The 69,235-nt window shown below is 35.8% G+C and overlaps 6 protein-coding genes across 18 annotated transcripts in view; 4 read left to right on the top strand and 2 right to left on the bottom strand.

Annotated features, from left to right (window-relative positions):
• Positions 1-6,709, top strand: part of LOC109844439 (exosome complex component RRP41 homolog) — a 12,917-nt gene extending 6,208 nt beyond the window's left edge. For 7 of the 10 annotated variants that reach the window (XM_020413468.1, XM_020413467.1, XM_020413466.1 and 4 more), the window contains 8 exons: positions 300-361; positions 1,962-2,000; positions 2,097-2,164; positions 3,625-3,703; positions 3,783-3,819; positions 3,974-4,090; positions 4,182-4,267; positions 5,762-6,240. In XM_020413468.1, the coding sequence (XP_020269057.1) occupies positions 300-361; positions 1,962-2,000; positions 2,097-2,164; positions 3,625-3,703; positions 3,783-3,819; positions 3,974-4,090; positions 4,182-4,267; positions 5,762-5,905 (632 nt within the window). In that variant the 3' untranslated portion in view covers positions 5,906-6,240. The other 3 variants (XM_020413471.1, XR_002248032.1, XM_020413472.1) reach the window with 3 other exon arrangements.
• Positions 9,812-13,724, bottom strand: LOC109845329 (GDSL esterase/lipase At4g10955-like). 2 transcript variants are annotated; one of them, XM_020414567.1, is made up of 3 exons: positions 13,510-13,724; positions 12,242-12,344; positions 9,812-11,225 (listed from the first exon to the last, which is right to left on the bottom strand). In XM_020414567.1, exons 2-3 carry the CDS (start codon positions 12,331-12,333, stop codon positions 10,265-10,267), a joined length of 1,053 nt encoding a protein of 350 aa, XP_020270156.1. In that variant the 5' UTR covers positions 12,334-12,344; positions 13,510-13,724; the 3' UTR covers positions 9,812-10,264. The 2 variants fall into 2 exon arrangements, with proteins under 2 accessions (XP_020270156.1, XP_020270157.1); XM_020414568.1 differs by lacking the exon at positions 13,510-13,724 and adding an exon at positions 13,395-13,487.
• LOC109845699 (glutathione S-transferase T2-like) lies at positions 25,962-26,774 on the top strand. The gene is made up of 2 exons (XM_020414970.1): positions 25,962-26,349; positions 26,500-26,774. The coding sequence occupies exons 1-2, from the start codon at positions 25,962-25,964 to the stop codon at positions 26,772-26,774; spliced, it is 663 nt and encodes a 220-aa protein (XP_020270559.1).
• Positions 27,405-34,594, top strand: LOC109845698. Its single transcript, XM_020414969.1, has 2 exons — positions 27,405-27,669; positions 33,710-34,594. The coding sequence occupies exons 1-2, from the start codon at positions 27,405-27,407 to the stop codon at positions 34,570-34,572; spliced, it is 1,128 nt and encodes a 375-aa protein (XP_020270558.1). The 3' UTR covers positions 34,573-34,594.
• Positions 37,681-47,971, bottom strand: LOC109845626 (nuclear transcription factor Y subunit A-7-like). 3 transcript variants are annotated; one of them, XM_020414897.1, is made up of 7 exons: positions 47,766-47,971; positions 45,667-46,071; positions 43,930-44,042; positions 43,782-43,853; positions 38,633-38,791; positions 38,156-38,210; positions 37,822-37,981 (listed from the first exon to the last, which is right to left on the bottom strand). In XM_020414897.1, exons 2-7 carry the CDS (start codon positions 45,986-45,988, stop codon positions 37,968-37,970), a joined length of 735 nt encoding a protein of 244 aa, XP_020270486.1. In that variant the 5' UTR covers positions 45,989-46,071; positions 47,766-47,971; the 3' UTR covers positions 37,822-37,967. The 3 variants fall into 3 exon arrangements, with proteins under 3 accessions (XP_020270485.1, XP_020270488.1, XP_020270486.1); XM_020414896.1 differs by lacking the exon at positions 38,156-38,210 and having other exon boundaries at positions 37,681-37,981; positions 45,667-46,070; positions 47,766-47,968; XM_020414899.1 differs by lacking the exons at positions 38,156-38,210; positions 45,667-46,071 and having other exon boundaries at positions 37,681-37,981; positions 47,766-47,969.
• Positions 66,861-69,235, top strand: part of LOC109845697 (protein bem46-like) — a 7,235-nt gene continuing 4,860 nt past the window's right edge. The window contains exons 1-5 of the mRNA XM_020414968.1: positions 66,861-67,113; positions 67,803-67,838; positions 67,979-68,057; positions 68,158-68,212; positions 68,312-68,428. Of these exons, the coding sequence (XP_020270557.1) occupies positions 66,861-67,113; positions 67,803-67,838; positions 67,979-68,057; positions 68,158-68,212; positions 68,312-68,428 (540 nt within the window). The remainder of the gene's footprint in view (positions 67,114-67,802; positions 67,839-67,978; positions 68,058-68,157; positions 68,213-68,311; positions 68,429-69,235) is intronic.

The raw sequence follows: 69,235 nt of genomic DNA, 5'->3' as shown, positions 1-69,235 counted from the left end.
TTTCCCCCCCCCCCCCCCCCTGATTTTTTGTATGTGAATAAATTTCATTAAACCCTATGAACTTTGAGAATTAGAGAAAACCCCTAGACTTTGGGGAGTTTTACAAAACCAATTTTAAAGTAGATGATAAAGAGATTGACTGTGCATGCATTTGTTGCCGACAAAAAAACAATGCCAAAGTTTGTGTAACTTTCCGAATTTCTTAGGGGATTTTAAAATTTACTCTTGTAAAAATATTATTGTGCAAAAGAGTGGAATAAACAGTTAGTGAGTGGGTTTTGAGTTTTGGGATGAATGCAGGTCCGCTTTGTTTGAGATGGGGAACACTAAGGTCATTGCTGCTGTCTATGGGCCTCGAGAGGTTGGTCATCTCTGATGTTTTTCTATTTGTTATCATTTTATTTTAATCTCCATTTTGTTCAAGAAGCATTTTGTCCTAAAGTTAAGCAGACCTCAAGGTTTGGACTTCACTTGGAAGGACAAAATAAATAGGAGATAAATAAATAAATCTTAACTTATCACAAGTATGATGTTTGAACAGAGGACCTTGCACAATCTATGATACCATGTCAAGAATAGTTCTCTCCAAAAGGTTAAATAATTGGATTGTAGACTAAAATTGGTTGATTTGATACCATGTCAAGAATAGTTCTCTCCAAAAGGTTAAATAATTGGATTGTAGACTAAAATTGGTTGATTTTGTTTGTTACTGTTAGAAGTCAACAACAAAAGGTTAAATAATTGGATTGTAGACTAAAATTGGTTGATTTTGTTTGTTACTGTTAGAAGTCAACAACTTTAACTCGAAACCACAATCATTTGTTAGATATTTGGTTTTGTTCGAAACTCTTCCTTTCAATTAATGTTTTGTTAGTCTTTCTTTCAACATAGGTTATCATTCCTAAGAGGTTCTTCATCGATGGTGCCTTTCAGTTTTGTTAGAATTTTATTTTATGCCCATTTAGTTGACTTAGGTTGTTGTCCATAAATCAGTCATCCAAACTTAGTCATTTTAGTGCATCCTTCTCGAACCATAATTTTTTCTTAAATTATGGAAAGTTTAGTTGAATTTTTTGTGGTTAAGTAATAATTGGTTAGTGTTTCTTTCAATGTAAATTGTAGTCCATTGAGAATCTTGTCTTACATGTCACAAAGAATCATAACTACTAAAGTATGTGCATTATGATGGGCAATGACTTTTAGTTGTTATTGTGAGTTTGAGGTTCTTCAAGAGGTTGTGATTCAGTATGCTTTATTTGTTGGGATTGGTTGCCTGATGAGTGATAGAATGAGAAGGATGATTGATAATTCTTGTTTGTGTAATTTAATTTTGGTCAACATTTATTTATTTATCAGAACTTGAATCATGCTTCTTCTGTTATTTCATTGTTGTTTTTTGTTATTTCAAAATTGGGCTGTTTTTAGACTAGAATTGCCCACTGTTTGTCATTATTGGCTCTCCCAATGGACCTCAAGATGAGAGGGGTTCATTATAAATCTAAAAGATCAATTGAGAAACCTACCTTATTGTTTGTGCAATGTAAGTGTATTAAAACTACGTAGGAGGAACTTTTTGTCCTGTATGGGATGCATATTTGTAAGCTTTAAAGGTGAATTAATAGTTGCTGTATAGATCTAAATTAGTTAATGAGGACTAGTGCAAGTAAAAAAGAGCTATGTAAGCTTTCTCTTCTCATCACTTAATGTTAAAAGCTAAATAAAACTCTTTCATGAAATTTCAAACCTTTTAAATTAAATCCCAAAATCTTGGTCTGCAAGAGTCAAGGGCCTTGAAGCTATGTGCTTTTGCTAAATCTATAACCGGAATTGCATCAAACTATAAAATCAAGATCCTTAAGAAGTCAATCTTGTAAAGAAATCACTGTATCACAGTATCACATTCAACCTCTTTCCTTAAATATCTGACTTCATTCTGGTAAAATTACTTGCTTACAATACAGGTCCAGAACAGGAGCCAGCAAATTAACGACCAAGTCCTGGTACATTATCTTAATTTCCCCTTTTCCGATGAACTAATTTTGTTTTAGATTTTTCTTTCTATTCAAAGTTCTCTCTTCCTCTGAAATTTAAATCAGGTACGCTGCGAGTATAGCATGGCTAATTTTAGCACAGGAGACCGGATCAGAAAACCAAAGGGAGACAGGTGCGTCACTCTTGAGATATAAAATGAATTTTGGTGCATTTCCTTTTCTTGATAAAAATATTTGATGCATATCTTTGCATCCAATTTCTTTTTATCTGTTTAGATGTTCATTTAGACATAGTTGTGTGGTTGAGTTAGGACTTGTTAGGTGCATGAAATAATTTTGGCGAATGATAAGGAAATGGGTTTCTGTGCAGAGATTTGAAGTAGTTTTTTAGATTTGATAGCTAACTTGCAGAAAGCGATTTTAGACTTTTTCATCTTATCTCCCCTATTATACTTCTCCTTCTCCCTCTTCCTCTTCGTCTATTCTGCATCTATTTTCTCTAGCCAATAAATCTCCTATGCATCTTGCCCTGGTTCCTTCAAAGAAAAAAGTAGGGAAAATGATAGTGTCTAGGTATTTTTTATATTAATCTGCACTGTAAAGTTCATTTAAAGGTGGGGAAAATGATAGTGTCTAGGTATTTTAATCTGCGCTGTAAAGTTTTTATTGTCATAGTTTTACTAAAATTCATGTCAATAGAGATTAGGTAGTTGTGAAGGGGTCTTTAGATGTTAGAGAAATTTGGTCCATCCGATTGTGTGGGGTAACCAGGTCATACTAGACATAAGAGAAGAGAATTTAAATTTGGAGGGCAAGTGTGAACCTACATGATTATATAAATTATAATAATGTAATATAGATGTTAAATCATGAGAAGGAAATTTTGAGTCGCTTTACAATTTTTAGATAGTTAGTGAAATCCTGTTATGCTTACCTTTTTACTATTGTAATTACACAGTTTTATCTAGCTAGATTGAATTTCTAATTACTTATGTATTTTATTGACATTTTTTCCCTCTATTTTCTATCTCTACCTTGGTTTAGTATCTCATACATGAAGCAATTGTTCTCATTCACTATTTTCTCCTGATGATTGTTTTCAATTCTTTTTCTTACTCATGGAACTTTAAGTCACCAAAATGTTTTTTCATTTTCTCTTTAATTAAATATGTTTAACTTAGATACTTCATATGTCATCCTTTATAGATCATAATTATTTTAAATATTTTTAGAATAGTTAACTGTAGTGTATCTCTATTGCTCCATATATGTCACTGTTTACTGTCACTTCCTCAAGTATCAATGTAGATTAATAAATCTTTTAGTAAATAGTATTTCCTATGTCCCGTCCATCTTGAAATATGGCTTGTTATTCCTTCAACCTTGGTAAAGGAAAAACACCTATTATGCTTTCAGAAGTGGATGTTCCCGTGCTGTAAATTGCTGTATATATTCTTGCATGAAACGGGGTTTTTATCTTCCTATATTCCTTATAAGATTTTGTGTGGACATTCACTGGACAATGACATCAAAGAATATGAATTGAGAGAATTTTACATGCAACATTATGCTAATTAGCTACTATATTACAGTAACACATTGATTAACGTACATAATTTATTGTGCAAGAAAGGCGGTCTACAGAAATATCTTTAGTAATTCGCCAAACAATGGAGGCATGTATTATGACCCATCTAATGCCAAGGTCCCAGGTTAGTTTTTTTGGAATCTACTTGGAAGTTTCTTTTTATGGTGGTTAATATATGTGATGTTTTATTTATATACTTATAGATTGATATATTCGTTCAAGTTCTTCAAGCTGATGGTGGTGAGTATACTCTGTTAAAGTTTGGAGTTTCTCAGTTTTAGCTGATATTATAAAAGATTCTGTTTTCATGCATATAACCATAGATCTTCATGCTTCTCCTACAAACCGAAATGCTAATATTTTATTAAGTTTGAATGCCACTCCTTTTATTTAGGAACGAGATCAGCCTGCATCAATGCTGCAACATTAGCATTAGCAGAGGCTGGGATACCGATGCGTGATCTTGTAACCTCCTGTAGTGCTGGATATCTCTGTACAACGCCTTTACTAGGTCAGAATACTGACCATTTGCTATATGTTTGCTAACTTAAACTCCTAGTGAGCGGAATCTAATTTATAGAATTTTGACTATTTTTGAACAGATCTGAACTACGTTGAAGATAATGCTGGGGGTCCAGATGTCACTGTTGGGATACTAGCAAAGATGGACAAAGTGACTCTTCTTCAGGTCTGTACTACTGTTTACGATATTGGCGTCTATTTTAGGAATATATAGCTACATTTGTGCTATCTGCTTGAATGTCATTGGGTATCTTTATTTATGATATGTAGGTTGGTCTAAATTCTAGTACACCACTTTAGTGTAATTCCAAGTTCCTTGTCTCGATAATATTTTATCTTGGAGAGATTTATGGAATAAAACAACAAAATATATTGAGACTTTGGCATACTGGAGAGTATTACCTTGTTGTTTTTGAAGTTTTTTTTACGCAAAGTGGTTTATATCTAAAAAAAAAATTCTGTTTTTTGTATGTGTCCCCCTTATTTTGTGGAGGAAGTTATTGAATTAATGTTGTAGTCTTCACATTATGATAGAGTAAAGACACCATATACACCAATCATTAGTTTCATATGTTTTAGTCTCTTGGCTCCATATCTTTCATTCTTCTCCTACTACCTTTCTTTCCCCTACCTTTCTCATTCTGAGACTTTCATAATAACTGTACATCTTTGGAGTTGGAACACCCTATTCCTGATGTTGGTACTTGATATTGTTTGGAGCTAATTTGAACAAAATTCATAAGGTCCAACCTGTTTATTTTTCCATCTCCGAACATATAGTTTCTTTCCTGACATCTCTTGGAACAAGCATTCTGTTTTATCTATGTTGCATGGGTACTTCTATCATGAAACTGAAACCGTACTTGGCACGTACTATACCCATAACAGGAACATACACTTCCTTGAACACTCCTTGGACATATGCAGACATTTATTCAAAAATGTGATCAATTATATTATTTGTACGTCTTAATTCATTAGACATTTTTTAATGTATATCCTACACTTTCACTTCTTGAAACTCGTTGGATATGGGTCGGGTTCATTTCAACCCTAATCTGATTCAGAAGTATATTTTAAATGATCTTTTGGAATCAAATTAGAGAACGAGCAGGTGCATAATTTATAATCTACATTATAGATATTTTAAATGATCTTTTGGAATCAAATTAGAGAACGAGCAGGTGCATAATTTATAATCTACATTATAGAAGAAATATAAACATGTTGTAGGAATTTTAGGAGAACGAGCAGGTGCATAATTTATAATCTACATTATAGAAGAAATATAAACATGTTGTAGGAATTTTAGTCCTCAACATGTGAATGAAAATACAATATTGATCTCATGTAAATTATAGATGTAGTGATGTCCTGTACCCACAACGGTACCCATGTTATTGTAACACATGCTGTAATATAAATGCTTTCTCTAGAACTCTTTTTCTAGTAAACTGTCTTTTAAATTTATGTCAGAACAGTCTCTCTTGTGGACTTTCCCCCCCTCTTCATTGAGCTACATCTGCAGGTTGACATTCTTTTATTTCTGGTTGAGTCCTAAATCATGATTAGAGGAGCTACAACTTATGCCTACTTTCAATTTGATTCTTACTCATATTACTTTCACAAGTACTTATAATCTTGTTGTCTTACTTTTCAGATGGATGCAAAATTGCCAATGGATATATTTGAAAATGTCATGCAGCTTGCAATCGAAGGATGCAAAGCAATAGCTCATTACATTCGAGATGTGATGTCCCACTTGCTCTCCTTTTATGTGTTAATCACTCCATCAGTCATTTAATTTTCTCACATCATCATATTTAAGAAGTTGCTTGCATGTTGATTTCAAACCATTGAAGAATTAGTAACCAGTTACATGTTTTGCTATATGGATCAGGTCCTTTTAGAGCATACAAAACAACTGGAGTGCCGGAAAGGCGTTTAATACACAGGTTAAGCTTATTCTTGAAATTTCAAAGCTGTAATTTCTTAGTTTAAGCATTGTCTACTATTATTGTTGGAATTATAAGCTTGAGTTGAGAAATATGAGGTGTTCGAGAGAGCACTCAGCATGTAATCAAGCTTTGCATCTAATTTCCTTGTTGCTAATCAGTTGGCAGAAAATGTACTTTTTTACTTGCTGCAGTCTATTTCAGCGAATGCCTATATGAGTACTTTGATTCACTCCCGAAGAATTTGAGTTCAAATGCGTAAACGGGCACTGTCACTAAAATTATATTCTATGAAGGATTAGCCTGTGGCTTTAAACTGAAGAAGACATAAATAGCAAAGAAAACAGAAGAGATGTCTTACGTGATGCTTAAATGCTGTCACTTTGATATGAACTTCATCAGAATGATTTGTTTATATGATTTTAATTAAAGGTCATAGATAGATTTTGGAATGCTTGAAACCTGAGTTTGCGTCAGTGTACTTGATCCAGGCTAGAGGGTTCAAGGGTATAACCTATTCATGAGTATATTTTGTAGTTCTCAAAATGTTGGCAAATATTAAAAGTTCGAAGTGTTTTGGCGAACTTTAGAAGTTCGAAGTGTTTGTTGCCTCTCTGTGATCGACGCTGGTAAAATGTATGATTCAGTTTCAAGGATTGTTGTCCAACCTTTTTTTTTAATTTATTTATTGTATGTTGGAAGACTCTATACCTTGAGGGGTTTCCTTGCAAAAACTTCATTGTATAACATTCGGTTTACATCTGCAATATATTTTTAATAGTATAACTATGTAGGGTTACAACGTTGTAGTTTGTCATACAATTTATCCTATACGAGTCAGAACTCTCTTGTTGAGTTATAGCCTCTTTAAAAATTTGGACTAAGTTTGCCAATTTTTGTTGCTTCATTGATGAAGGCTCAGTACATTTCTAGGATTGTCATACCGTATATTATGAAAATTGCATCATCATGTGTTTCCTTGCAGAAGTTTATTGTTTGCAGTCTAGAACAGTGATAACAGAAGTTTTAAACAAAGCCATGATACAAACTTGCCAATGTAATTCTATGTGCCAACCACATTTCAATAAAAATGATGACTTAAAAAGATTTTCATACTGGAATAACAATGACACATACTTATTAATATATCTTCAATTCTGCAATTTGTACTCAAGAGAAAATTTGAGCAAACCATAAAACAAGAATAACAAGAGCCAGTTCATGTTTATTGATCAAATGCATTATAGTCCTTACATGCCACTAGCAAATCTTGAGCCCGACACATATCAGGCATAAGCGCAGCTACCAAAACCCGCGAACAAGATCAACACATTTTATAAATGTTCAGGCGATGAAGAACCCTAAAACTGGAAGGACTAACTTCAAATACACTTTCCGTACTATAGATATTAGCAACTTATGACCCCGAAGCTCTGCACTTAGCACTAGACTCGAATGTCCAAACAGAGTTATCTCTCGGTTATTTGTAATGTCACGTGACACCTATTATTTTATAGGTGTTGTAGAGAGATCTCCTACAAATGCATATACCCCTGAGTAGTACCGATACAGATAATAGAGAGATAACAACTTATGATTATCAGAGGGTCTAGTGCTAATAAAAAAAGTTCACAGGTAGTAAGTAGCTAACCCCCTCGAGAGCTGGTAGTGTATACGCAAGTAACCCAAATTGAAATATGATCTAAAATTGTCAGAAATTATTACTCGGGTTGGTCGTGACAATGAGAGCAGGATCCTTGAAGTGGCAGGGGGGGCCGTTCCTTCCACTTGCTTGGTAGTAGAGATTCATTGCGATGGAAGCATGAGACATGAGAGTATCAGGATAGTAGCAATTGGAACCCTTCTGCAAAATGCCGCAATCAACCTGAGAACAAGCATAGTTTATGTTTGCGAGAAGAGTTGCTTCATCTGAAGAAGGCTTTGCAACACACCCAAGTTTTCTGCCAAAAAAAAAGGAAAAAAAAAAAACAAAAAGGAAAAAAAGTTGATGCTTAGTAGATGTGCAATTTTTATGGGAAATCAGTATCCAGATCGCAACATTTTTGAAGTGATGCTAAACTCGTTCATTATTGATATCAGTACTATTTTTGCCTCCAATGCTCAGCTACAACTAATAAATCACCTGTCAGCAAACATATTACCCTAATCTTTACCATATATTTAAATTTGAAGGAAGGAGATACAGTCTGTAGGATTTCCATTATCATAATAATTAATAGCTCTCAAATACTGCTTTTAAGACGATTGGTTTCAAAATAACAATGAAAGTCCCATGTGATTGCATCTCATCCCTTGAAATCCGAGTGGACGGGGTCAGAGATTTTAGTAATTAGACCCGCACCAACTATTACCTCGTGTATTTTTAATGATATTACCCCTGGAAAGGTTACTTCTCTACCAAGAAACTAGAAGAATGGGTATTTGTGCTCATCTCAAATCGTATGCTGGTCTCGAAAGTGGCATAATGCCGTAAACTTGCAAGTTTTGATTCTCGTTGAAGAATGTAAGAAAAGAGAAAAGTGCATTCATCAGTGTTTAGGATGATAATAAATGACAAAGGTTAGGTCTTTTATAAGTGACATCTCACGCATATTTACAGAATTATATAAGGAGGGAGAAATCATCCTCCTTCTCGAATTAGATTCCTAAAACGAATCATTGAAAAGTATCATTCAAGCAGTTCAAATTTGAACAAGATTCGTTCTCCCGGTTGTTGAACCTTATTTTTGCGGTCCTGCACACATGCACATACATAGTTTAATCCCAAGCCGACAAAGTTTGAGGAATGGGTACGTTAACAAGAGTATTTACTGAAACTTTTTGAAAGCGAGCCTTCGTCTATCTAAATTCAATCTTCATCCCAGACAAGTGTTACACCGCAAGATTTAGTCTCACATTGGTGGGTGAGTGAGAACTTGAAAAGTTTATATGTGACATTGTGGGAATTCAAGTATAGCATCTGCGAGTCAATTTTAGCAGTTGTTAAAGTTAAACAATGCACAACACTCACTGGTCCCATGGCTTACTCCGTGCCGATGGGCTCGAAGGCCTGGGGCGTTACAAATGATATCAGAGTAGTCGTCAGATCGAAGTGTGGAATTTTTTATGTTGGTATTTTCTTTTTCAACCGTTATGCTTTTAAGGCCTTAGCAGTTTGCTAATCTTCTTTTTTTGCATTGGTATGGTACTGTGGTCTACAGAAAATCTTGACGACAGTTTTAATTATTCTTTACATAAGAAAGTTATTACTGCTGCTTAAGAAGCGGTTCCTTCTCTCATTCGTGAATGCATTAATTTCTGGTAAAAGTTTAATTGACATGAGGTTGTTACTTCTGAAGGCAAATATGGCACGTTCAGCTTCGATTGTGACGAGTCCAGAGATTACTATTTCTTTTGATGAAAGTATGTCCATCTGTTATTCTATGAGAAGTCCAGAGTTTTGAGTATATAGATAGTGGGGATTCTTTTGAGTATATAGATAATATAAAAAATTAATTCGTCACAATATGACATACAACAATACGTCTTTTTTAGTCATTTGACAACTAAAACAACCTTATAAGCTAGTAGCCTACGGAACACATAGCTACTCAAATATCCTTAGAAGTCCAGGGATTTTGCAGACACAATTCAGCACGCACAGGTTTCAATAGTGGATCGACGATCATGGTAATCACAGGTCATTACAACTTTCATCGCGCTGAAAATTTATGTCACTACCCAAAAGCAAACTCTGTTTACAATCAGACAACACCCAGCTAAAATGATAAGCATAACACGAATAATAATAATAATAGAACTCTCAACTTAACAATAAATAAATAATTTCACCCGATAGGAACAACTACTCGTGTCTGATAATATGACAATCATGGCAATTAAACGAGCTGATAATTGTATCCACACTCGGTCTCACATACCTTTCAAAAAGTTCCACAAAGGATTGTTTATGCACCTACCAATGAAAGCAACTGTAGTTTCTACTGGCAACATTAGCAGAGAGCGCTGTAAAAGAAATAACCACTTGAGAGAGACGCGAATGAAGCGAAATCCTATAGAGGGCCCTTTGTCGATGTATCATATAATTAGAACAAAGAGAGCGACGCCTGACATAAATCTTGATGCGCGTAGGGGACAACCAAGGATATCCCGTATTTTGAGATTGGGGAGAACTTCTTGAACTTGAATCAGTTGTACATGTACTGTCTTGTTTGCAAGTGCAAGTCCGGTTGCCACCATTGGTGAAGGCCATGAGCTGCTTTAAAATCCGGACAAGGGCTCAAATTAATAGACAAAATAGCAGATGGAAGGAGATGCAACGGATCCGACTCTGATCCCCTCCCAATCGCACTCAAAAACCCATCTCCTAGAGAATTCTGTGTCGCCAACTTTTCAATTATCCCAACTCCCAAATTTTCCATATTTTTCCTATGTTCAAAATATCCGATATACTCCGAGCAAATGTGATCATTTGGATTAACAAAAAGGCAAGGGACCCAAGATGATATCACAGCAAAAGAATCCTCAATAACAGGCCTCTCCTGCTTAAGTTTGCGCGCAATACTGAGTCCTGCTGTGATCACACTACCAGCAATCCTAAGCCCATGTTTCACCTTCTGGTTATTGATCCTCTCAATTGGAGCAGAAAAAAATGGGGGATTGAATAGAAAAGCCTCAAGCAAAACACCACATTTAGCCATGTTCTTTCCACAAAATGTTGCCATTGCTGAGCCAAGAGAATGGCCAGCAAGCCAGATATTTGAACCTCCAGAAGCAGAGACAATATTTCTTACAGCTTGTATTGCAATCTCAGAGCGAGATGATCGATGCAGTGAATTTTGAATAAGGTGGAAGTCCAAAGTGAGATCACGAGCAACTGAGTCTCTCCTAGTGAGGGTCCCACGAAAGGCTATCACAAATCTTGGAGCATTTTGGATAAGGAATGGGGGTTTCAACTCAAAAATGGCACCAAAGATGGAGCAATCAGCATCATCTACAAGTGTTCGGATAAGATCAAAATGGCAGAACTGCCACCAAGCTGGTGCAAGAGCATTAGGGCCCCGGCGGTTTTCTTGTCGGTCGCAATCTAAAATATATGCAGCCTGAACCAAACAAGCAGCAACGGCTCTTCGTTGGTGTGGGAATTTCCTATGAGATAGAAAAGACATAATCACAAAACTATCGAAGTTGATGAAAAATATATGACGAGTATTGCTAACTACCAAGCATATGAAAATCAATTTTACAACGAACATATTTTGCAAAACATAAACTACCCGTTATATTTGCTTGTTTTAGCTTTTAGGGATTTCGCCGTATTAGACACTAAATTCTTGCTTAGTTATTAAGTAGGCCCCCAAATCTTCATATTTCTGACACCTCAAATATTATTTAATATGAGACTTTGGTTAAATCTGACTATAGTTAGTCCATTTTCTATTGCTATTCTCTCTCACTTCATCCTCCTATGGAGCAACCTCTAACCTGTAAGATGCGCTCATTTATTATTCTATCCTTAGTGCATATCTACAAGATCTTCTCGTACCTACTACATTCATTCTCACATGTGTTTTTTAATTGCACAACATTCTGCCATAAAGGATTGTTCAACTTATTGTCCAGTAGAAAATCTTATATATATTCATGATCACGTAAGATTTCAGAAGCACTCCTATAGTTTAATCATCCTGATTTGATTCAATGAACCACGTCATTATCAATGTCCTTCATACAAAAGGTTGATCCTAAGTTACCCCATGTTTCTCCTTGGTGTTTCTTGACCATCAATGTAATTAATTCTTATTTATCTTCACCATTTTATTTTACTAATTCCAAATACTTTACATTCGAGAACTTCACTCTGCCTATCGACTTTAGAAATTATCAGTTCGACGGACAGTAAAACCGTTAACGTGAACATTGCATGTTTCTCTTATATGTACTCTTCAAGGAATGTATACTTATTCGTAAAGTAGAGATGCCGCTATAACTCATCACAGACAACTAAATTGACAAGTGAATTTCATCTAGCCTTAATTAGAAAGGTATAGAAAAGCAGTTAAAAGACGAAAGAAAAAGAACAAAACAGATCATACGCCAAACAAATTATTTGATTTTTGAAGTACAGCACTGTTAATAAAGCAGAATACCTGTGGACAACTTACCAATCAACAGAAGTCAGATATCTCGGTCCTGAGATACTAAATACATCCCTTTCAGAGACCACCGTGATACTCTGTTCCGTTGATAACGCCATAGAAAGATGTGCTAGATCAAAAATGAATTAAAAATTTTAGAAAATTCCAATGCAAAACCATCTAAACAAGAACAAACCATGGGAAAAACAACAGCACATTGTGCGTTCAAGAAAAAAAAAATCACCATCATATGCAGTGATTTAATAACCTTTGCATTTGTTTGAAATTTTTGATAGAATATAAATGCAAGCAACATATAACATCAAAACACATAGCATCAGCAGTCAACTAACTGACCACCCATCTCATTAACCATGAAATGGGCAAGCAACTCAAATTAAGTTTCATACCGTAGTCACTAGTCATGTATATCACTGAAAATGCTACAAAGAAGCAAAGTGGACGCACGAATTTCGGTTCACTCCAAACACCAAATGACCATAATCCACGGATAAGAACCTCATACAAGAAATAGCAGTCGGGTGGGTGAAATCCCCTGAATTTTTTCTTGCGGTCACACGGGGAAGAAAACGTCCTACCAAGACATAATGCTAAGTGATATGGTAAACTGATGCAGTTACACAAGTTTTTCTTTTCTTTACAAGCATGTGAGGTGTTCGAGTTTCATTATGTTAGAATCCTGCAAAAAACACACTGCTAGACAATGAATACTACACATAATATGCCTCATATGATGAACATTGGATGGTTGGTTGCTTGTCAACTAGATACATTCTAAATTATGTTAGCCGTAAGAATAAAAACCCTCACTAATAAACAAAATAAGGGGTGAGGTTTAAAAAGAAGAGCTTTGTTCGTAATATTTGGGCGGGTTGGGTGGTAGATCTTGTGCTGCTGCTGCTTTATACTATTTTCTGGGTGGGCTTAATATATATCATGTACAGATCAACACCAATTCTGCTCTCCTATTCAAAACAATGACAGTCTAGATAATGGGCAGATAATATTGATGAAGCTTAGAATATTCCATCAGATTTTGATGAATATTCCCCAGTACACAACCATGGGATCAAACCATGGGATATAATCTAAACTAACACAAGATCAAACCTTCAAGATATTGGGGAAAAAAATACAACCCGAAAACAAAAAAACACACCGATCGCCCGACAAACTGCAGCAAAAAAAAAAAAAAAATAACTTTCTCAAAAATAGCAGGAGTACATAATGTTGGGAGAAGGAGGCGTTAAGATTTCAAAAGAGGGGACGCATACCGATCGCAGGGGGCAATGTAATACCTCGACGGCCCCAGAATCGCCCGAAGAGGAACAGATCCAGTTGAAAACTAATAACAAAGGCGTCACCTTTCTCATAACTCTCTCTCTCTCTCTCTCTCTGCAAGTAATCGGATGGTGGGTAATCTAGGAATTTTGATGGATGTATATCTAGCGTCCTGAATTTTGTAACTTTAGGGCTTGTTTGGATTGAGGGGAATGAGGGTGAAGGGAAGTTAGGGGAACCATTCACCTTCATTCACCTTGTTTGGGAACACTTAGGAGATGAAGTTAATTCATCTTAGTTCCCCTTGGTTCACCCCCTAATAGTATAAAAATTGTTACCCCCCAAATTGGGGTGTAACCAAGGGGAAGGGAATTCCCTTCCCTTCCCTTCCCTTTCCTTCACTCAGTTTCCCTTAACTTCCCTTCACCCCCCCTTCCCTTCCCTTCCCTTTCCTTCACTCAGTTTCCCTTAACTTCCCTTCACCCCCTACAAATCCAAACAGGCCCTTGGTACTTAAATCATTTTGAAATTAGCCTTCCGGATCATTAAAATTGTTATTGGTAATTAGTCATGGCACGAGTAGTACTAGTAATGAGTTAAATTATCAAGATTTTTATTAGGCCCCCCGAATTCTCATAGAGTTGATTCAAACTAACATTTTTAAATTGCAAATTCTATTATTAGCGGGTGTTTGCTTCGGTAAAAAAATAAAAAGGAAAGAAATACCCAAAACCAATTTTGAGAGAAGACACCTACAAACAATCGATTTTAGTCAATTTTAACCATTTTAACTGAATCATCTGATAATCAAACCAAACCGAACCGACTTATTTCAATTCGGTTTAGTTAGTTCTCTTGGTGCTTATAAGCTCAGCCTGTAAACCACCATACAAGCAATTAGTAGCAACCTAATAAAATTGGTGACTGTCTAGTTTGGCAAATATAAATAGAGAAATTATACACAAGAGAAATTGAAGAAAGTGAAATTTATGGAGGACATGAGACAGAAGCAATGACTTCGGTTTTGGTACTAGAAGAGATGAAGAGGTGACACCCTTTACTCTATATTTTTTATTCAAGGGTAAAATAAATAAATTTAGTCTTGATACTAAAGGCTTCATTTTCAAGTTAGTCCTTATATCTTTTTTTTCTCAACTTAGTCCTTATACCTCCAATTAGATACAGACATGGTCTTTTTTAACATTTGGTTAAAAATCCGTTAAATATAAATTAAAAGGACAATAATACCCTAAAAAATAATCTTCTATATTACACCTGGAATCGAACCTTTGAAATAGAACTAATATAAGCTGTATATAATAACTTGTTTAAAATCAGATGGTAAGCCATTAAAAGAATTTTGGAGCTCTGATTCCAAGTCGGGAATCCTTTGCGAAAAGATATTTCTTATTGAATTTTCAGATAATTTCAAGAAGTCTCTCTCGACATTTTCTTGTAAATGGACTATCATAACTTTGATATTTTGATCTATAATTAATCTCTCAATATGGTGATGACCCATCACCACACTTGTCAAATGAATTATAGAAAGATGGAAAGAAAAAGAAATTCATGTTGGTCCCTACTGGACACAATGATGCAATTTTACCTTCAACATTAGTGTCTATGACATAAAATGTATCCTTGTTGTCATATTTGTTTTTAGAATTCACTAGTGCATATTGGCCTTTATATTCCCGAATGTTTATATAGACAGTGGTAGTTGTTGGCCTTCTTGTTTTGATGATGATTTACAAACAATCCCTAATATTGTTTGTCTAGTGTTTGCGTTTTCTTATTAGGTATTCTAGACAAACAATCAGTTGGAGGATGGATGGAATTATGCTTCAACGATCATATCCAATGGAGGTTGGCGGAATATCGGAGTGAAGCATTGCACATCAAGTCATATTCAAGATCAAGCTTCATCCGCAACCAAGTCGAGCTGTATTGAAGATCTTCAAGCTTGGGTAATTTAGTTTAGGTTTATAATCGTGTGTGGATACTTCAAGCTCAATCACATGTACACATACATGTTTTGGTTTTATAGTTTCCAGTTTTGTTTTCTTATGGGTTTTTGGTCATTTTGTGTGGGTTTTGGATGATGTTTTGGGTTGTTATAAATACCCCATTGCATTTATCATTCCCACCAACCAAGAGTGTTTAAAAACAAGTTTTAAGGGTGTTTTAAAATTCGTTTAAGTTTTGTTTCAAGTTTGTTTTGCGAAGAAATTTTCACAAGAGGAAGAGTTATCCATTCTTATTTGGGCTTTAATCTACATCACTCCACTCTTATTTTAGAGAAGTTTTATTCAACTCATCATCTAGCTTGTTTATACTTAATTTGTCATATTTATTTTTTGCTAGATTAAATTGAGTTTATATTTGTTTTACTCTTTATTTACACACACAACCATTGAGCTTATTGTATTTGCATACATAGTATAATTGGGGTTGTAAGATTGTGTGACTTAGAGAGTGAGCTTACACTTAGTTCTCATTCTTGTATTAGAGAACACAATTTGTATTTGAGCCTTTATTGTGAGGATACACTTTGTAATACACTTGTACACCGAGAGGAGTGTGTGGTGAAAGACGGCGTCGTCCCAAGAGGAGTAGCGTTGGTAGTAAAACCTAGGGAGATGTTATAAATCCGAGCACTTGAGGAAGACACGAGCTAGAGACCAACACTTAGAGGGTGTAGAGTGAAATTGCAAGAGTATTGATTGTAAAGTTTTCGGTGAGCTAAAAAACCGAGTGTGAGGTGTAAGCGTTTTCGGGTGAGCATCGAAAACCCAGTGTGCTAGTGAATTTCTCCCCGGAAGTAGGGAGCTGAGACGTAGGACGGAAGGTCCGAACTCCGTGATCATTTGATTGTGTTTGATTTTGCATTGGCGTTCATTTATATTTGTGCCCATTGCTCATATCGTCATTGTCTTATTATTTAGTTTGTCCACTATATTGTTTGCATTTGTTTGTTTCACCATTGTGTTATTTGCTTATCATTGTATATATCTTGTAGTATATCATATTTAATTATTAGGATATTTATTAATTCATTTTTATTGGCATTAAATCGGAATAGATTATCATAAACCCTATTCACCCCCCTAGGGTTCTTTCTTAGTGGCATTAGAGTCTAACAGTAGTGCCTCTCTCAAGGCTAAGTTTGAGAACACCAATTAGGTTGGTACTTTAGAGCATGAAATTAAGATGGTTAATATGGGGTCAGTAATCAGCATAAAAATATGCATGCAAAGCTACAAGAGAACAACTATCAAGTTCTAGCATAATAAAGATGTTGAACCCGCAAAAAAAGTGTGCATTTGGGAAATTCTAAGATTGGTCCTAGAAAAAATAACAATGGTCCTAGAGAAAATAACAAAAAAGAGTGAAAGTGATAGTGTAAAAATATAGAGAGGGATTTGTCACAAAAATTTAAAAAAACTAAAGCAAGAGGGAAGAAAAGAGAATAGAAAGAAACAAATAAAAAAACAAAGAGGAAACTAAAAAGAAAGAAAAAGAAATAACAACAAGAGAAGAGAAAGAAAGGAAGAAGAAAAAAAACAATAAAAGAAAATCAAGAAGAGGGAAATCAAGATATAGAGAGAAAAATCAAATCAAGAAAGACTGAGGAGAAACAAGTAGCATAGCTAGGACTTTAGAATTAAATACATTAGTTAATTTCAATTAAGATTTATGAATTACTCTTTTTTATGATATAAAACTTTAGATTTGCTAAGTATAGATTATCAAATCATTTAAAGAGCATAACCTACCAAATTATCATCCAAATAAAACTCCTATTCATAAAAAGAAAAACTTAACTAGATAAAAATCCTAGAAATGAATAAGAATAACCTATCAAACTACACAAGATAAGCATAGATTATCAAACTCTTTTTCTACCAATTTATACTCTAGTTGGTTATCCTAAGCATAATCATTTTAGATATAAAGAGAGCAATCCCATAAACCATAAAAAACTAAACTAATTTCATACAATTTCATCTTTCCTGAAGAGATTAGTTATTGTTGATGTCAGTTACCAACAAAGGGGTTTATCTATGGATTAAAGTTACATTAGGGTCCTCAAGCTTCTTCAAATGACTGATTCTTGAGTCCATCGTGTCATGCACATGGAAAGCTCATGAGAGGGTGAAGTTGGGTTCTCAGGTTGCTCCTCCGACGATCAAGTTAGTCATTAATCTTGAGTGGGGAAATATGAAGTGAAAAGAAGTTCAGAGTTGCCTAGAAAAAACCAGATAGCTTACCCTATGTAACGTAGCTTCCTTTTTATAACAGATTGGAAGGACAAAAATGTAACTTTAGCCGAGTCCAGATAGGCTGTTGAGTCAGCAGATACCTTATAGTTGTCGGTCACTGAAGAGGGTGAGTAATCTAGCTATTTAATATGGGGATGACGACAAATGCTTGGAGCTAATTGGATCTGATGAGTTATAAAGACTATGGAAGCTAGAGTAATAATAACTTTGTCAGAGTAGTTAATACGAGGGTAGTCAGTTGTTGGCGAGGGGTTCGAGGAAACTATCACATCTCTAGTTGTCTGGTTGAGGACCGATAAACACCGCCTTTTTAGTTAACCACGCAAGTTGTTGGCCCTGAAGTGATAGGCCAAGTGCGAGTACTTATAGGGTTAATCTGGTGGGTAGGCCGACAAGTGCGACCTTTTTAATCGACCACGCAAGTTGTCGTTCTAACAGGGCGGCTGCAGAAGCTACTCGGGTTGTATGGACTTTGATCATATTTGATTAGATGAGGAACGAGACACATGTCGGGCCAAGAAAGTGGTTTTAACATTTGGTGATTTATTGTCATAACAATTACATATATTATGTAAAAAAAGAAAATCAAATCTAGATCATATCAAATAAAAGTAAGGAGAAGAAAAGAAAGAAAAGAAAAACTAACTACGAAGCAATAAAAAGAGCAAAAGAATATAAATCTACTTTACAAAGCAAGAAGAAAAATTATACTACAAGTATAAAATAAATAAAATCTATAAAATATGAAAAAAATAAAAAAATAAAATCCTAAAAAAATGTAATTCTAAAATAAGAAAATAAAACAGGAAAAATGAAAACTTACATTCCAAATTTTTAAGAGGTTTGCCCCTTGTGAAGTGAAACTTCATCTTCACTTCATCATAAAGAGAAGAAAAATAAATATTAAGAAAGACGAATTTTTTTATGGCAAACACAAAGTTTATAAATTGAAAGACTTAATTAAAGGTCATGCTCTCCAAAAAAGAGTTTACAAAATTTTTCACATTCAAATTCCTCACTTCCTGCATCTATTTATAGCCTACTACAATTAATAAGAACCATTAGATCATTCTTGAGCTCTAAGAAAATTAAAACCAACCATTGATTGAACTCTATTACAAAGTAATCATAAAACCCATCAATTAGCTAATCGATTAGCCAATTGATTTGCCAATTGATTGGTGCATTAGTTAATTTGTAACGGAATTTGATTCTCTTTGATTTCATTTGTTGACTTTGTCTTTATGGTCTTTTAGGCTTCTTTCCTTGATCTTAAGCTTCAATAAAAGGTTGGGAAATGAGAGAATTTATTTCTTTTAGGCTTTTATTCATTAATCCTTCATTTTCTATAATCTAATCTTATACTTATACTTACTTACTATCTTAAAAGTGTGTTGGATGTTAAAACATTTCTTTCAAAAATGTCCTCCAAAACACATACATGCATACATCTCTAGCACATTCATACATGCATACATTAAGATATATACATACTTAATTTTTCATAACCTCGCTATTTATTACCATCAAAATTTCATTTAACCACCCACTAATAACATTAACCCACTAAGTTTTTACATTACACACTAATAATGAAAAACGTTACAACTATTCCTCTTCCATAAATCACTATAAATTACTATAGAGTCTTATCAAATTTCTCCAACCAAAATTCTAAAAGCTGAGAGCGTCGGACTCAGAAGCTGAGAGACTTTACGGTAGTTATTTAGCCTAATGAGAGAGAAAGGGAGGGAGTGAGGGAGAGGGAGAGATTGATTGTATTCAAAAGCTAAGAGCGTCAGATTGTATGGGCTAACTAACTGGTAGTTTTCGATCTATATCTCTTACCAAGTTTGTCAAGATCTTTTTCGTTTATTATTATTATTTAAGTATTACTTTATCTCTATATTTTTGTGGAATTGGAATATAGAAATGAAAGAAAGATTAAGCTGCTCTTAATTAATTTCTACCATTGCAATATCACCAATGATAATATACAGTCTTATATGCAGTATCGCAACTCATAGTAATCATGTGTTTGTCTCATGCATGCATTGATCTTTTCAATGCCCATTTTGTGTTGTACTTCTAATTTATTTGATCTGGATAAATATTATAGTCATCTCTTAACGAAGGGGTACGTAGTTGGACTAAACACTCTGAATTTGTCCATGCTTGACTTGGTATTCACCAAAGAGGACATAAATCTAATTTTGACAATTGTGCCTCAAGAAGAAAAGACTTTCATATTTTTTATGTCCGTGAATTTGCTAAGTACAAAATGATTTTGATACAACAGTATATATAGATACAAGTTCATACGTCTAGACTCGCTTAAACATTATGCAAATAACCCCACATCAATAGCTTTAGTAATACCTTACCCAATATATTATGGTTTCATAGAGCTCAATAGTTGAGCTGCCTACGTGATTTCTTTGGTTGTATACAATGGTCTTTCATACATAGGATTTGCACAAAAATTATGAATACAAAAATCATAGTAAGTTCCAATTGTATGGGAAAATTAATAAGTAGGAGTACCTGAGAAAAACTATTACTTTGTAACACTTCACATATCTACTTACATCTAACATTAAATCCTAAATTAATTAAAAGACCACAAGCCATCATAAGACCACCGACACCCAAAACGCTTAACATAAAAGGTAAAGTATAGAAACTAGGAGGTCTAAAGTTGAAGTTCTTGCAATTAGGTGAGAGAGCTATTGACTTCTTCTTTTTTATTCTTTTAATTTGACTAGGAATTCTGTTGATCACTTTTACTTCTTTTAATATCGAAGAGTTTTCAAGACTTTTACAGATTTTTTGTTAAAAAATGATGATTATGATAGTTTGATACTTCCATGAAAATTTATGTTTTAATTTTAATAATTGAAATAAATAAATATTAATTTAGTCTATATTAAAATATTTTATCATATTAATTATCTAATAAATTATTGTTTATTATTTTAAATAAATCTAATACTTGTAAAATATTACTAAATTAGATATAATAAATTATAATAATTAATCTTAATAAATATAATCTGTTAATTTAATAAATTCACATTATTACTGTAAATTATTTATTCAAACAAAAATACTATTTCTATTAGTTTTATTAAATTATTAGTTGTTATGAAACAATCAAATGATGTGGATATCCATTTAGTTTCCCAAAAAGATTGATACATGTATTACCTCTTGATATTCTCTATGAGTAATTAATATGATTCATGTATCATCATCTTAATTTGTATATAAATAGAGGTATTCCTACCACACTTTGCAATGAGAAATTGAGGAAATAAAATTCTTTCTACTTCTTGTCTACTTTCTCTACTCTACTTTATTTTGTTTTACAACACGTTATCAGCACGAAGACCCCCTTCAAACCTCACTTAAATGGCGACCTATTCAAAGCATCAATGTTTGTTTAAGGTGTAAACATTGGGATAAACCACCATCAATCACAAACCCAAGCACGATCAGTTCGCAATTCTGCGAACTCTGCTTACAAATGGGTTAGGGTAACGAAGAGGTACACGGCCCACTATCCTCGGAAGAGGCTGAGGACATGGCCGTGGAAGAGACCGAGGACGTAGCCGTTATCGTGGACGAGGTCGTGTCAGATATGTGCCTTATAATCACAATGATCATAACCGTGACAAAAGACAAAACAACTCCTATAAGTGGGACAATAATGATAAGAAAAGTAAAGAAAAGAAACATTATAAGAAAATATGCTACCGGTATGGAATAGAAGGCCATTAGTCCCGTACCTGTCGTACGACAAAATATCTTGTTGACCTCTACCAGGCATCATTAAAAGGGAAAGGCAAAACTACCGAGACAAATTTCATTGATCAAAACAATGTTTATGATGATCTTGACGATATCACACACCTCGATATAGCTGATTTCCTTGAGCAACCTGAAGTTGCGAAATAATCTCATGACAAATACCCGATATTTTGAATTTTGTTATTTTCACATCTTTTATGTAATTTTCTTTATGAATTTTATAATTTCTGGACTTTATTAATATTTACCTTTGTTTATAATTTTCTTTGTCATTTCTTCCTGAAGAAGAAATGGATGCCAAATATTTGGGATCAAACAATGGTGATGATAATATTTGTCTCATTGATAGTGCTACTACACACACTATACTTAAAAATATGAAGAATTTTTCTTATTTGAAAATGGAAGAAACAAATGTTAACACAATAAGTGGTAGTGCTAAATTGATTGATGACTCCGGAAGAGCCACTGTATTTCTTTCCGAAGGAACTAAAATTATCATAAATAATACACTACTCTCGATAAAATCTCGAAGAAATTTGCTAAGTTTTAAAGATATCCGCCGAAATGGATATCATATCGAGACAATGAATGAGACAAATGGTGAATACTTATTGTTTACAAATACTATTTCTGAAAAGAAATGCGTATTAGAAAAGCTATCTTCTCTATCTTCTGGCTTATATTATACAAAAATAAGTGCAACTAAAATTTATCACCTTATAGACTAGAAGTCTACTAATCCCAATGATTTTATGATTTAGCATGATTGCCTTGGACATCCTGGTTCTATAATGATGAGGCAAATAATTGCAAATTCACATGGCCATTCATTAAAAAAATTAAAAAAATACTAAATTCTAATGAATTCTCATGTGTTGCTTGCTTCCAAGGGAAGTTAATTGTTAGACCATCACCAACAAAAGTGAGAACTGAATCCCTTGCATTTCTAGAACGAATTCATGGTGATATATGTAGGCCTGTAGATCTACCATGTGGACCATTTAGATATTTTATGGTGCTAATTAATGCATTAACAAGATGGTCACATGTATGTTTATTATCTAGTTGCAACCTGGCGTTTGCGAGATTGCTTGCTCAGATAATTAAATTGCAAGCTCAATTTCTTGATTATCCTATTAAAAAATTCGTTTAGATAATGCTAGTGAATATTCATCACATGCTTTTGATGATTATTGCATATCTCTTGGAATAAGTGTTGAACATCATGTAGCTCATATTCATCATACACAAAATGGTCTAGCCGAATCATTTATTTAACGGCTTCAATTAATTTCAAGACCATTGTTAATGAGGTCTAAACTTCCTCTATATGCTTGGGGACATGCTATATTACACGCAACAGCACTTGTGAGAATTAGGCCGACAAGTTATCATACTTATTCTCCCTTACAATTAGTTCTTGGCCACGAACCCAATATTTCTTATTTAAGAATTTTTGGTTGTGCGGTATATGTTCCTATTGCACCGCCTCAATGTACTAAAATGGGCTCTCAAAGAAGATTAGGGATATATGTCGGGTATGAATCACTTTCTATAATTAAATATGTTGAACCATTAAAAGGTGACTTATTTACTGCAAGATTTACAGATTGTCATTTTGATGAAGCACATTTTCTGACATTAGGGGGAGGTAAAGATCAACCGAAAAAGGAAATTACTTGGAAAATATCATTAGACTTTCTTGATCCTCGTACAAAAGAATGTGAACTGGAAGTTCAAAGGATTATACATTTACAGAAAATTGTAAACCAATTACCGGATGTTTTTAGTGATTCTAGAAGAATTACTAAATCGCATATTCCAGCATAAAATGCTCCGATTAAAATTAATATCCCAAAAGGACATGGAAGGGGTCTTGGGGGTCGTCTCTAACTTCCATCTCAGTGACAAGCGACAACGATTAGTGGTGACGACTGACGAACACGACATGGAGATGTATTAGAGAGATATGTATGTTTGTGGTGATGAATGAATTTCATTCATGTAAGTAATAAGAAAGGAGGTTATAAGATGGGAATGGAGAGGGTTTTATAAGATTAATGAGATTTAAGGGAGTTCAATAGAGGGGTTACAAAGCCATTAAGTTACAAAATTATTAGCTAATAATGGAATTTGAATGAGGGCAATAAGGATAATGATATTAATAAAAACTCCAAATAAGATGAAACCCCAATAGTCTAATGGTCAGCTCCTCACGCATTTATAAAAATGATACGAAGAGGGGGTTATATAGCCCTTAATATTATGAATTGAAAAGACTTGTGAAATAGTGGGGAGAGTGGATGGAGGAGGTCATTTAAGATATTAAATGTAGAGAATGAATATATTTAATTAAGAAAACTATTAATAAGATAATTATTAAAAATTATTATTTTTTATTTAAGTATGCATGTATGTTCATGTATATATGTGTTGTACATAAGTATGCATGTATTTTGGAGGATGTATGTATGTGTTTTATTTATGTATGCATGTGTAGTTTTGGATGGTACTTTGGGAAGAAATGTTTTAACATGGCAACACACTTTTATAATAGTATTAGATTATTAAAAATAATTATTTTTTATTTAAGTATGCATGTATGTTCATGTATATGTGTTGTACATAAGTATGCATGTATTTTGGAGGATGTATGTATGTGTTTTATTTATGTATGCATGTGTTTTGGAGGGTACTTTGGGAATAAATGTTTTAACATGACAACCCACTTTTATAATAGTATAGTATTAGTGGGTTAAAACATGTATTAACTATACCAGTATACCTAGGAGATAATATTTTTCACAAAAACAAACATAGGAGATAATATTACATGGTTTATATCCCTCATAAGTAATAACTTAATACATATCTAAGAAAAAAATATTTAAAAAATATGTGAAAAATATTAAGTATAGTGCACGTGCACCATTCAATATTATCTCCTAATTTTATTCAAAAATGTAATGCTCCTTCATTACTATATTAAATATGCATTATAAAAACAAACATTATTTTATATAATTATTATCTTGCACAATATTATTATTATTATCATCATCATTAATAAATCACGTAAAGTAAACTATTTATTGTATAATATTATAATGCCTTTTTCTTATAACTAAATATTGCAATATCTAGGTTATACTATTATTAATACATAGCAAAACATTAGAGTGTTTCATCTTCTTTCCTCATTGCTGTCTTCTGCCTATATCCGTTTGGTGCTCACAAGAAAACATTTATTGGTAGCAGAGCTTTTATTATGGTGAAATCAATTCCCTCTAGCATTTTTCTTGGATTCATTGCTCTTCCAGTAATATTATATTATGTATGAGATATGAGATAATACTCATGTGTTTATGCATGTACATATGCTTTGGTCATAAATAAGGATGTTATGAAAAATTGAGAATGCATGTGTCAGCATGTATATTTGAATGGATGGATGTGTAGTAAATGATGAGCTTGTGAAAAATTAAGCATTTGCGCATTTCATGTATGTATGGATGAATGTGTTGGAGGACATTTTTTGGAAGAAATGTTTTAACATAGCAACCCACTTTTATAATAGTATTAGATATTAGATTAGATAAGCTTGTTTTATATCTAGAAAAAGAGTAACTGGATCTTTCTACCATGTGCAGCAGGGGTTTTTTGAAGAGTTATTTGGTTGCAGCAGGGGTTTTTTGAAAAGGTGAATCAAATTACGAAGGCCAAGGGGTGAAAAATTCACCCCGGGTATTTCTGACAAGGCCACGCGCGAGACCTGTCGCGCGCAGCTTGCCAGCTGCCGCGTGGCAAATTATATTTGGGCTGGATTTTTTTTCCTCCTTATTTTTAATTGATATTTTTTGAGATAAATACAATGAATTAATTTATAATTTTTATACCATTAATTTTCATTTTTCAAACTCTATAAATAGAGACTAACTTTGTGTCATTTGGACACCAAAAAAAATCTGAGTTTCTACACCCTATTCTTCTTCTTTCTACAATTTGAAGCTAGTTTCTTCATGGATCCTTCACAAAACTATCCTAATTTCCCCTACAACTACAACTTTCCTAACCAACCTCAAAATACCCTCCCTCAACCACAACATCCAAATATACAACGCCCCGAAAATACTCAAAATACGGGGATGCAGCCCAATTTTCAAATGCCGTATATGATGCAACCAAATTTCGGCATGCAATATCCTTATCTTCCTTACGGTTATCCTCCAGTTCCGGGAAGCAGCTATGTTCCCTCCCATATGAATTATCCTAACACGGAGTCGAGTGAGCCAGCGACACCCCGGTTTAGTAGCGGATCTACAGATATCTTAGAATTTTCCACCCAAATGTCTTTAGGAAATGTTGGTGGGGATACTCCTCACAGTTTTCTCCCTCCAACCCAACAATCAGCAAAGAGATCAAGTTATGAAACTTGGACCACCGAAGACAACATACTTTTACTAACTGGTTATTTTCACGTTAGTAATGATAGTGAGTTGGGGAACAACCAAAATGGTGAAACTTTCTGGGGTAAAATTACACAGTACGTGAATGAGAACGCCAAAAGTGGAAAGGAGAGGATTGTGTCTCGGTGCCATAGTCATTTCAAAGACATCAACAGAAAGATATCCAGTTTTATTGGCTGCTACAGTGCTGCATGTAGGGAGAAGCGTAGCGGTTGGTCCGATGAAAACTACATATCCAAGGCAAGAGAGTTGTACTTTGAGAAAATGGGTACGACGTTTAATTTGGTGGATGAGTGGAAGGTGGTTTGTAATCAACCCAAATATATGACATGAGGAAATGCATCCAGTAGTAGTGGCTCTAAAAGAAAGAGTAGTGGTGAGGATGTTGAATCATCAACTCCTACCCTTGTACGTCCAGAGGGTAGGGACGTGGCAAAGAAGAAAGCTAGAGCTTCCTCTAGTAAAACATCTGTGTCAAGGAAATCAAAGGGGGCAATTGAGGAGGAGTTATCTAAGCTAGTCAGTGCTCATGAAAAATTTGAAGAGAAAAGATCAAGTACTGCTTCAGCTATGAATAACCTGGCTCATTCCAAGAATATGGAGATGTGGTTATTCTTGAAAAACAAACCAGATCGTGACGATGAAGATGAAGAAGCTTATAATATGTTGAGGAAGAACCTGTTTGGAAAATAAGACCTTCTCAAGAAGTTATGATTGTGTGTTTTCTTTCTGATGTTTTTGTGTGCCGTTTGTTTAATTTTAGAGTTGTGTGGGTGCCTATGTTTGTTGAATGTATTAATAAAAGTGTTGTTTATGTTTGAATAAAATTGTTGTTTATGTTTCAATAAAGTCGATTGATATTAACTTCTCACTGCATAATAGTACAAAAGATACAATTACTACTCACTGCGAAAACAAACAAATGTTGAATTGACCTTTCACTGCAAAAAATACAAAGGATGAAATGACTACACCTGCATAATAATACAAAATATGAATTGACAACTCTCTGCACATGCATGCCCTATGACACATGTCTCTGCAATCGCATGTGAATTCAATTATTTGAACAACTACCCTTCATTATATAAACTGATCAGATGCACATCATAAGTATACCTATCAACATTTCAAATATCATAGCATCCAATGAATCCTTTTCTAAATGAGTTTAGTCTAGAAGAGTTCCAACAACAATGGGAAATAGAAGAAAAAATACTTGATAGGCAGCGAGAACTTCTTGAAGAATTGCAAAGGAGAAGCGAACAACCACGTAAGAGGAAATCCATACATAGAGATCATCATGCAGCGCATGAGAGACTCATGGCCGACTACTTTGCCGAGTCATGCACTTACACTGACGCCCAGTTCCGACGCAGGTATCGAATGAAAAGGCCTCTCTTTCTACGAATTGTGGACTCTATATCAAATTACGACGATTACTTCACACAACGGCGCAATAATGCGGGCAAGCTTGGGTTAACGCCTATCCAGAAGTGTACGGCTGCCATACGCATGCTCGCATATGGAGTCGCAGCCGATGCTTGTGATGAGTACGTCAAGATAGGAGAATCCACTGCTATCGAGTGTACTCACAAGTTTTGCGAAGGGGTGTAGGCGTCAAAAAATGCTGAAAGATATCCAAATACAGCTCAAGAGGAAATCATCCAAAAAGGCAGAAGAACACAAGTTTGGGATGTCTCGCATGCGAGACAGTCTTTACTGTCTCGCCAGGCGGCATTCTCTGTCTCGCCCGCGAGACAGCATTCTCTGTCTCGCCCGCGAGACAGCATTCTCTGTCTCGCCCGCGAGACAGCATTCTCTGTCTCGCCCGCGAGACAGCATTCTCTGTCTCGCCCATGAGACAGTTTTCAAAGAATTTAGAAACCACTTTATAACCGCCGACACGTGGCCACCAACTGTTCAAGAACGTGGAGAACGTCGTGGACGAGAATCACGTTGATAACTACCAGAATAACGGAGTTAAAAACGTGGGAAGACAGTTACAGCGAGAAACTGTCAGACAGTATTTACTGTCTCGACAGTATTTACTGTCTCGCTGGGCGAGACAGCAAAATTTACTGTCTCGCGGGTCGAGACAGCAAACACTGTCTCGCCCAGCGAGACAGCAAATACTGTCTCGCCCCCCGAGACAGCAAATGCTGTCTCGCGAGCACTGTTCATCAACGGGTTATAAATACCCCCGAGGTGATTTCTTTGGGGGCCCCCAGCAGAGATCCAAGGCTGATCATTTGGAGCACTTCAGAGCAGAGAGAGGGCAGAGTACTCGAGCGTCAGAAACTCCTTGATATTCAGGCTTTGACTTGATTTCAAGAAGAACGACTATCTTACCTTGATAAGATATCGTTTCAAGTTCTCACTTCGATAAACGAAGTCAGAATCATAAACCCCTCACGATTCGATCAGAATCTGTGATTTGGTGGTCCACGGGCTAACGCACCCCCGGCACAGGTAAAGATCCCACGCAAGCAGTGATCCAAACAACGATCCTGCGTTTGTTTCCCAAGAGTTGTAATTTTCATTTTGTTGTGTAAAAGAAGTCTTATAAAAAGGCTATTTCTTTTGAATTTATTGTAATCGACTGAAGATATAATGAATTCCATGACAAAACCAACTTTTGACGCAAACAAGCTGGCGACCACAGTGGGAGCCAACGGTCTCGCTGCCGAGACCGTCGTGTCGCAGCCAATCATCAAGATCCTGGTTGAATCAACGGTCGAGTACGAGTTCGACCAAGCGAAGTTTGAGGAGTATTTGTCATCCTCATCTGTAAAGTCTTCCGCGTCTCGCAAGTGCAGGAAGATTTCATCTTCGTTGAAGTTATCAAATGCTACGGATGAAGACTCTCGTCCGATTGTTGCTGAGGATTTTACTCGCAACAGCTCTGCTCAAGATGATTCCTCCCCAATTAAGGAGTCGTTCGATCGAAGTTCACCACTGACGAAGAGGGCTCGTCAAAGGCGACGCCAACGCCGCACTCGTCAATTGGCTAAGGCATTGGAACAAACCGACAGGGTTCGTTATCATGCGGACTTAGAGTCGAGGAGACATCGAGTGGTTCAGTTGCCTCAACAACCAATCACTCGTATCTCTGCTAAAATAACGACGGATGAATGGACTTTTGTCAAGAGGGCTCGCTCGACCCTCAAAGAACGAAAGGACTCGTTCGACCCTCAAAGAACGTATACAAAAACATCGTGCAAATGCTGCTCATGTCCGAACTCTACTACAACAAAGACGAGAAAGGAGGAAGGAAACGGTGACCAAAGAACCACCGAAACTCTGCCAAGTTTGGATTCCAAAGTCTGGACTTATGCAAAATCAGTATTCGGAGCCCGTTAAGACTCCATACCCGCAAGGGGGTGGTTTTAAACGTGCGACTCCCGACATAACCTTGGATCGCTCAAAGACAAAAATAAATTGTCCTGAGAATGCCAACAAGGTTTTACACCCCCAGAAGAAGACGCATTCACCAAATGATATCGTCATACCTGGGAGGTCATGCCAACAGACGATACGATTTTGGTAATCATACCGATGAATCGTATTATCAAGTTGGGGTTGTGAATAATTTTCAAAAGAGAGTTATTCGAGAAATAAACTCTCGGTGTTCCTGTGCGCGACTCGTTAAAGCAGCATTATCAGGATGTGATTGTTTCAAACGAGAAGCCATCCCACGAAGAGTCTCTGTATCGTCGAAGCCTAAGCCGAGACATTTCCGCGAGAGAAAATCAGCTGCCCAAGATGATGAATTCCCTGAAGTCACCATCAACGTGGCTGATAAAAGAAAGTCTAAACGGCATTCAAGTGACTCAAATCCCGACTTTTCTCCGAAAGGAAAAGTCAATCCAAGAATTGCTCAAAGGATGTCTCGACTCCAATTAGGAGCCATCAGACGCAGAGACTACAAGAGAATGCAAGAAGGAATGTCCTCGGAGGATGAATTCTCGGACACTTATTCTGCAATCGCTTCTGATTCAAAATATTACAGATGACAGTGATCCAGAAGTGAATGAAGTCATCTTTGCTAATGCACCTCCCAATAGCAATAACGCTGGGGGTGGTTTAACACATTCTCCCAATAACGATATTGGGAGTGGTTCAATGGCACCTCTTACAGGTGGTGGTCTAACTCATTCTCCTCAACGTCATTCGAATGAAGACATAGACGATGACGGGAAAATGAAAGAGCTTGAAAACAAAGTCAACGCTTTGATGACGGCTCAAGAAGTGAAGAGGACGGGTATTCCATGTCCCTATCCAAGAGAATGGAATTCAATACCGTACCCGGCAAAATTCAACATGATTAACTTCACACCATTTGACGGGAAGAACTCGTCTATTCAGCACTTGATTTATTTCAAGTCTCATTTGGGCGTGATCTCTGGAAACGAGGCTTTAATGGTCCGGTCATTCGTTGGCACCCTTCGTGGGCCCGCCTTCGATTGGTACCGACGGCTCAAGCCAGGAAGCGTCAATTGCTGAGATGACATGGAAAATTTGTTCCTCAGCAATTTCTTCGATGATGACACCGAAGTGTCAATCGGAACCCTTTTGGATGAGAAGCAAAAAGACGGAGAGTTAGTTGACAATTTTGTCAAGCGCTTCCGTAACATGGCAATGAATTGCAGAGATCCTATTACAGAAGAGTTTATCCTGCAAACATGCCACAATAACCTCTCCATCGATGTCCTGGAAGCTCTGGGGGTCGTGCCATCCACAACTTGGAAGGAGTTAAAATCTCGGGGTGAACAAGCTGAGCACTTTCTTAAAAGAAAGAAAGCTGAGAGAGGCCAACCAATGACATCTGCAATCGTTGAGAATGCGACTCTCGATCCGAGGTTTCAAAAGGAATATTCTTTCGAAGATGATGAAGCTCCAGCCATCTTGGAATACCTCCTCGCTAATGACAAAATCGAGCTACCACCTATTAAAGATCAGGATGGAGCTAAGAGGATTACGGATCCAAACTATTGTGCGTACCACAGAAGGGTTCTTCATCCCACCGAGATTTGCTTCGGACTCAAAAACAAAATCCAAGCCCTAATTGACTCCAGCGTCATAACGACGAAAGAAGTCGAGTAAAGACGACCATAATACTCCAGTGGATGCACGAGTATAAACTGTTTCCCCAAACTCCAGTGGGTGCACGAGTATAAACTGTTTCCCCACACTCCAAAGAGTATACGAGTATAAACTGCTTCTCGGTCATCCAACTAAGTACAATGTTAAACTCGGCCTCACAAAAGAAGCTGGGGGTGGATGCTGGGGGTGGATGATTTATGGGAAGTTCCTAGAGAATCTTTATTCTTAAGGATAACCCGAACATGCGACTGAGGATAACGCACTCCTCGTTACACCCAGTTTTGCAAAGAAAGTTGGGGGTGGATAATTCATGTAACGGGAAGTTTCCGGAAGAATGTTAAATGTAATATTCTTAGGGATAACCCCGATCATTAAGAACAAAGTGATAAACACTAAACTCCTACTATGACTTCCGAATACTCTTTTGCTGAGATGAGATTCGATCACCTCTTTTGGTCAATCTTCCCTCACAAAATTCCCATTTTTGGTCAAACCTTTAAACAGTTAGGACCAAAACCAAAATCCCCTCTCGATTCGTTCCATGAACGAGAAGTCCACAAATTGAACGATCAAACCTTTAAACAGTTAGGATCGTCTCAAATTCCCATCTTGGTCAAACCTTTAAACAGTTAGGACCAAAACCAAAATCCCCTCTCGATTCGTTCCATGAACGAGAGGTCCACAAATTGAACGATCAAACCTTTAAACAGTTAGGATCGTCTCAAATTCCCATCTTGGTCAAACCTTTAAACAGTTAGGACCAAAGCCAAAATCCCCTCTCGATTCGTTCCATGAACGAGAGGTCCACAAATTAAACGATCAAACCTTTAAACAGTTAGGATCGTCTCAAACTCCTATTTGGTCAAACCTTTAAACAGTTAGGACCAAAGTCAAAATCTCCTCTCGATTCGTTCCATGAACGAGAGGTCCACAAATTGAACGATCAAACCTTTAAACAGTTAGGATCGTCTCAAATTCCATTTTGGTCAAAAGACCATAATACTCCAATAGGTACACGAGTCTAAACTGTTTCCCTAATCTCAACAGGAAGTTTCTGGAGAATATCACTCAGAATATTCTTAAGAATAACTTGAATACTCCAATAGGTACACGAGTCTAAACTGTTTCCCTAATCTCAACAGGAAGTTTCTGGAGAATATCACTCAGAATATTCTTAAGAATAACTTGAATACTCCAATAGGTACACGAGTCTAAACTGTTTCCCTAATCTCAACAGGAAGTTTCTGGAGAATATCACTCAGAATATTCTTAAGAATAACCTGAATACTCCAATAGGTACACGAGTCTAAACTGTTTCCCTAATCTCAACAGGAAGTTTCTGGAGAATATCACTCAGAATATTCTTAAGAATAACCTGAATACTCCAATAGGTACACGAGTCTAAACTGTTTCCCTAATCTCAACAGGAAGTTTCTGGAGAATATCACTCAGAATATTCTTAAGAATAACCTGAATACTCCAATAGGTACACGAGTCTAAACTGTTTCCCTAATCTCAACAGGAAGTTTCTGGAGAATATCACTCAGAATATTCTTAAGAATAACCTGAATACTCCAATAGGTACACGAGTCTAAACTGTTTCCCTAATCTCAACAGGAAGTTTCTGGAGAATATCACTCAGAATATTCTTAAGAATAACCTGAATACTCCAATAGGTACACGAGTCTAAACTGTTTCCCTAATCTCAACAGGAAGTTTCTGGAGAATATCACTCAGAATATTCTTAAGAATAACCTGAATACTCCAATAGGTACACGAGTCTAAACTGTTTCCCTAATCTCAACAGGAAGTTTCTGGAGAATATCACTCAGAATATTCTTAAGAATAACCTGAATACTCCAATAGGTACACGAGTCTAAACTGTTTCCCTAATCTCAACAGGAAGTTTCTGGAGAATATCACTCAGAATATTCTTAAGAATAACCTGAATACTCCAATAGGTACACGAGTCTAAACTGTTTCCCTAATCTCAACAGGAAGTTTCTGGAGAATATCACTCAGAATATTCTTAAGAATAACCTGAATACTCCTGGAGGTTATAAATACCGGGGGCCCCCAACAGAGATCCAAGGCTGATCATTTGGAGCACTTCAGAGCAGAGAGAGGGCAGAGTACTCGAGCGTCAGAAACTCCTTGATATTCAGGCTTTGACTTGATTTTAAGAAGAACGACTATCTTACCTTGATAAGATATCGTTTCAAGTTCTCACTTCGATAAACGAAGTCAGAATCATAAACCCCTCACGATTCGATCAGAATCTATGATTTGGTAATCAGAATCTGTGATTTGGTGGTCCACGGGTCAAAGCGCTCCCGGCACAGGCAAAGATCCCACGCAAGCAGCGATCCAAACAACGGTCCTGCGTTTGTTTCTCAAGAGTTGTAATTTTCATTTTGTTGTGTAAAAGAAGTCTTATAAAAAGGCTATTTCTTTTGAATTTATTGTAATCGACCGAAGATATAATGAATTCCATGACAAAACCAACTTTTGACGCAAACAAGGGGTAATAGCATTGTTTCAAGATGAATACTTACGACGACCAAATGTGGAAGACTTGCAGAGGTTGCTCCAAGTTGGACAGGAACGTGGATTCCCAGGGATGATTGGAAGTATTGATTGCATGCACTGGCAGTGGAAAAATTGTCCTAAGGCTTGGCAAGGGCAGTTTACTAGTGGACACAAGGGGACGGCAACAGTTATCCTCGAGGCAGTTGCGTCATATGATTTGTGGATATGGCATGTTTTTTTAGGGCTTCCTGGTAGTTTGAATGACATAAATGTACTAGATAGGTCACCGGTTTTTGACGACATTGAGTCGGGTGAAGATCCACGGGTAAACTTCACCGTGAATGGGCGGGAGTACAATCTTGCATATTATCTTGCCGATGGAATCTACCCTAAGTGGCCTATCTTCGTGCAGTCAATTCAAATGCCCCAAGGCAACAAACATCATTTTTTTGCCAAACAACAGGAATCATGCAGGAAGGACGTGGAACGCGCATTCGGGGTACTCCAAGCACGCTTCGCTATTGTCCGCCAACCAGCTAGAATGTGGGATCTTGATGTCTTAGGAAAAATAATGAGGGCGTGCATTATTTTACATAACATGATAGTAGAGGATGAACGAGATACGTATTCGCGAAACTGGGAAAATATCGACTTTGAACCGTCGAACAATGCTAGCTCTAGCGCCTCTTTCAATGTTCAAACAGACGTGTTGCCGGAGTTTCAAGTCCATGTTCAACACCGATCTGAGGCAGATAATCAGACTAGAGCGGAACTACGAGATAAGACCCAACATATTCAGCTGAAGAAGGATCTCATCGAGCACATTTGGCAGAAGTTTGGGACAACCTCCGATTAAATTTTTACCAATTTAGTGTGTGTTTTCTGGCCTGTTTTCAATAATTTGGGTGTGTTTGGTTTTCCGTATGCTTAATAAAATCGTGTGTTATTTTATGTTAATTTAAAAATATTATTGAAAATTAAATTAATAATATATATTTAAATATTATATATTATTTATTGAATTATTAATAAATTATAATTATAAATATATGAGTTATATTAATAATAATAATAATAAAATAGTAATATATATGAAATAGGAAAAAGAATGAATAAATATGGTGGGGTATATGTTGAAGTGATGTGGTTTATGGTGGGTCCCAAATAAAGTAAAAAACTTTCTGAAAAATCTCCTGCTGTAGAGTTGATAGGGAAATGAAGATTATTGAATTAAATAAAGTGATGTGGCAGGAGAGAAGGAGGTGAAATTTCACCTCCTGCTGGAGATGGTCTTATAGACGAAAAGGCAAAAGAGAAAAGTGAATACAAAATTAAGTAGCTAAAAAGCAAATTTGTCTTAGCTAAAAATAGTGACAATTAATGCGAATATCAAGCCGGAAAAAAAAAAGGATTTGTTCACCTCTTCATAGATTTATCTTTTGTGCTTCGACGAGTTCTTTTGACAAGATTCACAAATAGAGATGGATCCACCTAACATCTTTTATAATCCTCTAAATTTCATGTAGCAAACTCCGAAAATATAATAGAAAAAACTACTATGTTTTGTTGCAATAACTAGTTACATGATATCGACATTATAGATTTTTAACCCAATGTTATTAATAGCCTCTATGATTAGATAAACAGATTCCTCCAATTGGATGTTTCTGATTGTTAATATATAATCATGAAAGCTGTTATCAAAAGATTCCTTAAAAAAAAACCTCTTATTGAGCTCCAAGAAACAAAACTTTCACAATCTTCAACTAAAGTGCGTGTCTTTTTATTTTTTCTTTAAAAAATAGAGGGGTTTAGATGCTTATCCCATGTGAACAAAGATATCAAGATGCCACCTAATCAAAATGGCCTAATATCTTGTGTACAAGTTGTTTATAGTTAATAGTTTTTTATGAAATTGCAGTGAGACTTTATTTGTTTTTTGGTTAATATCCACTTTTGACGGGCCCGTTCTCTTCAATGGGTAATGGATATCAACTGAAACCTAAGTATTACAAAGCCCTTAAACAAGCAAAAGATTACAATTAAAAAGAGAAATTTAAAGTCTCAAATCAAAAATCACTAGCACGTACACTTAAGAGTGTTTGTGAAGCTCCTCATCTTAAGCTTGTAGAAAGATTCCTTTGTGTGTGAACAATTCTTATATTAACTAATCACTCAAGATCATTTTAGACCAAAAGCTTGGCATAAACAAAACATAAACAAAACCTCGTTCAAAGTCTTGCTCTCCAAGTAAGGAACACAAAATGAGGATCAAATCAGTGTTCAAAGTAATGAGAAGCTTCTCAATGTTCACCTGCATTTTTAAATAGCTCTTCATCAGCTACTCATCTTTAGCTTTGCAGGCTGTCTAAAAATCACAACAGATAACCAATCCTCATCAAATACCGATAATGGAAGTTACAATCTGACGACTTCCAGAAGGTTACAATTTAAAGACTTTCACGTAGATCGATGAAGGTTACAATCCGACGACCTTCGCAACAACTGATGAAAGCTCCAATCAACAACATTCACAATCAACATCGGGAGTTACAATCTGACGACTCTCACGTATCAAAGAGCTAAAACAAAGATTACAAAATGATGATCTTTGCAACGCTTTGATAGAAAGAGACTACAAATCGACGGTCTCTTCAAATCAAGATGCGGAAGTCCTCCCCGCGTACCAGCATCAAGACGCACCGCGTTCACAGCCGCTGACGCAGTGCAAACGCAACTCACATTCAACTCCAAACGCTGCAAACGCAGCTCAGATCCAGCTGCCAACGCAGCTCATGTTCGACCGCAAACGCACCTTTCGAAAGCTGCCAACGCAGCTTCCAAATGCTACAAACGCAGCTTCCAATTGCTGCAAATGAGCTTCCAGACGCTACGTCCGAGCTTCCAGACGCTGCGTTCAAGCTTCGAGATACTCCGTTTGAACGCAGAATTCACGCCAGAACACGGATTTTGCGTTTGACTCGTTTAAACACGAGCTGAACGGTTTCAAAACCGTTTCCCACGATCTGAGGGGATCATAACTCCACTTAGGAGTGATTTAAGGGGCGGTTACATTCCATAAGTCCTACTTAAGAGCGAATTAAGGAGGCGGTTACACCCCTTAATCCCCTATAAATAACTGAAAAATCAGTTTAGTTGAGGGCGCTTCGGCTTGGGCGATCAGGCGGAGAGAGGGGGAGATATCTTTGGATCTTGGAGGATCTTGGAGATCTAGAGATCGGCTTCTTCAGATCATCTTCTCGGCAACAGATTCTTAGGGCTATCTTCGTGCTTGACTTGTCTAACTAATTACGGTTAAGATCAATCAACTCTTTTACAAGAGTTTAAACTCGCTCTGAATTATCAATTCGTTCAGAGTTTCGAACTTGCCACACAAGTTCTCCACAGCGTCAAATCGTGTGGAGAATATACTGTTCCAGTGAAACAAGACGTTCGGATCGTCAACGAGAAACAAACTCGACGCGAGCATTTGAGGGAGGCATCCCATCGCTACCGTGAAGAACCCAATATTAAACAAATGGGAGAATTCAGATCAATTCTCCTCTTTTTTGTAATCGGAAATCCAAATTGTAATTGAGATCGAGAGAATACAAATCAAATTTCTTTCATTCTTTTTACTATAAATTTTCCACCAAACAAGCTTTCCATCTCAAAATGGTGCATCAAACAGAACTAGTCAACAAAGCAACAACTTGCTAGAAATTTGTTTATTTCCTTTACAACTTTCTAAAATATGATGAATACATGCAAAGTTGCTCATCTTGTAAAGGAAAAATAGTCCAATAGCAAACTTTTACTTGTCTCGGTGCTCTACCACTGTTATTATCCAGAACTGACAGGTTATTGAACATAGAGAATATGTATTCTCTTGAGTTCTCCATACTCTGATAACAAACTTAGATAACAAATGAAACTACTAGTAACCATATATCAAAGCCAAGGATGATTTGCAAAAGGAAACACCAAACATGCTGATGTCCAATTTATAGCGAGTCTGACTATCTCATAACGAATACCCGTTGACAAGACCCGTTGAGGATCATACCGCCCCAAACTCCCATATTTTCCCCTCCACTATGGGGATTTAAACTGGTGGCGAAACTATGACGGGCTTCGGTTGTTGACCCGTTAAGATTTTCAGTAGATGTGAACTGCTGTTGCCGTTCCTTTTTGTTAAGGAAGCGTCCACCGGCTCCCCTTTCTCTCTTCATTGCGTGGAGGTGCCGAGACTCATGAAGGTACGGCTGAGATATAATTAAGAGAAATTAGAGGGAAGACACCTCATTTCGCAACTACAGAGTTCATAACAACATTAAAAGGATTAATTGCATCTAGACCTCCTGTAATATCACTTTTTTTGGACTTAGTTTCGTTGTTACAGATAAACACCCTGGGTACAAAATTTCTGACTCCTTTACCTGTGGGTGAAATTAGTGAGTCTATATGAGGATAAAATCGGGGGGAGGGGGCTACCTGCAACAATGAAACGACAGTGGTAGTAAATTCAAATCAACGATACTAAAAGGGGACTATGTGCAATTAACCCATATAAAACTTTCAGTTAACAAAGTTTTTCCATCAAATAGAGATCCGACTAGATTTTAGGAGTTGTAGTAATGAAGTTCTTAAGAATCGTACAACTACAAGAATTTGTTTTGTTAAATAGCATTATCAGAACTCTTCTCACAATAGAAAAATGTCCGACAATAGAAAATTGCAGTTTGGTGTCTGCAATTGGTAAACACAGAAATGCTATGAATAACTAATTTGGGTGCTTTGAGTGTATTAAGTGCAAAAGGACAATTTACATTTTAGTTTCCTCTAGTCCTTTTAAGGTCAATTCCTTTCCTTTGCAAGACTTCAAAACAAAATTAAATTAAAATCTAGAACAGTACCTTTCGTTCTTTCATGAGCTTATTTTGAGCCTCTAACTTGGCACGAAATTGTCTCCTTCTAAGGATCCCATTGTATTGCTTTGCATTTACATAGATAGGTTCATCTTCTGCAGGCTCAAGTGGAAGAGGAACTCGACTTGAAGATCCCACTCCCATCATCTGTGGATGAGATTTTGTATGAGAAGCAAAGATGAACTTGAAATATAAATTAGATGTAGAAAGTGTTCCAAGTACTTTATCTTCATAAACATCACATACATTAAGTCATAGTTTTCAAATAATGACATGCAGTTTTCAGTATACTTTTGAGGATGCACCTTATGATTGGGGGTGTACCTTATAAATAGTTGTAACCAACCTTCTGGGAGTGAAAGCTTTATGGCTGGAGCCTCATATCTTGTTTGAGGTTCCATCCTTTTTGTCAAAAATAATAATAATAATAATAATAATAATAATAATAATAATAATAATAATGACATGCAGGTTGCAAAGGACAAGAAGAAGAAAGTGATAATGATAATGACAATTTTCAAATAATGACATGCAGGTTGCGAAGGACAAGAAGAAGAAAGTGATAACCATAATGACTAGGAGGTGCTCAAATCCCATATCAAACACCAAAAAGTGGTTGTTCTAATTTATAAAGATATGTCAAAGCAATAGTGTTATATGGTGCATGCATAAAAGAAGATAGAAGAGGCACAAATCAAAATTTTGACTAATTTCGATTGCTTCAGCATATAATTGCTCCATTCAAAGTGTCCTTGGTTTGTAACCAGGTCTTAATATTTTTTTCAGGTTCCAGGTTAATTTAGACCACAAGTTTCTGTAAAACTTCACAAGTATCTCTGCTATATATTATTCATTACTATATATATTATATATATTATATAACTATATATATATTATATTATATATAGGTACTAATTAAGATGCAGAGAGAGAGAGAGAGAGAGAGAATGGTATTGCCCTTGGTACAAAGCACAACATTTTGTGCTTGGTAGTATTTGTCACATCCCTCATCACCTCCAATACCATGTAATGTGTCCCATATGTTAAATGAGTGAGGGGATGTGACACATCACTACCAAGCCACTAACTATTTTGTGCTTGGTACCAAGCATACCCATATTGCCATATAATATATATAGTATATATATATAGGGTATATACATATAACTTATATATATATATATATAGTACTTCTTGTGCACGTGCAATGCACGTGATTAAATATCAAAATTTTTATTTATTTATTTTCTTACTATAAATTAAGTCATATTCATTTTAAGGTAAAATCTATAAATATGGATTGTTACATTTGCCATAAATTTTATAAAAATATTTTTAAATTTTTTATGAAATAGATGATTATTTTTTAAAATCTTTTGGGGTCGGGAATAAATAACTAACAAGTTTGCAGTGGAAGATAGGGGAACATAGTACATTATTAAGAATTATTAATTTTTACTCAGTTTGTTTATAATGATGGGATCTCGTTATTAATTAACTACAATGCTTAGTACATTTTTTTTGTTGGACGTTCAAGACAGGCAGATGACCCATGTGAGTTCTCATCGCAATGAATGTTATACAATTTAAGTATAAGAAAAAGGAGGGTTGATGAATGGCATGGTTGGTGAGGGGAAACTTCAGCAGCTTAATTTGGTATGTAGACATATAATAGATAGAGATGGAGAATAATGGTTTTAAAAACAGTGGGTACGTGTGGGTTATTAGTATAGTTTTTGTTTGTGTGGTTTTTTCGATCATTTTCAAGATATTTGTGGTCATATATATATATATATATATATATATATATATATATATATATATATATATAGCATTGCTACTCTGTTTTGGTTATGTGGAAGAGTTAGGGTGTTAAAAAAAATTAAATTATCTAATCTAGTTAAAGTAGGATTATATACGTTAAGCCCATACATGAAATTTATTTTAACCAACACCCATGTGTAAATATTACAATTACCATTAATATCTAAGATATGTGTGATATTCTCTTTGATTTTTATACAAATAGTATTTATTTAAATGATAATAGTATAATTAAACTTTTTAATCTGAAAAAAGATCAAACATACAATATAAGTAATTATTTTAAAATAATCTAATCTAATCTAAAACGAAGAAAATAGATGAAATGATGTGAAAATTATTACAATTTCATAATTCATAATTTTTAAACAATCTAAACTAATCTAATAAGAAGAAAATAACAAAGCCACGTATTTGTTGAAGGAAATGAAAGTGCTATGAAAATTATTATAATTTCTGATCTGAAAAAAATCAAACATACAATATAATTACTTGCTTTAAAATAATCTAATCTTATCTAATAAAAAACAAAATAGATGAAAGTGTTGTGAAAATTGTTGATATTTCTTCATATGAAAAAAATAAATATACAATATAATTAATTGCTTTAAAATAATTATAGGCGTTAAAAATTACCTACGGGCTCTCGCACGCAGCTCGAAGTAGAGAAAATACGATGTATGTCACTATCCGAGTCACAGAAGCTTAATTGAAGTCGATGAGCGCATGAAGTAAGTCGACGAACCGTGTGAAGAAACGAAACTGCAGAATAACGAAGATACGAACAGATCGGGAGCTACGCTTCGCTTACGAAAGACGAAGCGCCCCACGTGTCCCAACTACTCCACATGTGATTCAACCATGGGAGCTTGTAGATCTCCTCATCGGCTTTCCTTCGCACTTTGAATCGCACAATTCTGAGTTCGGACGATGAAGATACGGCAGAAACGAACGGGACGCACAAAACAATGCCCCGGGCCTTGGTGAAGATACTACGAGTGTCTCGACCAAGGCTGAGACACTCTCGGCCATGGCCGAGACACTGCGGGTGTCCGCAGACCCAAAAACACAGTTTTGAATCATTTTCAACCGTTAACTGTCTGAATTTGTTTCAACTGATCTAATATTATCCAAGAATATGATAAAGTTATTATAATTGAGGATAAGATCGAATTGGTCGTTCTTATCTAAAAATAGAGGTCCTGAAGCTTATAAATACAACCCTAGGGCCTTCATTTGTACAGATCTGGAATTCTCGAACCTTGACGAAGTCCTGTTGAATCAGAGACTGAGGAGCACGAATTTCAGAGAGGAGGAGATAGGATCGAGTTCTTTGACATAAGAAAGAGGAGTTCGTCAGATCCATAGCCCGGTTCTTTCCCTTGAGATCGTACCTAGTTACGATCTCGAGAAGAGTGGTTATCTCGTTATTGCCGAGATAATTGCTTCGGTTTCTTAATTCCTTCGCGAATCAACGAAACTCCGGATTGATTTGATTGCTTGGTAGTCCACGGATATTAACGTCCCCGGCACAGGTAAAGATCCCACGCAAGCAGCGGTAGATAAATGTCTGTTGTGTTTGTTTGAGAAGAGTTGTAATTTTTTTATTTTATTGTGTGGGGAGATCTTATAAAAAGATCAGACTTTTAAACTTATTATAACGACTAAAGCTGTAATAAGGTGCACAATGAAAGCATCAACTTTTCACCTAAACAATAATCTAATCTAATAAGAAGAAAATAACAAAGACAAATATATGTAGGAGGAGATGAAAGTGCACGTAAATTGTTGTAGTTTCTTGGCTTATAAACATTGATATGTGATATTGCATGTGAGAGGACAACAATTGTAATTAGAATTCTATTTAAATAATAATAGTATGATTAAACCTTGAAACTAATTATGTAGTATCGTAAACTACTTGAATTTTAGTTGGTGAAAGATCGCTACGTTGTGTCCTCATATCGCAGCCGTTTATTTTAATTTTTTTTTATAAATTTCAGAACGATTTTGTCTCTTTAATTTGTTTGGTGGATTTTGCAAAGACCACGTCCACATTATGTATATTTGTAGATCTGCGTTATTTCGGGGTTCGACCTCTGGGGAGGACATTATTTGTCTCACTAATTTATTTGGTTTTTGTATATACGTCATTCATCTTGTATACATTTATAAATTTGCATTTAATAATTTTATTTAGGTTTACATTTTAATTTAAATTATATTCTTATCTTCATACTATGTATATCCAATAAGAATTCATCAATTTATCAACTTATTTTTACTTAATGGATTAATTTGAATTTCAAGGGTATTTTGTCTACCAAAAGATTTTTCCGAACTCGTGCTTTTAAAGAGAGTATGATATGATATATATATATATATATATATATATATATATATATATATATATATATATATATATTATTATATTAGAGAGAGAGAGAAGGACCGAGTGCCGAGAGTGGAGAGGAGTAGAGAGAGAGATTAGATGAGGCAATTTAATATCCTTGTCATAGGAGGATTCCTCCTTGACGCCTATGTGGCACATCCCCACCATCCACATTAAAATTAGGAGAGAGAGTGTGAGTGTGGGGTTTGGTGTCTACTTATATAGGATGAGTGGGCGATTGTGCACATTACCGAAAGGAGGAAAATCTCTCTCCTATGACAATGATACCCAATTAATCTCATATATATATATATAATATATATATATTATATATATTATATATAATATATATATTATATATATATATATATATATAATATATATATATATATATATATATTATATATATATATAAAATATATATGCATGTCCGGGATCTTTATGCTTGAATTTAAATATCTTTTGATTAATACATAACTTTGTTATACTAAATGTATATATCCAACTCATAATACGGTAATACGGACATAGGTGAGAAAAGGCAAATTTAATGAAAACATTTGCCGACCGGTATGCTTATATCCAATTTTGTTCACTTTCGACTGTGCTATGATACACATTGAACTAACAGTTGACTGAAATTATAACTATAGACACCCATTTATCCCATATTTCAGATGTTAAGATAAACAGTAGCAAAAACTTCTTTTTTTCCTTGCTTTTTTTTTTGGTCATCTGTGAATCTGTGGTAAATGAACAAAACCATCCCGGTAAGGCAATCACTAGATTATATTCAGCTCGTCATAATATGTGTTTTCTTCTCTTTTTCACTGTGACCTCTTGGAGAAATCAGCACGGTATTATTTCCGTAGATTATGTTAAAATATTAAAAGAAAACAGTTCTTGCTAAGTTATACTTACAGTGGCATGTGATCCATAAGCATCCATAATACTCCCAAAGTATGGATCTGCAGGAGGGTGTGGAACACAAGGCTGCAAGAGAGAAGAGTGGCCCATCGAACAGATAATTAAGGTATTTTGTTGGTTAATAAGCATGAAGTGGACTTACAATGGACTGGCCATAGTCAATTTTTGGAGGTTCGAAGACTACTTCTGGAGTTCCCAGGGAAAAAACTGGCTTCAGAGGAACCTGAACTTGCTTCTCATGTGAATTATCATCACCTAAGTGAAAGAGCATTAACAGGATAAGGTATTATGCATGTAAGGTTATCTTCTAATAAAGATGAGAGAGAGAGAGAGAAAATTATTCTCGTACGGTTTGTTACAATATCACATTATCACATATCAAGAAGAAACGTTATTATCATATTATGAAGATCTTTTCCACCAAACCGGGTTGTATATGAAATTCTAAAGTAACTTGCATATTTATGCGCGTGTCATAACATATTTGTAATTTCAAGAAAATTTATCCTTCTCAGAAAGAGACCTTACTTTAATTTTTTGAATTGGAGATTATACACTGAAGAATCCATAGTGGAAAATATCATGAAATCATGGCACCTTCCTTCAACTCCCACTATGAAGTGATCCTCTAGTTTTCATGGATATGAAGACAAGAGAGACTTTGAATTTTCATCACGACTCTTGTGATATATTGATAAAGACCTGACTTGCAATTAACCCCGCCCCTTTAATAGACACTCAAAGCTAAGAACCCAAACTCAAGACATGCATATTACTTTAGTAATCTGACTTGATCAAATAAAGTTTGGTCAATGTAAAAAAATGTAATTTAAAAGCACGATTAGGAATGTATTAGATTCTGATTCAATCCCTCTATGTTAGAATATAAGGTTATAACCCTCAACCCTCACCACAACTTAAGAATTTTAACGTAAAAGGGAACTTTAACTCTTTTAGGTGTGGCATGCCTCTTCTGACCTTAAATCTCTTGTTTCCTAAATTCAACACCAACTAATAGATTGCAATGTCATTCTGAAAAGCCGAGTGCAACTCTTGGTTTAATCTGTTTCCTTCTCATTCATGTGCAAATTCTCCCAAATTCCTCCACATGGTCGTGAAAGCTACAAAAAGAATGGGCCAATAAATTTAGGCGTAAGGCTTTGACTTTCTTTAGGAACAATCTTAAAGTTTGTTACCACTTTGAAACTTCATGATAAATTATCCAAGTGGACAATCCACTCCGTCCATTTTGTTTATCTTGTTTTAGAACATAAGTGTACAGAATATTATGCATATTGAAAAACTTTTGTTCTATAAGCAGCCTTGTCTGCAAGCATTACACGCAGGTTATAAATCTTCAGACCACATAATTTTAGTTTGTATATAAGAAATATCAAGGCTGTTATTATAAATGTATATAAGAAGATGGTGAAGTTGTTATGAGGTTGAATTTAGTTCATCGATACTCACTTCAGAATGTTCAATCTCATTATAGGAAAATGTAATCTATCTAATCTCAGTGTTCAAATCGGATGTGCCTTTCCATTAAAAGAATAAAGGGTTCAATAAGAATTATCAGATTCACCATAGGGTATATGTTTGGTATCCTCCAAGCTCTTGATAAATAAAAAATCAAAGTTTGAAGGCTAAGCTTCCATTTCAAATTGTGCATCCCTCGGTATTCCAGGATAAAACAAATCATGATCCACTTTGACTACAATGCGGTAAAGCATGTTTTTATTGTCACCATTTAGTACAACTGATAGGTCAGGAAAGATCAAAATGTAAATGAACATCAAAAAAGTCAACATAGTTCTAAGATAAACTTTTAAACATATAAATTGGAGAGAGTGTTATTTCTAGAATAAATATTGAATACCAGATTGAGTGGAGGGACACTGCTCCTGAAGTTTACTTCCCCTTGTTCCTGATACTTCTTGATGGGATCGACTTGTTGATTGAGTCGACAACAAATCATACTCGGACTTATGATACCCTAGTTGCTTTATCTCATTAGCTTGTTGTGCTAGGGAGTTGATATCAGTATTCAAGTTCAGGGTACAGTTAGGCTTTTGAACAAGTAATCCACTAGAATTCCACCATGATTGCCAATTATCCAAACTATTAGATCTTGAATGGACCAAAATCTTCTCCGAGGCACCATCACCAAGGTCTTGCATTTTAAAAGGCTTCAGATTCATGAGATATATCGAGAAAGACTAATTTTACACTAATCTTCAAAGACTCAAGGTTTATAGGTTCCTCCTTTTTTTCTACTCCAGCCTGCTAATCATGAAAGCTCAATCGTCATATAGAATAAATATGAAATACAGTGAGAATGAAAAGAAACTAACTGAATTCAGAAAGGAACACTTTCTGCGCCACTTTCACAGAGATAAGCAGAGAATTCTTCATTAAAGTGGGATCTACTTTCCCTATTCTTAGTTTACTTTCTATTCTTTTTCATTTACATTGATTCCATTATTCCTGAATCAAGCATCTCTAGCCGATGTGATAAGAAAAGTTTTGAAAGTTATGTATCGCAATGCCAAATCAAGAAAGTATACGAATACAAGTTAAAAAAAAGTCGATGGCAGAGCACAACCGCAATGAAAAGAAACAGAGAGAGGGAGGGTACTGTGAAAGGCATTAATACATAACAGATCAAATTACTGGATACCAGTCAGTACTTGAACTGCATATTATTCTCACGTCAGGATTTATTTTTATTTCAAGACAACTGGGAACTGGCTTTGCCCAGATTAATTAGATTCAATGGTTCTTCATGTGCAGGAGTATTCTCACCTAAGGTTTTCTCGACAGTAAGATCATCTTTGAATCGAGTCACACGGGTTCTTCCATTAAATTGAGGGACAAAATACCAAATAAGCTCTTCGCCATTTGCTGCTTTTTTTACAGACAGACTTAACAAATGGCGAATTCTGCTGGCAAAATGGACAAACGCAATGCTTACAACTAATCAGGATGAATTCCTATTTGCAGGGACAATGCGTGAGAGGCACTTGCGTCAATTATTTTTCAGGGCATATGATGCTCGATTTCAACTTTGGAGAATCAACTGCTGGCAATTAAACCAGGTAAGTTGTGCATGAGTGATTACTTTACAAAAGTAAACCCTGTGTTAGGAGATCCAGAATCAAAAGTTTCAGAGGCAGGGATGAAAGAACTATAACTCACGGTCTAACCCAAAATGAAAAGTTGTTAGTTGTGTATGTTACGTCTTTGCGCCAGATCAATTACACAATAAGCATGACAAAGAGGCAAAAAGATGCATATTTGCGGGGTAGGAAGCTGAGTTCAAAGTATCTCAAATGCAACCATTACCAATGAACGTAGGAAACATCAACCACAGAAGCAGACTACATATAAGCAGCAATGGCACAACAAAGTTTTTCTCTTGGGACATTAGTGAAGCTCCTCTCTCTCAAAGTATCTCAATGCAACCATTACCAATGCACATAGGAAACATCGACGATAAAGTTACTTCCCTATCAATTGTTGCTTGATAGCCGCTGACTAGTCAAAGTCCTTGAAAGTGCACACAGCCATAGACCAACTGTTTTCTGATTGCCCTATCTAGAAAAAGTCATGAACAAATATGAACCAGACAGAGACTATTGAAACTTGACTTACAGATCCCCAAATTCTCTACTCAGCTTCATTAAGAATGACACTTTCTCAATTTCACAACTAACACTAGATATAGTAGAGCTCAGTCATTAGGTTTCAAGTAAACCCATAAGCCCAAAACATCAAAAATTGAATTTGTCCAAGTAAATTCTAGAAACGGAGCAAACCCAACTTGAATTTCTTAGATTTTTTTTTTCAAGACCCATGTCACAAAAATTCACGTTGCATAACAAACTATTGAAATAACCATCATACAAACAGATTAAGTCAAAGAGAAATGATAGAAATAAATTGAAGAAAAATATTGAAGGGGTAAAGGGCAAGGACCTTGAAGAGGAGGAATCATGTTCTTTTCCAGCAGCCAACTTCTTAATGAATCTTTTCAATCTCCCTCTCTGCTGCGCATCTTTTATATATTTAAATAAAAAACAATAAAATAATGAGAAAACATTTCAGCCGATGGATTACGCCACCTCAACTCTCATTACTCCGTAATTATTTTCACCCCTCTATGGCGCTATAGGAACTTGATTACTAATTAATTTCCTTCTCCGCCGGTGTGTTCTTTCGAAAAATGTAGCACATAACTCCCTATAAGTTGCTAAATTTACAAAATGCAGCTTATAACAGATCAGTCGCCCTAGTTTACAAATTGGGTAAATTTCACAAAACCACCCAAACTTGTGGGTACTTCGCACAAATCCCCCTTGAACTCTATTCTCCCCGCTTGTTAACCTCTAACACTTTTAAGTTTTAACGTATCCCGTAAAATTTGCCAAAAAGTGTCTCTTGCGATAGGATGGGAGGACCTTATTATCTACTGTTAGGGACTTGGGTAGTATGGGCTACCTAAAGTCCCACATCGAGTAAAATGGAAAACTTGATGGGGTATTTAAGTAGCTTGGTTCTTCCCTCTTAACAGCTAGCTTTTAAGGGTGGGTTCCCCAAGTTGCTTGGATCCTAACATCTACTCAATATTGTTCTTTCATTATTTTGTCAGGGGCTCGTCTTCCCCTCTTCTTTTTGTTTTTTGAGAGTTTTGGAGAATAGTATTAGGATTGTGTCTTTGATTTTTTGTATAACTTCACGAGAATTAAATAGGGTTAGAGATCTATCATGATTAGGAGATTGGGTCTCATCATGATCAGGAGTTTAAATCCTATTCTAATTAAGAAGTTAGACTAGAGATAAGGTCTTTGGTTTTCTTATATATATTCTTCTATTGTTGGAGAAAAAAAAATCAAGGAGAGAAGAGATAACTAGTATTCTTATAATCTAGGGTTAGCAGAGGATGTAGCCTGATTCAAGAATATTGTGCAAGAGGCGAATGTTTCGTAGTCTTTGTCCATGTAAAAGATTATAATATTAGGAGAGGGTTTCACAGACTTTTTTCTTTCAAAAATTTATAAGGAGTGGGTTTTGGAGAGAATATGAGAGTTGATTATGTATGTGAGGTTGAGAGATTGAGACACGAAAGTTGAGTGGTTCTTCTTATAGTTCTCCCTGATACATAGTGAATTTCTCGTATCGTTGCCCTTGGACGTAGATTGAAGTTTGTCGACTGAACCACGTAAATCTCGGTGTTCTTTGTTCTTGATTGTGGTCTTTTTTTGTTGATTGTGGGTTGGCTTCCGAGTTGCGCATATTGTAGTAGGTGTGGAGACTATAATCCTCAACAAGTGGTATCAGAACCAGGTTGATGGATCCAGGAGCGAATTCGCAAGATAGACGCCATACAAAGGTGAAGATCGGCGGCGTTACAATAATCAAGATGAAGAAAAAGAAAAAGGGAAGATTAATTTGTCTTCTGATCGAGGGTTTGGAGGCGGATTTCGACGATCTATGAATTGATTCCTAGGTTCTGGAGTGCTCTGAACGTGATGGGATGGTCTGATTTTTCAGATTATGCTCACACTAGTCAGAAAGTGTAGAAAAGTTCTGATGGTGGTAACGAGACAGATCTGATGGTAGATAACACAAATGAGTATGTGACGGATGAGACTGGTATAAAGAATTAGATGATATCCTAGTAGTAGATTTGTCAGCATATAATTATTCAGAGTCATGGCAAGAGCAGGAGTTGGTTAGTGTGTAGACTCGAGGAGGATAGTGCCAGATTAGGTGGAGCTTACAAGCGGGCACGACCGAGTGACATACAGGGAGATGGAGATGGTTGCATTGGACTTAAAGACGATGAGCGCTCATATTCGATCCAAGCCAAGTGATGGATGAGATAAAGACATCTGGCTCGTAGTGTGGAGTAGGAGAGGTGCACCAATATGACTCGTGACGAGCGATGCAGGTGAAGTACGAGAACAGTAAGCGGGAGAAGACTTTTGTCAAGTTCAGTTCATGAGGAGAAGCATGGTTGATTTGCTTCTAATGTCAAAGGTGGCGAAGATCTCTTGGCGTGCACAAGGGAAATGGAGGCGCCACATCGAGACAGATGAAAGTGTGGGTCATAAAGGCATCTAGTTGAGAGTGCAGGTGTTTTGATTTGAAGTGCAAAAGAAATAAAAGACTCTAGCGGGGGAGAGACAAAGTTTCAAGACGACGGTGATATATCTTCAAGGGAGTTTGTGAAACAAATCCAATGTGGAGATTGTTGGGATTGTGTCTTTGACTTTTTATATAACTTCGTGAGAATTAGATTGGGGTGGAGATCTATCATGATTAGGAGATTGGGTCTCATCATGATTTGATAGGGGAGACTAAATTTTTGAGATTTTATCAGTGAAACTTAGTAGTTTTTGGGGTTCTGCGGGAAAAGTGTGGTGGTTAAGTGGAGATCGACCCCAAAAAGATAATTAAGGTTGGATTAAATTTTAAAAGCTACTTTTTGTAACGGAGAGAATCTAAATTGGTGTTTTCTGGCATACCGTAAATCTATTTTACTTTGGCCCATTTTCTTATATGCCACATTTAGAAATCATCCCTTAGATCAGTATAAAAGTCATTCTGGACTTTGCAAGATGAGATAATTTTTTAAGAGTGCTGCTACGGGGACCCAAAATATGGGACCAATGGAGGGGACAGGTGAGGTGTCTCCTCCCTATTGCATAATGAGTTAGTTATGAGTTAGCATGAGTTGGCATAACCAACTCATTATGCAATAGGGAGGGGACACCTCACATGTCCCCTCCCTTGGTCCCATATTTTGGGTCCTTAAATCATTTTCCATTTTTTAATGAAGAAAATAACAATTTATTACATTTCGGATTTGAATACCGAATTTACTTCTTTAGTCAAAACCGTTCACACTTCACAGACATTAGACACACATGATTTGTTTTGTAATCGACGAGGTCTACACTATTTTATAGGCATTAATGAACAATTGTGAATAATAAAAAGTTTGATTTAGCTCTCATATCTACGAAAAGAAAATCCAAATCCATTGTCCTGCCACCTCATCCTTTTCAAAGATGCTAGTAACCAACAGAGCCATGGCACTTGCCCTCCAACAGCACACAATTGTCAATAATTTTGGGACACGTCATTATAAACCTTAATCTCGTGCGCTTAAGCTCCTAAAAGTACAAATAATGCAACAAACTGATCCAGCTTGCAGGTTTAGCCCCATATATACACTCCGTGATTAGGCCACCACCATTTTTAGCACTTGCTAATGCTCCACTACGAGCTAGCAGCCTTGTCACGCTCAAAGAAGAAGTCCTTGAGTTGATTATTGAGAGTGTGACATATGCTAAAATAATATTTATTTTGATCTAGGTTTATGTTTTAGGGAGTTAAAAAATTTGAAGGTGGTGTTAGATTTGGCCGGCATTAGAGTCATGGGATTTGATTGATAATCACGCTGGATGTTAATAATGTCCTTGTCTTAGAGCATAATACTAGGATAAGCACTTATTATAATTCAGTTTGATGGATTATATATTGGAATTTTTTTAATAAAAGGGCTGTTTTAAGACAATTATTTAATATTTCACAATGCGTGAAGTATTTTGTTTTGCAAGTTAGAACGAGTGAAAGCAGGGGCGGGGGGGAAACGGCGAGTTCTATAAAAATGAAAAGTTATTTGATAAATATAGAGTGTTGGTTAAATGGTTTAAGGAAGCAATACATCTATATCTATATCTATACTTCTATACTACATATAAAAGAGGATTGCATTGTCAAAGCTTTTAACTTCCATTTTCGCCCTTTTATATTTGATAATTCTCAAATATATCACTAGTTATAATTAATCGTTCACTAATTATATATAACCTCTTATTAATTATATATTTCCTCACTTTTTCAAAACCTTTGGTCATACTATTATTTTATTATGTTATTTATTAGAAAATTTAAAATTTATCTCTAATTTATCTTCACATAATATTGAAAATTCTAGAAAAATTAAAAATTATAAAAATTCATTAGGCTTATGCCTTACATCTTTGGGTTTCACCTCTTATGAAGGACAACATGTTACCTTACATCTTATTAGCCTTTTAAAAGTATGATAATAGTATGAAAAACCATATGTATTTATTGTAATTGTAATAGAATTGATATTATAATGAATTTAGTAATATTTTTTTTAAATTATTAAATTACATTATAATTTAATAATTATACAATTTAGTAAATTATTTACTAACAGTGTAATAAACAAACTATTAAATGCAAATATAGTTACTAATAATATTATAATTATGCCAAGTATAATATTATTATATTTAAAAGAAAAGAAACTATTTAATATATTATAATTATTTTAGTAAATTATGAATAAATTATAATAATTATCCAAACTATAATAAGTTATCATGTAGTTATTTATACACAGTTTTATTGTATAATTTATTCATTTAAATAAAATTATAATTGTTCAGAATTTATATTGCTATACAAGTCATTTCATATTTTGCAGCCAATAGAAAAAATTAAAAATATAAAACAAAACAGGTATGCTCTCGTGCAAAGCACGTGCACTATACTAGTAAATATAAAAAATGTAAAGATGTGTTTGGCAAACTCTTAAAATTGAATCAGGACTAAACATGTTCCCGTTTTGGGTCTATTTTTATTAGCAAAAACTAATCAATTCTAACCCAGTTCTTCTTAAACCAAGTTCATAAAATCAATTTAATGTTGGACCACCACCCATTTGAACCAACTCTAAACCGAGGCTAGGATTGAAGCTGACCTAGTTTTTTGGTGATTGCCAAACACACCCTAAGGAATTTACATAAAAAATTTATTTTATGAGGATAGCGAAAAGTATTAGAGGAAGAGAAGTTCTAGCTACAGTCACCAAGCACGACAGTGGTTATCGCTCGCTTGCTCGAAAAAGATGCCACATACTCCAATTCCAAACCTAACCCTAAACCCAACTTTAACATCCTTGAGTGTCCTTAGACTTTTTAATTGGAGGAAAGAGGACATCATGTGTAATACCAAATTTTTGAAATGTGACTAAGATAATACCAAATCCCACGTTTAACAAACAAACCCCTGAAATTACCCTAGAGGGGGGTGAATAGGGTAATATGTTAATCTAATCTGATTTAATGCCAATTTAAATCTTATTAACAATTTATACTTGCAAGTATGATATAAAACTAATTATGAGCAAGAGTATGCAAAATAAACAAAGGGCGATATAAACATAAACTAAAATGTAAATGAGATAGTGTGCAAATAATCAACACAAACACACAAAGATGATCACAGAGTTCGATCCTTCCGACCTACGTCTCCGCTCCCCACTTCCGGGGAGAATCCACTATCACAACGTGTTTTAAACGTTCACCCAAAACGTTTACACCTCACAATTGGTTTTCTAGCTCACCGAAAACTTTCACAATCTTACACACTAGCAATCACACGCTACACCCTCTAAGTATTGGCCTACCCCGTATCATCTTCCTTAAGTGCTCGGATTTACAACCTCTCCCTAGGCTTTATTACCGACGTCACTCCTCTTGGAATCGACCTCATCTCTCACCACACACTCCTCTCGGTGGACAAGTGTATTACAAAGTGTATCTCATAATAAGCACAAAAATAAATGGTTTGTTCTCTAATACAAGATGAGAACTAAGTGTAAGCTCATTCAATCATACCCACAATCCAAATTACACAATGTGTGATAATACTATAAGCTCAATGGTTGTATGTGAAACAATAAACAATAACAAAACCAAACTCAATTGTAAATCTAGCTTAGTGAAAAGATAAATAACAAATAGAAATATGTAAAGCTAGAATTGAGTTTAGTGAAACTTCTCTAAGATGACAAGAGTAAGAGAGATGAGAGATTGAAGCTCAAACACCAAAGATGATCTCTTCTTCCTCTTGTGAAAATCTCTTCACAAACAAAACTTGTAAACACACTAAACAAACTTTAAATACTCTTTAAACTTGTTTAAAAACTATATTAGTGGTTGGAAATAGTTATGATAAAAGGGTATATATAAGGTAGAAGAAACCAGCCCAAGAAACCAACAAAAACCCATAAAAAATAAAAAATCAGTAAAATCTGGAAAATAGCAATTACTGTGCAACGGTCACTTGATGGGTCGACTCATCTAGGTCATGAGTCGACTCATGATTATATGGGTCGACTCATCAGACTAAAATGCTAACTGCACAGGACTTCATGAGTCGACTCGTCACTGTTCATGGGTCGACTCAATCATGCACACAGCCTGATTTGCACAGTAAATTCTAACTTTAAATTTCGTTTAAAAATATCAAATAAATTCCAAAAATATAAAACTTTAGAAAATATTTATAAACATGATAATGAACATGTTACAAAAAGAATTTTTAAAATTGCACTTCCCAATAGTGAAAACTTGTTATTTTGCAAACTAGGTCAAAATACAAAATGTCAAAATACTTGTTTTTGATATTTTGGCTTAAACCAAAGTTTTGAAACCTCTTATATGGATTCATAGACTAAATAAAAGATATAAAATAGTATAAATAAGTCTTTAATCCATAAACATGTTATTTTACAAATTTACAAAAACATGAACTCTAAAAAATAGAAAACATGATTTCATTGAAATTTTATAGCTTGATATTGATGAAATCATTGTAAGCGTGTATAAACATGAAATAATTTGTGTAAATATAACTATATCCATTTATTTCATATTTATATAGCTAAACATATTATTTCAAAATAAAATTGATAAATAGGAAACTAGTATATATGTATATGTATATAACTATTAGTTTCATATTTATACGATTTAGGAAACTAGTATATATGTATATGTATATAACTATTAGTTTCATATTTATACGATTTAAACTTGAAAACGAAAACAATATATGTATATGTATATAACTATTAGTTTCATATTTATACGATTTAAACTTGAAAACGAAAACAATGAAAATAAAAGCAATCTGTGTGTATAGTTTGAGCTCTAAGTATCAACACAAAAAGTATAAACTTGTACTACTATACCCAAGCTATAGATCTTCAATGAGCTCGATTTGGTTGCGGATGAAGCTTGAACTTGAATCTTAATTTGAATTGTGCATAGCTTCAATCCTATTTCCGCCAACTCCATTTGAATGTCATCGTTAAGCTTAATCCATCCAACCTTCAACATCAATGTTTATCTAAAATACCTAATAAACAAATACAAACACTAGACAAATGATGTTAGGGATTATTTATAAATCATCAAAAAAAGATTAGATAGTAGGCTCATAAACATGAGTCCTAACAACCCCCCATTCTAGAAAATCTCTAACTATCTAACAACATTATCTCTATAAAATCCCTATCCATCTCCTCTACCTTTTTCTTCACAGTAACTCTTGGAAAAAAACAAACAGAGAGAAAAATAAAGAACGAGAAAAAATTAAAATGAGAATCGGGTACTCAAGGAGAATGAACGGATAGGGATTTTAATTTTAGAGTTCAATTATTATTTTGGCAAGCATTTTCTTATCCTTTAACTCTTTTATTTTTATGATCTCCTTATCTAAATATTTGTATTTCTTCGTAGAAAATCATGAGGAATAGATTGTAGTTAGTTTTTATATATTTTTTATTACAATGCTATAAGAAAAATCTTGACACCTTATGCCAGCATTTCTTAACCTAAACTCTTTTACTTTCATAATTACCTTATCCAATTACTAGTATTCTCCTCCTAGAGTTATGATAATTAATTTATAGATAGTTTTCATTACATTTCTAAGCAACGACATTCAATGAAAAAATAACCTCTCTTTTCAATGTAAATTTCTTCTACAAGAACTTGTACCTAATAAAATAATAATTTATTATTTTTTCAAAACTATTTTTTTCTTTCCTAATTGGATAGTTGTGGACTTGTAATAGAACTCTGTCTTTTCAGAGATTTCTTTATCTATCTATTTTTTTGTTATCTTAGTTACATGCTCTATGTTGTAGTTCTTTTTGGCAATATATATGTATACAGGATGGTCTAGAAGTGTGAATGTGACCGTAAGGTTGCATTACCGGCCGAGTAACGTTCCAAACTATTATACTTTGAAATCGGGGCATGACATCATACTCCCATAAATAAAACAAAGTAGTAATTTCCATCTTTAAAAAAACGACAACTCAGCTGATGGGTTGTGCCTAGCATGCGGGGTGGCTGATCATCAGCTTACTATTTACCCTAGTAGAGGAGTTTCAGGAGGAATTTTAGGTGGAGCGGTAGTACCAATAGGCTAGGCTAGACAGTGTGGACAACAGTAGCGACCATCACTTCCTACTCAGCAGCAAATGTTCCAAAGACATTAGAGAGGGGAAACAATTTTGAGGCCATAGACAGTGGAGAGGTCCCCAGTTTCAGCATCTATACTAGCTGTAGTACCTACAAAGGCGCCCAAGGCAGTATGGTCAGTAGGTTCGGCAGCAACAGAGACTGGGTCAGGTTTTGACACTTACTGCTGAGCAGGCAGACACATCAAGTGATATGGTCAATGGTACTATTCTAGTTTACTCAGTCCCTGCCTTCACCCTGTTTGATTCTTGGGCATCACATTGTTTTATATCTGCTCAGTTTATTGCATGACATACCATACCATGTGATAGTTTAGATGCAGCCTGGAATATCCATACAGGTAGCGGGGTATTAATGTCTAGTAAGGAGTGTAAGGGATGCCCAGTGGTAGTTTGTGGTAGTAAGCTATTTGCAAACTTCTTAGTGATTGACACTAACGGGGTCGATGTTATTTTAGGAATGGATTGACTTGACAATTTCCATGCGATTATCGACTGTCGACGCAGAAGCATCAAGATACCAGATCACCCAGAGTTTGAATTCATGAGTGGTAGCAAAGTGATGGAGCAGTCAGAGCATCGAGCAGGCATGGATGGAGTATTAACCTGGATAGAGGTAGAGTAGAAGCCCATACTAAAAATTACTGAGGAGATCCTTGATGTTTTCCCTGATGAGTTGTCGGGTCTACCACCAGATAGAGATATAGAGTTCGTCATCGTTCTAATTTTAGGGGTTACACCTATCTCAAAACCACCTTACCAGATGCCGATAGTAGACTTATAGGAGTTGCGAAAACATGTCTAGGAGTATCTCGATAAGAAATTTATCAAGCTTAGTACTTTACCTTAGGGAGCACCAATAGTGTTAGTGCCAAAGCCGGATGGTAGCCGAAGGATGTGTATTGACTATAAGGAGTTGAATCGGGTTACCATAAAAAATAAGTACCTAATTCCCCATATTGATGATCTTTTTGATCAACTTGGAGAAGCTGGAGTGTTTTCTAAGTTGGTTCTCAGGTCAGGATATCTCAACTGAAGGTGAGGAAGGAAGACACACACAAGACTACATTCCGCACACGGTATGTGCATTATGAATTCCTAGTGATGTCGTTCGGAGTAACCATTGCTCCTGTAGACTATCTAAAAATTACTACAGATAGCTTATCACCATCAAACATCGGTGATGAAAGTTTAATTTGACGGCTTTCAGAAGGCTACAATTTAAAGACTTTTACGTAGATCGATGAAGGTTATAATCTGACGACCTTCAAAACAACTAATTAAAGCTCTAATCAACAGCCTTCACAATCAACATCGTGAGTTACAATCTAACGACTCTCATATTTTCAAAGAACCAAGACGAAGATTACAAGATGACGGTCTTTGTAGCGTTCTAGCAAAAGAGACTACAAATTAACGGTCTTTTCAAATCCAGATGCAGAGCTCACCTATGCATCACAGATTCAAAACGTAGAGGTCGTGGCCGCATTCCAAACTCCCAGAAGCAAAACGTAGAACTCGTAGCTATGTTCCAGAACGAGACGCAAAGCTCAAGAGTTGTGTTCCAACTTCAAAATGCAAGGGTCAACCTTGTAGTCCAGATTCAAAATGCAGCACGGCCTATGCATTCTCAGCCACCAACGTAGGTCCCAACTTTGCATTTCAGTCCCAGAACGTTGTGTTCGTGACCAGATCGCAGATTTTGCATTTGACTCATTCAAATACGAGTTAAACGAATCTAAAACCATTCTCCCATGATTTTAGGGGGGATTACACCCCTTAAACCACTTGAACGATTTCAAAACCGTTTTCCATGAAATAGGATCGGTTACACCCCATTAATGAGAGAATTTAGGGGGCGGTTACATCCTTAAAAACCCTTATAAATGGCAAAAAACTCAGCTGAGTTGGGGGATCTTCGATCTGGAATTTTGGAGATCAAAATGGCACAAAGGAGAAGTCGGCATTCTTCGACCAAGAGCATCCTCGGCAACAGAGAGTTCTTGGAGATTTTATCCTCGGCTTATTAACCGATTTTTGGTTCAAATCAACTCTTTTTCAAGAGTTTAAACTCGCTTTGAGTTATCAACTCATAAAGAGTTTCAAACTTATCATGCAAGTTCTCCTTAACGTCAATCAAGAGGAATCAACCACGTTCTACAAAGCGATATGGTCGGATCATCAACGAGAAGCAAACTTGATACGAACATCAAGGGAGGTATCTCATCGCTACCGTGAAGAACCTAGTCTTAAACAAAGGGGAAGATCTTTGTCGATCTTCTTCTCTTTTGTAAATCGGGATTCCGATTAAGAAGAGTATAATTTCTTTTTCTAAGTTAGTTAGAGAAAAAATTGTATTGAGAGAATTGTATTCATTCTTTGTCTAAGCCAGTTAGAGAGATAATACAATAAATTATATTCTCAATTGTTTTCTTCAAATTTTCCCACAAACAGCTCCATCTATATTTATGAGCTTGATGAACAATGTGTTTTCCCATTATCTCGATCAGTTTGTAGTGGTGTTCATCGATGACATTCTTGTATACTCCAAGATCAAGGAAGATCATGCAGAGCATCTACGAACGCTGTTGAAAATCCAGTGGAAGGAGAAGCTCTATAGAAAGTTAAACAACTATGAGTTCTAGCTGGAGTAAGTGTCATTCTTAGGGCATGTGATTTCAGGAGCAGGGATCTCTGTGGACCCAAAGAAGGTTGATGTGGTGTTGAGGTTGGATCCACCTACATTAGTGACAGAAGTGAGAAGTTTCTTGGGGATGGCTGGATACTATAGGAAATTTATAAAGGATTATGCTAAGATTGCAGAATCACTTACTAGGTTGGCTCAGAATGAGGTCAAATTTGTGTGGACTTAAGAGTGTCAAGCAGCATTTGAGGAGTTTAAGAAAAAGTTGATGACAACACCGGTTTTGATAATTTCGAATGAGTCAGGAGGATTTGTAATGCACACGGATGCTTCTGGTTTGGATTTAGGTTGTGTTCTGATACAACATGGGAAGGTAGTACCTTATGCATCTAGAAAACTAAAGACGCATGAGAGGAACTACACAGTTCATGATCTGGAGTTGGAGGCGGTTATGTTTACATTGAAGCTATGGTGGCACTATCTTTTATGGCGGATTACGATCTTAATTTACAATATCACCCAGGACGAGTTAATGTGGTGCCAGATCATTTAAGCAGGAAGCCTATAACGATGAGACTCGCCAGACAGCGGGAGTTGCTAGCTGAGTTCTGAAGAATGAATATGGAGATTATATTGCCTGGGGTAGGGATACAATTGATGAGTTTGTATTTACAGTCAACTCTGATGGACCAGATCAAGGCTACTCAGTCTGAGGATCCTCGGTATCAAAAATTTAAGAAACAAGTGGAGTCTGTGGAGAGAACTGATCTACAGATTCATGAGGATGGATCCCTATGATTCCGTGGTAGATTATGTGTGTCTACAGGCGAGGTTAGAAGAGAATTGTTGGAGGAAGCGCATAGTTCAGTGCTTTCTATTCATCTAGGAGACACAAAGATGTATCGAGACTTGAGAGAGCATTACAAGTGGCCAGAAATGAAGATAGAGATGGTCTGATTTGCGTCAAAATGCCTAATATGTCAACAAGTGAAGGCTGAGCATCAAAGGACAGTCGGGTTATTGCAACCTCTTCCTATTCCTGAGTAAAAGTGGGAACATGTTACAATAGACTTTGTCACAGCCCTGCAGAGGAGCCAGAAGAGAAATAACACTATGTGCGTAGTGGTAGACCGACTAACCAAGTTAGTTTGTTTCATACCATTTTGAGTTGGACAGACGACGGAGAGTTTAGCGGAGCTGTACATGAGGGAGATAGTACGCTGGCATGGGATACCGGTTAGCATTGTCTCCGATAGAGACACATGATTTATATCACACTTTTGGAGGATCCTGCAGCAATGTCTTGGGACTAGACTGAGTTACAGCACGACTTACCACCCTCAGACAGATGGACAATCAAAGAGGACTATACAGATTATGGAGGACATGTTGTGGGCATGCACGTTAGATTTCAAGCACTCTTGGGAAGATCACTTACACTTAGTGGAGTTTTCTTATAATAACAGTTATCAAACCAGCATCCAGATGGCACCTTATGAGGCATTATATGGAAGAAAATGTAGATCTTCTACCTGTTGGGATGACTTGGGAGAGCGCCGCTTGCTAGGTCCTGAGATGATAGTGCAGACAGTAGACAAGATAAAGGCGATACAGGATCACCTTCAGACGGCTCAAGATAGGCATAAAATCTAGACTGATGCTAAGAGTAGACCTCTACAGTTTCAGGTTGGAGAGCATGTTTTCTTGAGGATATATCCAACCAGAGGAGTTATCAAATTTGGCAGGCGCGGGAAGCTAAGTCCACGTTTCATCGGTCCATTCGAGATACTAGAGAGGGTAGGAGAGTGGCTTATCGGCTAGCTTTACCTCCATCGTTAGAGGGAGTGCATGATGTGTTTCATGTATCGTAGCTTCAACGATATGTGCGAGATGAGACCCACGTCCTAAACATTGCAGAGCTTCAAATTAGGACGAATCTATCATATGAGGAGCGACCAATGGAGATTTTGGACAGATAGGAGTAGGTCCTCAAGAATAGGACTATCCATCTAGTATTGGTATCTTCGGGACATCAGGGACCTGGCGAGGCAAAATAGGAGCGAGAGGACGATATTCGTCAGCGCTATCCACATCTCTTTATTACCTGTAACGTCTAGTTCCTCATGTGCTTGGACTTAATTTGTGGGATGGCATATTTTTTTTAGGTGGGAAGGATGTAATACCAAAAGTTTGAAACGTGGCTAAGATAATACCACATCCCACGTTTAACAAACAACCCCCCCCCCATCCTAGAAAATCTCTAACTATCTAACAAACTTATCTCTTTAAAATCCCTACTCATCTTCTCTACCTTTTTCTTCATAGTAACTCCCGAGAAAAGAAAAAAAAACTGAGAGAAAAATAAAGAATAGAAAAAAATTGAGAGGAGAATCGTGTAAGGAATGGATAGGAATTTCAATTTCAGAGTTTAATTATTATTTTGGCAAGCATTTTCTTATCCGTTAACTCTTTTATTTTCATGATCTCCTTATCTAAATATTCATATTTCTTCGTAGAAAATCATGAGAAATAGATTGTTATTAGTTTTTTTTCTATTTTTGATTACGATGTTGTAAGAAAAATCTTGACACCTTATGCAATCATTTCTTAGCCTAAACTCTTTTATTTTCACAATTACCTTATCCAATTACTAGTATTCTCCTCCTAGAGTTATGACAATTAATTTATAGATAGTTTTTATTACATTTCTAAGCAACGACATTCAATGAAAATATAACCTCTTTTTTTAATGTAAATTTTTTCTACAAGAACTTTTACCTAATAAAATAATAATTTATTGTTTTTACAAAACTATTTTATTTTGGTTAGTATAATTTTGTAATAATAATAATAATAATAATAATAATAAGTAATTTTAAAGATTTATAACTTTTTCAAGATTATATTTATAACAAATAATAGTTTTAAATTGTTTACTGCAGTCGATTTTTCATAATGTAGTGGTTGGAGTTATGGTTAGGTGACTTGGTTATTAGCTCTTAGGTCATGGGTTTGAATCCTTTACCCTTCATTTTTTTTTACAAAAGCTATTTGTGTGTTTTGAACTCAAACTCGATCCAGTTAGGATCCAATATCAAATTTCAGACTCGTTTAGGGTTATAATTCAAATTACAGACACATTTGACCTAGTTAGGATCCAATATCAAATTTAAGACCCGTTCGGTTTGGGTTTATAATTCAAATTACAGACCCGTTTGAGCCAGTTAGGATCCATTATCAAATTCCATAGCCGTTTGGATCTATAACTTAAATTACATACCCGTTTGGACTTTTTACTCAACAAAAATCAGGTTTGTGGATCTTTAAGCCATTAAACCAAACCCATTGACTTTTTCTAACACTAAATAAATTATCTTAACTTATTATCTTTCCCTTTTTGATAAGTAAAGATGTCATTTGATGATGAATACATGATGCCATGTTTGATCACCTAGTGACATTTAATAGGGTCGATTGTACATGAAGACGACTTCCGTTAAAATATGATTTATAAGTGTGCTATCATAGCATGGCTATACCCTCGACATCGATATCCCAGCGTGAAGAGTTTCGCTTGATTATTATTATTATTATATAATAGCATCAATTAGACAATGCATCTGTTTGTGGAAAATTTGCAGTAAGAAGAAATGAAGGAAAATTGATTTGTATTCCTTTAATCTCAGTTACAATTAGATTTCCTGATTACAAAAGAGAAAAGAATGATCTGGATTCTCTCCTTTGTTTAATTCTGGGTTCTTCACGGTGGCGATGAGATGCCTCCCTCGAATGCTCGCGTCAAGTTTGCTTCTCGTTGACGATCCGATGTCTTGTTTCACTGGAACGTGGTCTTCTCGTCACGATTTGATGTTGTGGAGAACTCTGAACGAGTTTAAAACTCTATGAAAGAGTTGATTTAACCGAAAGTCGGTTATAAGCCAAGGATGAAGAAGATCTTGTTGCCGATCTCCAAAGCTCCAACCGAAGGATGAAGGATCCTCTTTTCGCTGCCAAGAAGTTCCAACCGACCGCCCCGAAAGATCCAGCCCCGAACTAAGTTGATTTCTTAGTTATTTATAGGGGATTAAGGGGTGTAACCACCTCCTTAATTCGCTTCTAAGTGGGGCTAATGGGATGTAACCGCCCCTTAAATCACTCCTGAGTGGAGTTGTGATCCCCTCAGATCGTGGGAAACGGTTTTGGAACCGTTCAGCTCGTGTTTGAACGAGTCAAACGCATGCCCGCGTTCTGACGTGAATTCTGCATTCAAACGTAGTGTCTGGAAGCTACGTTTGCAGCGGATGAAAGCTGCGTTTGGCAGCGGTATAGAGCTGCGTTGGGCAGCGCTTGGAGCTGCGTTGAGCAACGTCGGGCGGCGAATAGAGCTGCGTTGTGCAGCGATGTTGAGCTGCGTCGTGCAGCGATGTTGAGCTGCGTCGGGCAGCGAATAGAGCTGCGTCCAGTGGTGATTTAAGCTGCGTTTGCAATTTTTGGAGTTGCATTTGAGCTGCGTTCGTGGCTATGAACGTGGCGCATCTTGATGCTGGTAAGCGGGGAGGACTTCCACGTCTTGATTTGAAGAGACCATCGATTTGTAGTCTCTTTCTGTCTAAGCGTTGCAAAGATCGTCATTTTGTAATCTTTACTTTAGCTCTTTGATATGCAAGAGTCGTCAGATTGTAACTCTCGATGTTGATGGTGAATGCTGTTAAACTAGAGCTCTCATCGGTTGTCGTGAAGGTCGTCAGATTGTAACCTTCAGCGATCTACGTGAAAGTCTTCAAATTATAGCCTTCTGGAAGTCGTCAGATTGTAACTTCCATCATCGGTGTTTGATGGGGATCAGCTATCTATTGTGATTTTTAGACAGCCTACAGCATCCATCTTGATTGGATGTGTTCTGACCACAGTTATTTTTTATAGTTTTACGGAAGTCGTTTTACGGAAACTCTGTGGTTAGTGAATAATATTTCATGCACAACCACTTAAAATCAATAGATAAATTTGAGTTTTACAAAGGGGAATTGAATGGATAATATAACGCATATATAAGCGGGTTCATGCGCATTCTTGATATTCTGAATTATATATAAGTGACAAGGGCCAATACTTGGCTTCAAGTCGTGTTTCCGGGACGGTTTACAGGAAACTGATTTATATACATGATACTATTTTCCTCTAATTCAAATAACATGTAAAATAAGAGTAATATGCTTGTATGCTTTGTGATAGACTTATTCTTAATATCTACAAGTAGCATTTCTTTTAGTCACCTTTAATTTAGATTTCATCTTTTCTTTATACCTACCACATACACTTACATGTACACAATTTCTTCATTTTACATACTTATTGGGAGTTTTCTTACTCCCTTAGAGTTTGCACGCCCCAGACTTGAGGACCATTCTTTCTTCGCAGGACCGGGAGTATTTCGAGGAGCAGGCTCATCGACAGTGATCACCGTTTATCTTATCAGTTCTCCGGTTCATTTGTCTTAGGTAGTTATTTGACTGAGATTTTTCCTGTAACCACATGTGGTTCTCCAGACTATGATGTATTTTTTTCTCTTTCCTACTTTGGATAGTTATTGACTTGTAGTAGAACTCTATCTTTTCAGAGATTTCTTTATCTATCTATTTTCTTTATTATCTTAGTTATATGCTCTATGTTGTAGTTCTTTTTGGCAATATATCTGTATACAGGATGATCTAGAGGCATGAATGTGACCAATAGGATTGCATTGTCGGCCGAGTAACGTTCCAAATTATTACGTTTTGGAATTGGGGTGTGACATCATGCTCCCATAAATAAAACAAAGTAGTAATTTCCATCTTGAAAAAAAATTAAACGATAACTCAAACCCCCCCCCCCTGTAGTTCTATTTATTATGAATAGACCCACTTAACTTTTTCAACTCTTTTAAAAATAAAATAATAATAATTGAGTTTATCCTCGCCAATAGACCTATTTTAACGATTTTAAGAATAAAAAAATTACTTGGAAGATCTATTTACAACAAGTAAAAACGGGTCTATCCGAAATTGAGTGATACTAAGGGGGTGTTTGGTTCAATTTCTATAAATTATAGGAAAATGAAAACACCCAAAATATAGATTTCCTTGTATTTCTATAAAATTTGTAGGAAAAATATAGAACTCAAAGAGTACCATATTTCTTGTTTTTTTATATTTATTTGTTTGGTTCAAGGTATGAAAAAGTTTCTAACTTTATAGAAAATATGTTGTTTCTTTTTCTTTTGTTTGGTTAAATATCACTTTATAGAAAATAGCTTACTAACAATGCCCTTGAGAATCACATGGGAACGGTACTGGTGTACTTAATTAATTTTTTAATATATGCGTCAGATTTCCTGGTGTTTTCCACCCACTTTTAGGGGGAAATATTTTTTGTAAATTTGTACAGATTTCTGTACTTTGTAAAAAAAATTCTATAAATTCAATGTTGAACCAAACACAATTTATAGAAATCTACAAAAAAAACTTATTATTTACTATAACGCTATTGTTAGGTGTTTTCTCAAAACTTTTTTATAAAATAAGTAAACCAAACATCCCTAACGTGGGGTCCATATTCAAGTAACCTATGAAATGTTTTCATGATGGTCCTTATTGGATAAAATTTTGCCAGATCAATGTTTTTTCGTTGTTAGCAACCGATTACGATAACTCGACTGAGTCGACTCAGTCTTGACTTATCGTAGGTTCCAAGCTCGACATCACTCCAAAACGGCCAAACCTCGTATTTAAAAAAGATTAATGCCCTGGGGACCCAAAAAAAGGGGACCTCTATAGGACAGATGAGGTGTCAGTTGTTGGGGGCGTGATTTACTGTTCATGAACAGTAAATCGCGCCCCCAGCAACTGACACCTCACCTGTCCCATAGGGGTCCTTTTTTTAAGGGTCCCTGTAGCAATGCCCTTTAAAAAAATAAGAGCATCTCCAACCATACCCTCCAAATTTGGCCCTCCAAATTGGAATATTCTAGGAATATTCCAATTTGGAGGGTGAAATTTGGAGGGTTGCTCCAACCCACACTCTCCAAATGTTTTTCTTTTTATTTTTTTGTCAAAAAGCCATATAAATTAAAGAATGTTGGATATAGTTTACGTTAATAAGTTCATTGTTAATAATTTATTTGGGAAAAAAATTTATAACATTATAAAGGTGTCGATGAGAGCTTTAAAATGAACCCAATATTAATACTGCAATACAACATATCATAAAAGAAGAAATTCTGAAATAACAGTGAAAGCATACATGTAATTTAAATATTGTAATTTATGCTTGTACTTTTTATGGAGCGAGTTAAATAGATCCCCGTATTTAAAATTTCATGTCTGATACTTATTTATTTAATTTAAAAATTAATAATTTTATAATAATACTAAAATAAATTAATCTTAGTTTCATTTTAAAGATCTCAACGAGCCCTTTCCAAATATATAATGATTTCAAATATTAGATTAATAATTTTTTAACTATATTTATTTGAAATTAAACATCTAATTTAAATTACTAAGAAGGATGGCAAAGTGGTAAATTTTAAGAAATCAAATAGTTAAAAATGGCAAAATTGTAAATAAAAAAATCATGAATAGGGTTATGGAGAGACCCTCCAAAATTTCTCCCCACCCTCCAAATTTGGAGGGTCAAATTTGGAGATCTCCAAATTTGGAGAGTGGTTGGAGAGGTTCCACTCTCCAAATTTGGAGATTTTGGAGATTTGGATGGTGGTTGGAGATGGTCTAAATGCAATTTTGAAGAGTAGCAAGGAAGCTCAAAATTTTCTTCATTGGGTTTCTAAAGCCCAAACGCTATTCATAGAATTTAGTCTTGGACCCGACAGCCAACGTTCACCTCCGAGGCCCATTCCAGCTGTCACCTGTCCCCTATAACCAACACTTTCTCCTGGGCCCCACCCCTCTCATCAGTTAAAGCTGCCCAAATCCAAAACCCTCGTCTTTTCTCCGACCTCACCCTCGCCGGCGTGGACCGTACTCCGCGTTCCGCCTCGAAGACCGCGGCCATGCCTCGTAGCCCAGTCCTCTCCTCTACGCCGCTGCATGACGCATTGGCTGCTCGGCGCCATGGGCTTCTCGTGGCGCTTCCAAGAGAAGCCTCGCTGCTACGTTCCCCGGTACTGCCCCGGCCTTCGCTCGGTCGTATCGCCATCACCTACCCGCTCGCCTTCGCCATCGATTACGAGGACGTGTGGCTTCGCTCCGCCGATGGCGTTCGCCTTCACGCTTGGTTCATCAAGCTCTCCCCCCATTGCAAAGGTTAGGGTTTGGGTTTTTGTTAGGGTTTTAGACTTATTTCCTTGAAATTTTGCATATTTGCCTTGAACCAAGGTTTTGAAATCAATGCCTTAGCTTAGGGTTAAGGTTGGGGTTTTGTCAGTTTATATTCGAAAATTTTGATTTTTTTTTTAATATTGGAGGGTTGTAGCTCAGGAGTCTGCATCTCTCTCTCTCTCTCTCTCTCTCTCTCTCTCTCTCTCTGTGTGTGTGTGTGTGTGTGTGTGTGTGTGTGTGTGTGTCTTTATTTTTGGGCGTAGTGGCAAGCATTAGGGTTTTAGACTTATTTTCTTGAAAATTTGCTTCTTTGGGGTTGATAGAGAACCAGGGTTTTGAAATCAATGTCATTAGGTGCAACGTAGAGTATGGATGATTTGTACTCATTTTGTGATTTGGGTTATAAACGGTGTTTTTGTGAGGTTTGGTTTGTTGGGTTGTGGAAAATCTTGAGCGTTTGCGGTTTGAATAGGGAAAATTTTCTTGTTTTAATGTGCCAGCGGAGATTAGGGTTTTGGACTTGATTTCTGGATTTATTTATTTATTATATTTATTATTATTATTATTATTTTGTATTTCCGTTTGAATTTGATGGAGAATCAAGGTTTGAAATGAATGATGTTTTTATCCTGCAAAACTTTCCTCTTTATAACATAATGTCATTGTTACTGCAGGCCCGACAATACTTTTCTTCCAAGAAAATGCTGGCAGTATCCTGATATTTTTGATTCATTGCAATCCTCTAAGAGATAGATGGGGAAGGACGAGAGAGGATAGAGTTTACTAGATTTTATTTTCATCTGTTTACGCCTACCTTCTTCTGTGTATGGCCTTTACTATAATGCACTAGATATTGCCCATCGTCTTGAATTCGTTCGCATTATGCTGCAGAGGCTGCATTGCAATGTCTTCTTGCTTTCTTATAGAGGGTATGCTTTCGGCCAAAACTCTTTAAGTTGGAGTAATTGTGCTTTACTGTGTATGATTTTGGTCTTTAATACTGTATTGATTCCTTGCTTCTGGTGACAGATATGGGGCAAGTGATGGCCGGCCGTCTGAGCATGGTATTACAAAAGATGCTCAGGTTAGCTGATGTGCTTTTTTTTCTTCCTTTAGTTTTAACGTGGCTATTGTATGTTTTGACTTTTCAACATTATTGGCTTTCCCATGACACCTTGACTAGGCAGCATTGGATCATCTAGCACAGAGAAATGACATCGATACATCTAAAATCGTTATATTTGGAAGATCTCTTGGAGGTGCTGTCGGATCAGTCCTTGCAAAAAATAATCCAGATAAGGCACGTGCTATTTCTTAAGCATTTCTTATTTGAGTTTACTGTTATGACCTTTGAAAATATGCTTAAGAATATTGATATAACAGATGCTGTATAGATCTTTCATGCATTTACCTTGTTGGAGACAAGCACTGTATGTCTTGTTTCCACTCATATTATTAGCACATTGATGCTTTCCACTTTGCATGGCTGGCTTAGCCAAATTTTCATCTCTCTTGCATGTATCTATCTTTTTAAACCATTTCTCGTTGGAACTTTACTATTCATAAACATTCCACATGGATTGAAGGGGGAGAGTTGTAGTCTAATGATCTTAAAGCAGGGCTCAGTTGGAACTTGGAAGATAGAAGGATAAGGAGACAAAACTAATTTAGTATGTTGTCCTCCAAACAATCTTATTCTAGCTGATGGAAGAATAAGGTTTCAGATTCTCAAAGGCATAATAGATGAGAAGTTAAGAAAAGAAGAGAGAGAAAAGACGTGTGTTCAAGGCATATAATCACTTGAAACATGAGACAATTATTGATTTGATGAAGGGTCTATAGTTTTGGAAATTAACTACAGTCGAAGTGTCAAACATTGCTCACTCTCAGTATTCATTCTCATGGATGCTTTCTTCTCTCTGGCTTTTTTTTATCCTCCCTTGTGTTTTCTGGTAAAACTCATAATCGCCCAGTCTGTAAATTGTTGGCTACAGTCATTTAGCTTTATGTTGAAGAAGTTAGTGCCAACTGACAAATTTGGTGTCCTTTGGTTTTAACAACTGCAGAAAATTCCTGTTGCAATAACAAATGCTGGAGAATTTTCCAT

This window comes from Asparagus officinalis, chromosome 6 (assembly GCF_001876935.1).
Source record: "Asparagus officinalis chromosome 6, Aspof.V1, whole genome shotgun sequence".
Taxonomy (NCBI): domain Eukaryota; kingdom Viridiplantae; phylum Streptophyta; class Magnoliopsida; order Asparagales; family Asparagaceae; genus Asparagus; species Asparagus officinalis.
The sequence above is the reverse complement of the archived record's forward strand: the minus strand, read 5'-3'. Positions and strand labels throughout refer to the sequence as shown.

Bases quoted from the DNA above. Each gene is read 5' to 3' on its own strand.
- LOC109845699 (XM_020414970.1), top strand. From the start codon at position 25,962: ATGTCTTTAGGAAATGTTGGTGGGGATACTCCTCACAGTTTTCTCCCT. The intron at 26,350-26,499 runs GTACGACGTTTA...TTGTACGTCCAG, and splicing joins GTTGTACTTTGAGAAAATGG to AGGGTAGGGACGTGGCAAAG.
- LOC109845698 (XM_020414969.1), top strand. From the start codon at position 27,405: ATGGCCGACTACTTTGCCGAGTCATGCACTTACACTGACGCCCAGTTC. The intron at 27,670-33,709 runs GTACTCACAAGT...GACGCAAACAAG, and splicing joins AGAATCCACTGCTATCGAGT to GGGTAATAGCATTGTTTCAA.
- LOC109845329 (XM_020414567.1), bottom strand. From the start codon at position 12,333: ATGGCGTTATCAACGGAACAGAGTATCACGGTGGTCTCTGAAAGGGAT. The intron at 11,226-12,241 runs GTAAGTTGTCCA...TCTATCTCATAG, and splicing joins TATCTGACTTCTGTTGATTG to GAAATTCCCACACCAACGAA.
- LOC109845626 (XM_020414896.1), bottom strand. From the start codon at position 45,988: ATGAATCTGAAGCCTTTTAAAATGCAAGACCTTGGTGATGGTGCCTCG. The intron at 43,854-43,929 runs GTAAGTCCACTT...TCTCTCTTGCAG, and splicing joins TTGACTATGGCCAGTCCATT to CCTTGTGTTCCACACCCTCC. The intron at 38,792-43,781 runs GTAAGTATAACT...TCTCATCCACAG, and splicing joins CTTATGGATCACATGCCACT to ATGATGGGAGTGGGATCTTC.